A 63216-nucleotide genomic window follows, 5' to 3' on the forward strand; every position below is an offset into this window, starting at 1 on the left:
GACTTCCAGAATGATATCTGACAGATGCTATGTAAAAGAGACTTCAGGTCGGGCACCCAACCACGCCCCTTTTCTCAGGAACAGAACCCTGATTTTGGTCAAGCATGAAGAAACCATCTGTCTCATGGGTCTGGACCCCTTCCACTACACCAGACAAATCATGATCAGTCTAAGCTAAGCCAATCACAGTAATCCATCGTCCTCTCCTATAAATGTTCTTGAAAAGGCCTAGTGATACAGTCCTGGTGAATGAGACAGGAAGGAGGTCTGCTGGGAGCACTGCAGAAAGTGAGTTTCTTAGCCATTAAACAAGAGATGTAGAAAAAGCAGCTATCCCTCTTTAGCAACATACTGTCATGTCTTCTTGTGAAAATGCACAGCAATCAGCCTGTGGAGTGTGATAAATGTGAAAATGGAAAGCAAATACATGTCAGCGTTGAGCTACCACTGGAGATGCCCTCACTCTGGATGACTCCTTACGTGAGATAATAAATATCCTTATTCTTTATGTCACTTGTGGTTGGGTTTCCGGTAACTTGCACCTGAAAACATACATACTTAAACATATATCAGATTCTATCTATCTACCTCCTATCTACTTTCAGAGAGAATTAGACTTATTTTACAACAAAAGACAGAGGAAAAAATGAGAATAAGGTTAAACAAGGGAATTGATGAATGAAGGGGGGCTTCTGTCTCTGACATCATGGTGTATTAAGTACACTTAATAGCCTTCCTGGTAAAAACAGCTAGAGTTGGGCACCTGGGTGGCTTGGTCGATTGGGCAACTGCCTTCAGCTCAAGTCATAATTTTGGAGTCCCGGGATTGAGTCCCACATCAGGCTCCCCACTCAATGGGGAGTCTGCTTCTCCCTCTAACCGCCCCCCCTTCTCATGCTCTCTATCTCTCTCTCTCTAAAATAAATAAAATCTTCTTTTAAAAAAAAACCAGCTAGAGTTAGTTTAAATAAGTAATCTTAATTGAATCAATCTGCTTAAATTTATGTAAGTTAAGGGAGACCAAAAAAATTTTAAAACACAATCATAAATAAATAAAGGATATGATATGTTAGAAGGTAGCAATGAATAATGAAAAATAATTTGGGGAAGGAGTATTTGGGTGGCTCAGTCAGCTAAGCATTTGACTCTTGATTTCAGCTCAGGTCATGATCTCAGCAGCATGGGATCAAGCCATGCATTGGACTCTGTGCAGGGCATGGAACCTGCTTAAGATTTCTCTCCCCCCTCCCTCTGTCCACGCTGCCCCCCCCACCTCCACTTGCTCTCTCTCTTGAAAAATAAAATTAATTAATAAATTAATTTAAAGCATTGTAAAAAAAATAATTTAGGGAATAGAGCTCAAAAGTGGATACAATTTGGGACACCTGGGTGGCTCAGTGGTTTAAAGCCTCTGCCTTCTGCTCAGGTCATGATCCCAGGGTCCTGGGATCGAGCCCCACATCGGGCTCTCTGCTGAGCAGAGAGCCTGCTTCCCTTCCTCTCTCTACCTGCCTCTCTGCCTACTTGTGATCTCTGTCTGTCAAATAAATAAATAAAATCTTTTTTAAAGAAGTGGATACATTTTTAAATAGGATGTTCAAGGTAGGCCTCATTGAAATGGTGACATTTGACTTGAAAGTGATGAGGGAAATAGCTATATGAATATTTAAGAGAAAAATGAATCAAGTATAGGAAACAGCCAGTGCAAAGAGTCAGTATGTCTGGAATGTATAAGGAATGACAGAGCAGGCCAAATGACTGGAGCTAAATAAGTGAAGGGAAGAGTAGAGGATGAGGTAAAGGATACAGTGAAAGATACAAAATTCTAGATTGGCAGTTTTTTCTTTCAGCAATTTGAGATTATCATTCATCCTATTGTCTTCTAGTCTCTATGGTTTCTGTGTAGAAGTTGTTCCCAGCCCTACTGTATATTTTATGAAGATAAAATATCTTTACCCCACCCCCCTGCCACCACTGGCTGCTTTTAAGATTTTCTCTCTGTCTTTCATTTTCAGAAGTTTAGCTATTACATATCTGAATCTGGTTTTCTTTGTATTCATTCTGTCTAAGGTTCATAGTGCTTCAGACATCCCATGACTTGATGTCTTTCTTTGGTTTTGGAAATTCTCAACTGTCTTCTCTTTGAGTATTGCATCTGTCCTACTTTCTCTTTCCTTTCACCCTGAGATTCTAATTACACATAATTTGGACATTTTCACTATGTTTCATTTGTCTCTTATATTCTTTTCTGTATTTTTTCATCCTTTAGTTTCTCCTAACTTTGGTATGGATGTTTTCTTTTGGCTTATTTCTAGTCCACTAAGTCTCTCTTCAATTGCATCTAATCTGTTATCAAACTCATCTACTGAGTTCTTAATTTTAAGTCTCATGTTTTTAAGATATAGAATTACTTTTTAATAATATCTTAGTTTCCAGTTCTCTGCCAAGATTCTTAATGTTTTCATTTAATTTGTTGATCATGTTAATCACTACTACTGAAAAGTCTGCTAATGCCAATAGAAGTGTCCCTGCGGGTCTCTTTCTACTGTATATCTGTCTATGTTTTCTCTTTATTTATTTATTTTTGGGGGGCTGGTTCTTGTCTCTGTGCATGTTTGCTAATTTTGATTAAATTTTGATATTGTGTATGAGAAATATAGAGAAAATTTGAGGCTCTTGTTCATGTTCTCTTCCTCAGGAAAGGATATACTTTTACTTTTGATGGATAGTAGAAGCAGATGACTTTAATGCAGTCAGAGATTGAGCTGGTTTTCAGTGTTTAAGATTAGTTTAAACTAATTTAATTAGTTTAAGTTAGCCTATTTATGATTCACTCAAAATTACAAACTATGAAAAGCGCTGTGAAGGGAGTAAACAGAATGAGAGAAGAAAGAATACTTCAGGTTGGGAATGAGCGGTGGATGCTGTCTGGGGTAGAATGTTCAAGGAAGACCTCTGTGCGAGATGACACTTGAGACCTGACATGAATGATGAGAAACAAAGAGCCATGTGAAGGTATAGTTTCTTCTAGACAGAGCAAGCAGTAAATGCCAGTGCCCTAAGGGAGAAATGAGCTTGGCAGCTTTGTGGGATAGAAAGAAGACAGAATGACATTACAAGGTAGATAAGAGTCATGTCTTATAAGCCCTGGCAAAAGGTATAAATTTCATTGCAAGTGCAGCGGGAAATTATTGAAGAATTTTACACAAGAGAGTGACATGGTCTGGTTCAGATTTTTGAAAAATTACTCTGGCTGCTCCAAGAGTAAATATTTAAGTGAGGGGGGCAAGAATCAAAGTACAGAGACCACTGGTAAGACTATATGTAGAAATCCAGGTGAGCAATGATAATGGCCTGGACCAAGGTGGCAGGTGCAAATGAGGAAAAATCGATGGATATGAGATATATTTTGGAGGTAGGACTGACAGGACTTTTTGCTGGCTACGTATGGGGTGAGGAGGGCTTGAACAATTGGGTGGATGGTGGAGCCATGTATCAAGATGGAGAAGTATGGAAAGGCATAGGTTTGGGAGATAAAAATTGAGTTTCACTTTGAAGCCATTTACATACTATGCAAGTGGCATTGATTTGGTGTCTTTTGGTTGCAAATGTCAAACCGGCTTAAGCAAAAACGGGAAATTGTTGGTAAGCTCTCTTTGGAAATACAGGCTCAGGGACAGCTGGATCCAGGTACTCTGTCATCAGAACATACACACTTCGCTACCCCTCTCTCTCTCCTCCTTCGACTCTTCCTTCTCCTCCTTTGCTGGGATGATTTAAGCCTGGTATGACTGCAGCCATGACCTTCTTACCAAGAAACTGTCTACCACAGGAGGAAAGACAACCATCATCATACTGCCGCTGCTCCTACCACTACCGTTTTGCTCTTGCTCTCATGCTGGGTGAGATTATCTACCTACCTTTTTACCCCTCTAGAACAGCCCAGACACCCCTGAAGGATAAGGTTCAGATCTTACCCCCTCTGGACCCCCAGTTTAGTGAAATGAAGAATGAATTAACTTTGGGGTCACAATCCCAGACTGACTTTGGGATTCCACCAGGCTCTGACCTTTGGAAGCTGTGTGGCATTGGGCAAATCACTTAACTACTCTGAGACTGATTTTTCCTCATCTAGAAACTAGTGATTAGAAATATATCATTGGGTGGGTTCTGAGAATTAAATAAGATCTTTAAGAGACATACCTGGTATAGCTTTGGTACTCCATGTTTTGATAAACGAGGCTATTCTGAAGACTATATAGCACCCCCCCCATTTGATCTCGAAGAAATGGGTGGGGAGGTGTGAAGCTGGAGAGCAGGGTGGGGAGGTGTGAAGCTGGAGAGCAGCCTGGCAGAGGGATGGCAAGGGGCAGCCCTGCCTAACACGTGCTGTAGGATTTCCTTGACCAGCCTCACCCCAAACCTGGCCTCAGCCCAAGCCTGCCGGGGTGGGGGGCCCTGCCCAGGGTTCCCACCCACAGCCAGGACGGGCCTTGGCCTGTACCCCACTCCTCTGCCTGCGGCTGGGGTTTACCAAAGCCACATACATTCCTGAGGGATTGATAATATTCTGCAAGCCGCGCCCACCACCCACCGCCTGCCTCAGACTAGATAGGAGGGGGGCCCCGGGCCCTCCCCTTCCACACAGTAGGGGCTGGCTGCTGTCAAACCCACCCCCTCAAATATGCATGCCCCTGTCCCTTTCTCACAGAACCCCATAGCAACACAGTTTTAAGGAACCCCAAAGAGTCCCCAACACCCCCCTTCAGCTGACCCTGGCTCTGCCACTTTGGTGGGGTCCCTACCCCATTCCCCGCCAAGTACCCACTGGCTTCATTCCTTTCCTCCCCATAAGACCCACAAATTTTAAGCCATGCTCAGAATCCTCTGGCATTAGGGAAACCATGCCTAGAGTGACCTAGCGGTGGATGAACATCCCTGTCACCCTTCTTCACCTTGGTTAGAACTCCCAGGACTCTGGGTGCCTGGGATGCTGGGTGGAAACCCACTGGTCTTGCTGGGTACAGGACATGGTCCAACCATGACTGGCGGTGAGGGGTGGAGAAGAGGGAGGGGAGTTCTTCGTCTCTGGGGGCAAGCACAGGGCTCCCTGACTCCTCAGTGTGACCTGGAGCGAGTGGTGTAACTTCTCTGAGCTTCTTATGACCTCAGCTGTAAGATGGAGATTGACAATAGGAGAGTGAGGATTATACAGGAGAATGCTTGTAAAGAGTTTAACAGGAGGCTGGCCAGAGAGTAAGCGGTCAATAAAAGAGCTCTTACTGCTGTCCTCCGTAATAGAGACAGGAATAAAAAGTCTGTAATCCTGCTTTAGCCCTGGCACCAGGTTGGCTATGGGAGAAAAATCAGAGATACACCCCATCCCCCCACCCCCTACTTGTGGAGCCCCAGGACCCCATTCCCTCTTACCTACACACCTCGCCTCCCCGCAAAGCTCACAGCCTGGGAGCCTGGGTCCAGCCCTCTCCTTCTGCTCCCCGTCTGTCCGTCTGCTGCTTTAGATGATTCATCCTGCCCCCAGGCCATCGTCATGCCCATCAGAAATGCATTTTTCTGGTTTCCCCTTCTGAGGGGGGGGGGGCTCTTGGGCTTTGCCTTGCTCCTTAGCCTAAAGGAGGGGTAGGAGCCCTGAGTGGAAAATCAGTCTTCCCCTCTTTTCCCCTCTCCAGACCTGGAACCTAGGGGGACCTGGGAGGCAAGAGGGAAGATCAGAGAGGAAGCAAGGAAGGAGACAGTTCCCTCTTTAGGCCTGAATTAGGTCTGGAGCAGTTCTGATCCCTGGGGCAGGGATGGACCTAGGTTTTGGTGGGTGGGGGCGGGGGTCAGGGAGGAACGGAGAGGTCAGGCTAGAGGCACGATTTCCCACTACTGGGAGGGTTCTGGAAGTCTCTAGCACCTCAAACTCAGCCCAGCATGAGCAGGACTTTTCTTCTGCACCTGCCCTGGCTGTCCACGAAGTCCCTCCAGGGAGAAAACCTAGCCAGCGCATCTCATTAGTTGCCAGGTACCAGCTCTTTCAGCATGGTTCTTGCTGGTCCTTCCTGCACACGGGTCCTTCCTCATGCCCTGGTGCGGGTCCTCATCAGAGACCCCCACACAGCCAGCCCAAAGGGGATCTTCCTTAGCCACAGCGCTGGTCAAGTGTGGGGACAAGCCCGGGAAGGAGCAAACCCAGCTGTGACAGCAGGAACCAGTGCTTCTCTCTGGTCAGCCAATGAGTGAGTGGAGGACAGGGCTTAGGGAGTGGGTTCACGATCCCTGAGCTCCCAACTACAGCAGATTACATTATCCTCGGTTCACCGCTCCTTCACCATGCCCTGTGAAGGTGGGTATCAGTGGACCCATTTTACAGATGAGGAAACTGAGAGATCCGGAGGGCATGAGGGCTGCACCCAGCTTTGCAGACAGAGTTGGATATGAAATTCTAGTCTGGCTTCAGAGTCTGGTTCTCTTCACTGGTCAGCTGTCTCTAGAGACTAGGGGGAAATCATTCTGTGTTGGGGAGCCTGAATCAATGAACCAAGTAGTTTCCTGAGAACCTGAGACGCTCTCTTGAAGGGTCTTTGTAGGGTGTAGTGTGGGTGTGTGTCCAACTCCCTGCAGGCCTGTGTTGGGCTGGAATGCGAATCTTGCCCACTGCTGCCCTCCGCTGACCAGAGGCAGAACTGCTCCTGTCTCTTGGGAATCTAATATCACGGGGGGACCCCGTTGTCCAACTCTAGGGACCCTGAGAAACCAGATGGTCTGAGGTTAAATCCCTAATATACAAAGAGCTCTTAAAAAGCAATAAGCAGCGGGGCGCCTGGGTGGCTCAGTGGGTTAAAGCCTCTGCTTTCGGCTCAGGTCATGGTCCCAGGGTCCTGGGATCGAGCCCCGCATTGGGCTCTCTGCTCAGCAGGGAGCCTGCTTCCCTCTCTCTCTGCCTGCCTCTCTGCCTACTTGTGATCTCTGTCAAATAAATAAAATATTAAAAAAAAAGCAATAAGCAGCAGACAAACGTACCCAAAATGTAAGTAGACACAGGATATAAACAGGCCATTTCACAAAATATCCAAGTGGTCAATAAGCAGATAATCTCATAAAAAAACAAAGGAAAATGAAAATAAAAACAACGAGATGACATGTTCTCCTTTCAGATTAGAAATTGCAAAAGCCCTCTATTAGCAAGAGTGTTGAGACGTTGACACTCATATTGTTGGTAGAAGTGAGAACTGGGTGCTTCTGGGTGGCTCAGTGGGTTAAGCCTCAGCCTTCGGCTCGGGTCATGATCTCAGGGTTCTGGGATAGAGTCCCACATCTGGCTTTCTGCAAAGCAGGGAGCCTGCTTCCCCCTCTCACTCTGCCTGCTGCTCTGCCTACTTGTGATCTCTCTCTCTGTCAAATCAAAAAATAAAATCTTAAAAAAAAAAAGAGAGAAGTGAGAACTGGTCCTAACTTTTCGGAGGATAGTTGGACAATCTGTATAAAACATTTTAATATTCACATTTTTGACCCCAAAATTTCATATCTGGAAATTTATCCTAAAATTGCAAAAGGATAGAGGTTTAAAGATGCTCACTGCCGCAGTATTTACAGTTCTTTCATTTATAGAGGAAAATAGGGAGCTGCTGAGAATATGACGGTAGCAAGGGTTTGGTCATGTGGCTGGTGACCACATTTATGTAAATGGTATATTTTTATGTGAGTACGTAATCAAAACTAAGATTTTTTAAATAACTAGGTAAATATTTTTTACATAGATCTTCACAACATATCACTGGGTGAAAAACTTAGATTACAACGCAGTTAAAATACTATGATCCCATTTACACAAAGTGTGAGGGTGTCTAAAGTGTGTGTGTGTGTGCGCGCGTGCACGTGTCTGTGTGTCTGTGTGTGTGTGTGAGGTCACAGAGAGTTATGGCAAAGACTACTGCCCAAATCCTAATGGTGGCTACCTTTGTATAATAGGTTTAACCTGGAATTTTACTTTATCCTTTACACTTCTGAACTGTTTAAATTTTCAATAATAAGCCCATATTATTTCTATAATGAGAACAATAAAGCTATTTTCACTTCGAGAGAAGAAAGCAATCAGAGGTTCCTGCTTTCCCAGGTGATGGAGCCGGCTGGTGGGGATGCAGCGATGACCCCATGAAGAAGATATGCTAGTGGGTTGGGAGGTTAAGGGGGACACTAGGAGCTTGGCCGGATCTGCTGATCCATTGAGAAGAGTTGTCTGGTGCTAGTCCTGAACCAGCAGAGACAAGGGGGGTGGGCAGGAACTGCTCGTCTAACACCTCACTTTGAGGCAGGAGGGATAGAGTGGATGGTGGCTCAGAGAGGGCTAGGGACTCGGCCGAGGTTGCACAGCGAGCCAGTGCTGCGTCAGGCACCAGAACCCAGGCCTTCCAAACCGAGTCCAGGTCTCTTTCCTCGCTGCTTTCACTTCAAAAGGTGGATCTGAAGATCAGAAATGAGGTCACTTTAGGAGCCCCCGGGTGGCTCAGTCCTTAAGCGTCTGCCGTAGGCTCGGGTCATGATCCCAGGGTCCTGGGATCGAGCCCACGTCGGGCTCCCTGCTCAGTAAGGATTCTGCTTCTCCCTCTCCCTCTCCATCTGTGTGCACGAGCTCTCTCTCCTCTTGCTCTCAAATGAATAAATAAAATCTTTATTTAAAAAAAAAGTGAGGTCACTTAAATAGCATGCTTCCACAGACATGGTATTACCACCGATTTGCTGTGAGAACAGGTCTCTCTGACTCCGTTTCCTCATCTCCGAGCCAGGAAGTCCCAGCTTTGTCACAGACCTTCACTGATGCTCACCAGGAAGCTGAGGTGCAGGGGGGAAAGGGCGTGGCCTCCTCTCCATGACCCCATGCCTCTCCTCAGCCCACCTATCCCTGCCTCCAGTACTGACTCAGTGACCCATTCTCTACACTGTCCGCAGGGATGCCCCCAAAATGCCACTCCCACCATGTCACCTCTGCTTGGAAAAGCTTTCTGTGGTTCTCCACTGCCCTCGTTCAACACCCTCAGTGATGCGGCCCTGAACTACCATCCCTACCCTCCAGTCCCCTGCTGGGGTCACATCCCATGTGCTGACCTAACATGTCCTTTTATCTCCCTGTACATTTGCTCACGCAACCCCCTCTGTCTATTATAACATCCCTGCCTTCTCTAGGGGGGGTACCTCTGCTCATTCTTTAAAATGATCTTAAATAAGTGTCCCCCTCCTCCAGGAAGCCTTCTTTGATTCCCCTTGGAATTTTTAAGGTGCTGCATTCGACTATTCTTGCGTGCTTCCCCATGACTTCAATTACCACATGCTTTTTCTTTGCTTCATTTTTCTTATTTCACATCTTCTTTGGAGCTGATTTTTTTTTAAACAAATCCCTTTCCACAAATCCCTTTCCTTTGTTCCCTCAGCTAGCATGGACGTTAACTATGCATAACACACACTTAAAAATCAAGAGTCGAATAAAAATCCCTCACCTTCTTTCTTCCAACCAACACCAAATCAAATGTTTTCATTCTATCTCATAATTATTATCATTATTAGAAGAACCGCTACTTATTTAGATTCACTAACAATTTGCCAGTTTCTTTGTTCACTCTCACTTCTTGCTTCCCACACTTCGCTTCTGGGATTTTTTCTAGCACCTCTATTGAGGTGTAATTGTCACACAATAAATTGCACCTATTTAAAGTGAGCAGTTTTGATAAGTTTGGGCATACGGATACACCCATGAAATCATCACCACCTTCAAGACAATGAGCATCACCCTCAGAAGTTTCCTGGTGATTCACAATTTCTCCCTCCCTCCCTCCGCTCCCTGCCCCACCCCCTGCTCAGGCAACCACCGATCTGCTTTCTGTGGCTCTGAATTAGTTTCATTTTCTAGAATCTTCCATGAAGAGACTCACACGGTATGTGCTATTTTTCGTCTGTCTTCTTTCACTCGGCACAATTATTTGAAGATTTATCACGTGGTTGCATGCATAGTTTATTCTTCTTATTGCTGAGAAGTATTCCATTGTGCGGATGTCTCACCTTTTATATACCCATTTACCTGCTGACTGGGGACATTTGAGTTATTTCCAGTTTGGGCTGTATTATAAATAAAGCAGGAATGAACGTGCGTGTGCAAATTTGTATACGGCAGATGCTTTCTCTTCTCTCGAGCATCTGGGAGTGGAATGGCTGCGTTGTACGGTGGGTGTATGTTTAACTTTACAAACTGCTTAACTGTTTTTCCAAAATGGTTATACGCTTGACATTTCCACCAGCAACGTGAGGGAGATTTCCCCCATCCTTGCCAACACTTGGCAGGTCTTAGCCATACCGTGGGTCCAGGAGTATCTCCCTGTGGTTTTCATTTGTTTTAATGATGACTGATAATGTCAAACATCTTTTTATATGCTTATTTGCCATCCACCTATCTACTTGGGGGAAGGGTCTGTGCAAATCTTTTGCCCATTTGTGGGGGAGGAGAGCCACGTGTTTTCTTATTACTGAGTTTTCAGGGTTCTTTATTTCTTCCGGATATATGTGATTTGCAAATATTTTCTGCCACTTGTCTTTCCATTTTTGTAATAGCATCTTTCAAAGAATAGATCTCTCTTTTTATGAAATACATAATTTATCGATTTTTCTCTTGTGCATTTTATCCAACTTTTTTTTTTCATTTCTGTAGTGTATCCAAGAAATCTTTGCTTAACCCAAAGCCAGCAAAGAATTTCTTCTATGCTTTCTTCTGAAAGTTTTATAGTTCTCCATTGTACATTTAAGCCTATGATTAACTTCAGGTCCTATCTTTGGTTTTGTGTTGTGCCTATGGATATCTAATTGCTCTAGTACTACATCTTGAAAAGGTTATCCTTTCTCAACTGAATCACCTTCACATTTTTTCAAAGATCAGTCAACTAAGTGTGGATCTATTTCTGGAATCTCTATTCTGTCCCATTGATCTCTCTTGCAGCCAATGCCAAACTCTCCTGCTTACTAGAGATCTATCCTAAGTCTTGAAGTCAAGTGGTAGAAGTCCTTCAAATTTCCTCTTTTTTTTTTCCAAGTTGTTTTTGCCATTTTAGAACCTCTGCATTTTTAAATAAATTTTAGAATTAGCTTGTCAATTTCTACACACACACGCGCACACACACACACACACACGCGCACAAGCCTACTGGGGCCTTCATTAAGATTCTGTTGAATCCATGGATGAATTTTGGGAGTACTGACATCATAACAACATCGATCCTCAATCTAAGAACACTGTATATCTTCCCATTTCATTAGGTCCTTCTCTCATTTCTCTAAGCAAGGCTTTGTGACTTTCCAAGCACAGGCCTTACACATCTTCTGTCTGATTTATCCCTATTACTTCATACATTTTATGCTACTGCAAATGATGTTTTGAGTTTCTGATGATCCTTTGTCAGTATAAAGAAATAATCTACTCAGTGCCCCAAGAATTGTGTTTTCCACTCTAGCTGGTGGGAATGGCATTATTCCTGGCTACATGTGAACTCTGAGAATATTTCCCTCTAATCCTTCCCGGGAGGCGATTTCCCAGCCTTGGATCATATCCTCTTGTGCATGCGCTGATCAGTACCCACTACCGTATGGCTCTCTCCTCTTGTACTTGTCCTGCAGACTTTCACTTCTTTGGCTTGCTTCGACTCCAGCTGCCTCCTTATTTTAGGAAGGCCTCTGGGTCTGCCTAGGTTCCCCCTCCATAGGAAGGTACATCTGGCTCTTGTTATTCCAGCTCAGCTGACAGAGGTCTTTCCCTTCTGAGTTTGATTTTCTTCCTGCCAAAGCTCATCCTTCATAAACTGTTTGAACAAAAGTCCAAGATCAGATTGCCTTCTCTCAGTCCGTGAGTATCTGAAAATCTCTCCATTTCACATTCACCCTTAAAGGCAGGTTAGCCGAAGGTAGGATTCTAATTGTTTTTCTGATCCTTCTAAAGCTATTATTGCATTGGCACCTACTGGGGCTGATGACAAACTGGCTTCAGGGAGAATGTCATTCATTTGTAGATCATCTGTTTCCTCCTCGGTAGCTTTGCAGACTTTTTTCTTTATTGTGTTTTAAGTTCTCTGCAACAGGTCCAGGAATGGACCTCCTCAGAGCTCAGTGTTTTTCAGTGTAGGGGCTCATTTTTCTCCACGTTCAGATGCTGCTTCTTTCCTATTTTCCCTTCTGGAACTACTCTCAGATAAATGTCAGAACCTCTCATTTCCCCCATCCTGACTTTTAATTTACCTTTCATAGTTTCCCTTCCTCTCTCGTATTAGCTGATATTTCCTGAGCCCTTACTATGGGCCATAAGAACTATGACTTGTTGATAAGAACTATATTCATTTAACCCTAATAGCAGCAGCATGAGGTAGGGACTAAGGTCCTTCCCTTTTATAGACCAGAGAACAGAGACACAGAGAGCTTTAGAAACATGCCTGAGACCTCACACCTGGTAAGCAGCCGAGCTAAGACTTCATCCCAGGTGGGTGTTTCAGAGCCTGAGCCCTCTGCTCATATTCTGCACCGTCCATCCATCCTGCTTTCATCCTTTTCTCTGCTTCCTGGGCTGCATTCTGGGTGATTCCTTCAGATCCATTTGACTTGACTGATTCCCTCTCCAGCCTGCATCTCGCCTGCTTTTCAATACACGGGTTGTGTTTCAGGCAGTTCATTTCTACTCGGTTTGCCTCTTCTGCCACCAGCTCCTCTTCCTGCCTTATGCCTTCTGGTCTTCAATGTATCTTTTTGAAGCATACTTTCCGATTGTTCTTGGACTGGAGCTTTTTGGCCCGTGCATCCCTCACATCTCCCTTCGATACAAACTTGCCCCTCTGCCACAGAGTGCAGCTCGCTGACAACCTTGGGCTTCGTGCCTTCCGGGTTGGCTTCAGCTCAATCTTCCTTGGCAGACCCCAAGCAGTGACTGAGGATGAATGGGGCGCTGGAGTCTTGGCATTTCTTTCTTCCTTTCTTTCAAGATTTACTTATTTATTTGAGAGAGAGAGCATGAATGGGGGGAAGGGAGAGGGAAAGAAGCAGACTCCCTGCTGAGCACAGAGCCCCACATGGGGTTCGAGCTCACGACCCCAAGATCATGACCTGCGCTGAGCCAAAATCAAGAGTCCAACGTTCGACCGACTGAGCCAGCCAGGCGCCCCTCTTGCCACTTCTTCTCAACCTGGAACTCTTCTATGGGCCACGGTTTGCTTTGTCATTGCCCTTTGGGTCAGCCAAGAATTTGTCAGACCTGCATCTCAGCTGAGGTTCTCCCTGCCCACCCCCTTTCATCCTCTGCAGGCATCACCCCTCAACGAACCCCTTGCACTCCCAGCTCCACCCCTACTTTGACATCCTGCCTCACTAATAAGGCATGGGAATTCCCCAAGCTGTTTCGTCTTCTGACCTTGTCTCCTGGAAGTCTCTCTCTTCTCATACTTCGTAATGTTTTGCTTGTGGGAATTGTTTTCTATGGAAGTCCCCTGTGCCCCAGATCGCGGAGAACTGCCATGGGGAGCTTGGCAAGAAGCTCCATTAGTTTAACGAGTCCCACTGACAAATGTTATTTCCATTTCTTGGCAGGATTCCCCCCTGCCCCGTTATCACCACCCCCATTGCATCATTAATGCAAACTGAGTCCTTGCACCCACATCAGTGCCGGCTGGGGACTGCACTTACTCCCAGGTGATCCTTCCCACCTACAAATTTTGCACTCAGGTAGATATATAAGTATGGTTTGCTGTTAGAGTTTATCCATCATTTCCATTTAGAGTGGGAGCTGAAAGGGGCTTCTGTCCTCACTGGAGTAGGTGTGCTTGCTGGAAGTAGCCCAAGAACCCACATTAAGGATATAGATTCTATTAACGCTATTTCCATACGATTGGTTTCCTTGGTCATCCTACTTATTTTTTTTAACTTTTTATTTTGAAATACGTGTTGATCCTCAGGAAGCTGCAGGGAAGTCGCGTATCCCCTTCTCGCTCTCTCTCAGCCGGGCCCGAGTCTGTGTGGTCAGCAAGGAGGTTGTTGCAGGGGGGGCCAGCTCCCCACCATACCTCCTGGCCCTTTCCTGCCAACTGCTAGCATCCGCCCCTAAGCAGGGACTCGCACCCCAGCTCCCCCACCGCCCGCGTGGGTTATATGTTTTGTACCATTGTCTGGGGTTCCCCTGCTGGGATAAGCAAGCTCCAAGAACCAGCTCAGTAGGTAGCTGGGCTTCACAGTGTGCTCTTCCCGGATGCTTTGCTCTCTGTCTCCCACTTCCCACTTCTCTCACACTGTGGATGCTTCCCCAAAGAAGCGAATTTAGCTCGAGTCCTTGTCACAAGGTCTCCTGAGCTAGGACGGCTTGTACCAGAAGTGGTGTTCGAAAGCAGGTCCTTAGGACAAAATTCTAGAACTGGATCACTTGCTGGTCCATGGCATCAAGACCCCCGTTGTTGGTAGACCTTGACGTGTAAGCCCCATTACAAGAAGTCTCACTTGTGGTGACTTGGGGGCTGGGCTGCCAGGGTAAGGGGATATAATGGTTTATACAGTCTCCCCAGCACTTGGGAGGAGTGGGGGCAACGGGAATTAAAAGAACTGGTGGGGGCGCCTGGGTGGCTCAGTGGGTTAAACCCTCTGCCTTCAGCTCAGGTCGTGATCCCAGGGTCCTGGGACCGAGTCCCGCGTCAGGCTCTCTGCTCTGCAGGGAGCTTGCTTCCCTTCCTCTCTCTCTGCCTGCCTCTCTGCCTACTTGTGATCTCTTGCTGTCAAATAAATAAATAAATAAAATCTTGAAGGAAAAAAAAAAAAAGAACTGGTGGAGTTTGCTGGTTGATAAGTCCCACGGATGTGATGAAAGAAGAAAATGATTAGCTCAGACAAGCCAACTACTACCAGTCTAGGGCATGGCGTGAAAGCCAGAAAACCTCTGTGACCAAAGCGTCACCTCAGGCAGACAACGGTCAAGAGCATCCTTGCCCTTTTCAAGACCTGCTGTCACGTTCTCTTGTGACTTCTAGACCAATCACTAGGACGAGGGGTCAGCATGGCACCACTCACCCTGGAGAAATGGGATTTTTATGAAAAGAACCACAGGATCTGGCTAACAGGTGCCAAAAGAGATCCAGAGAACATGCCTGGGAATGGATATTGGGGGTGTTAACTTGGGAGGGGAAAGGGAATCTAGGGTTGTGTTGGGGAAGACTTTCTTGATACGGATGCATGCCCTGGGCTTCTGGATCTGTCCTCCCAGGAGGGACTCCTGGAGCTGGGACAGCTCCCTGAAACTTCCAGTGCGGGGGGTGATCAGAGTCCAATCAGGAGACAGAAACCACAGCACTAATTTAAATAGAGTGAATGGAATGTATAGTATCCAGAAGTAGGTATAATGTTATTAACCAGGTAAATGAAAAGGTATCACAAAGGTAGCAGATGCCATGCCCAGGGCTGGTAGAATAAGGTAAGAGGGTAAGGTTACCAAAATTGAAAAGTTTCGAGGAGGGCTTCCAAGAAACCGAAGCTCAGACCTCAGAGGAGGGGCACCAGAGCTTTGGGAAAACCCGCATACTGGATTCAGCTGCCGCTAAGGGAAGGCACCACCAACAGACCGCAGGGCAAAGCAGCTTTGCTGGGGGGGGGGTGCCCACAGAAACAGGACGCCCCGGGAAGCCAAGGGGAAGAGCGTGTCCCTCCTGCCTGCTTCGGTCTTGTCAGCTCCCTCGTGCACTCCTTATGGGCAGGACCTAACCAGAGCGACTAGTGATCCTAAGATGTGATTTTCTGAGTCCCGGCTCCAGCACTGAACAACAGGAAACGGAAGGGTGGCTTTGGTGCTAAGAGGCCCTAGCTTAACAGGTGACAGAAAGAACAGCTACAATGGACAATGTAGAAATGCATGAACTGCTAGAACTGGAGAAGCAGGACAGTCCACGGAGGTGGCGCCGGCTAGAAGAAACACATTCTCAAAAACCAAAGGACCTTCCAGCTGAGTCTGTTCCCAGTCTGCTCCTTTCACTGGAGTGGTAAGAAAGGAGCTGTGAAAGCGGTGTTGGCGTCATGGAGCAGCTCAGGGGTGCTGGTTCTTTCGAAGTTAAGTGGACAGTAGGGGAGGCTGCTCCGGGAATGGACTTCTCGGTGTGCGTTCATGGTAATGACGGGATTTCGGAACAGCAGGGTCCTCGTGACAGCGCTTAACCATCAGAGGCAAGGTGGATGGAAAGTCTACCCAGGGGCCCTTCCCCACAGGGATCTGAGGGGATAGCTCTTAGCATTCCAAAGGGTAAGATCAATGGACAACCAACTATGGCATTATTGACCCATGTAATCAAAGCATGTCAAGAGCATGGGATCCGAAGTCTGATGTGAGCCAGCACAATGGAAAATTGCTATCTCTCACCCATTTCCCATGCTGAAGCTCGTCCTTAGACCAAGGACCCATTGTTTTCAGGAAAGACTTGGTTATTTTGGGAAAGGACCATATAATGCCAAGTAAGTATGTGCAGAACTGATTTCCCTACTCTTTCCCCAAAGGGCCCTATGGCCATTTATCCAAAGTAACTGTATACCAGGGAGTGAAGAATACCCAGATGTTTCTATGGTTTGGGGATACAGGGTCTGGGATGACACTAATACCAGGACACCCAAAATGCCACTGTGGTCCTTCTGTTAAAATAGGGATTTGGAAACAAGAGGACCGATGGAGTCTTGGCTGAAGCCCATCTCACAGTGGATCCTTTGGGTCTGCAGACCCTCCTGTGATCATTTCCCCATCCCTGAAAATTGGGGAGAATACACTTAGTAGCTGGTAGAAACCTCACATTGGTTTCTTGATCTGTACAGAAAGGTCTATAATGGTGGGAAGGTCAAGTGGAAACATCTGAAGTTACATATATAGCCCCAGACAAGATAGTTAATGTGCACTCTGTGGTTAAATGGCACTGCCCTCAAAGGTTTAAAGAACAAAGGAGTAGCAGTCCACATGGTATTCCCATTTAATTCAGACCTACCACCACAAAAATAAAAATTGAAACAAAACCAGCAAATCACGGTGGGTGTTGGTGGACTACCATAGACTCCACGGTAGACTCCAATTGTAGTTTTCGTGCTAGTTGTGCGAACTTTACTAAAAGAGACCAAGGTAAATTCCAGGACTTGGCATGAAGCAACTGTCCTGGCAAATGCCTTTTCCTTCCCCACTCCAGTCATTTTCAGGCAGGAAGATCAGAAAAAATTTGCATTCACTTGGAATGACAGCAGCACACAGTCATGGCTGTGCACCAGGGCTATGTTAACTCTCCTACTCAGTCACAATATACTTACTACCTGTCCTTCCTCAGAGCCTCATACTGGTTCTGAGAAGTACTATGTTGATGAGATCATATTAATCAGATGTGGGGTAAGAGGAAGTGGTGAGTCCCCTGGATGCCTTCTAAGATACATGTGCAAGCGGGTAGAAAATACCAAGATTCAGGGATCAGATAGAACAGTAGAAGTTTTAGTGGGTCAGAGATCTAGGACATGCGGAGACATGCCCTCCAAAGTAACAGACAAGTAATTGTACCTTGTATGTCTTACCACCAATAAAGAGGCACTCGGTGGACCTCTGGATTTGCGGGACAACGTTTATCTCCTGTGGGAATACTGCTCCAAACCATTTATCGGATGTCATGCTGATAGAAGCATTCATATCTAGGGGAGGACACATACAGAGCCTTCCGCAAGCCCTGTGGGAGGCTTCAGCACAGACCTCTAGGAATCTGGAGCGAGAATATGCTTTCTTCAGTATCTGAAAACCAACACCTGGCATGCTACTGGGTTCTTTTTTTTTTTTTTTTTTTAAAGATTTATTTATTTATTTATTTGTGAGAGAGAGAGAGAGAGAGAGAGAGCCCAAGCAGGGGGACGGGGCAGAGGGAAAGAGAGAAGCAGACTCCCTGTTGAGCAGGGTTCCTCTCCCGCAAAGCAGGGCCCAATCCCAGGGCTCAATCCCAGGACTCCGAGATCGTCAGCTGAGTCGAAGGCAGATGCCCATCCGACTGAGCCACCCAGGCACCCCTGCTACTGGATTCTAACAGAGGCTGAGCAGTGACTGCGGGAGACCCACTGACCATGTGACCGGAGCACCCATTGTAAGTTGCCAGCTGTCAGAGCACTATGTCATAGTCAGACGATTGCAACAGTAAGCCGTCATGGGATGGAAGTGGAACATTCAAGACCAGCCCTGAGCAGGCCTGGAAGTCACAGATGGATCGCACAAGCAGACCATACGGTCCCCACGTGGTCACAATATTCTTGATGGAGCCTCTCCCTCCGCTCACGGCTATAATTCCTGGAGGATTCCTTATGACCAGCTGCGGAGGAGGAGAAACCTTGGGCCTGCTTTATGGACAGGTTAGCACAATAGACTGGTAGGAGACAAAAACGAAAGGAACTTTCCCTGCACTGCAGCCCCGCTCAGGCAGATCCTGCAGGATAGTGCAAAGAGGAGATTGTCCCAGGAGGCAGAACTTCAAGCAGTGCGTTGACTTGCTTCCAAAGGGGTAGTGGCCTGAGAAAAGGACTCCAGGCAGTGGTGAACAGTTTGGCTGATTCATCAGGAGACTACAAAGGGCAACACTGAAATATTGAAATTCAGGAAGTCTGGGGTAGAGCCTTGTGTATTAACCCCTGAGAGAAGATACAAAATGTGTGGGGGTCTCTTAGTTCAATGTCTCCCCGAGAATGCCCATTGTAGATGAGCCACTGAACCACCAGGTAGGTACGATGATTCGTCCATGATCGAATTGAGTGGTCGTCTCACGTCCTCCACCTCAGAGCACGCACAATGGATCTGTGAACAGAGAGGCCGCGCCAGCAAGGATGGAAGCCTTGCCCGATCCAGCGGCCCCGGCTCTCCTGCACTAAAGCAGATCTAGGTGTTACTGCTACTAAGTGGCCCACCTGTTAGAGCAAGACTGATGGGAGCTCTCAATGGTGGTACCATGCCTCGAGGAGAGCACATAGTCACAGGCTGTCAGGTTCCTTACAAAGAACCCAGCCATCACAGAAGGGCCACGATTCTTCTGTGACTTCATGAGATTTATATAGCTCGCCTTCCTCGTCCCCAACGTCATGGCTAGCATTACGCTCTGAGGGCTCCCAGAGTGCCTAATTTATCGTCACGGGGTTCCCCCCTCATGACCGTGGCAGAAGTGGGCACATGACCGTATTATCCCCTGGTCCCACCGTGTACCATTACCCACCAAGAGCAGCCATACTAAAAGATGTTGGAATAATCACTCGAAGGCATAACTAAGGCATCAGCTTGAAGATAGCGTTCATGTGCTGCCTGCAACAGCCATTGTATATACGTTATATTCCAGCTCCGTGGGATATACAGGTCTGGGAACAAAGAAAGTGGCTCTCAGTGTCCTGCTTGGTGAATTTGTGCTTTCTACTTAGGCTCTGCTAGACTTAAGATCCTAGTCCTTAGAGGGTAGGGGGAGAACACTGCTACCAGAGGGCACAGTAAATCTTCAGCTGCCCTCTGTGCTGGCTGGCTTAACAGTGCAGCCTTAGGGCACGGCTTCCCGTTTCCTGAATCACTTTCCCACTCAGTCGTGTTGCTTACACTTCCCAAATTAAACTATTTTCGCTCCGTTCTTTATCTCAAGATCAGCTCTTAGAATAACCTATGCTAAGACACATGTAGCTCAAGGACCACATTTTGATTAGCAATGGTTTAGAGAGTGAACTCATTGGTATTTTTTTTTTAAATCTCTCTCCCTCTCTCTCTCTCTCTGCGTCCTCCTCCTCCCTTGTGTGTGTGTGCGCACACAAGCATGTATAATGTGAAAAGGTCTATAAGGATAGAAACAAGTATTAACAATAGTTCTTTCTGGGTGGTGCAATCATGAATATTTCAAGTTTCCTTTTAATTTTTTTTTCTGTATTTTGTTTTTCTGCCGCAATGACTGTGTATTAGCAGCTCTCTTTAATTGGCAATTAGGAGATTATTAGTGACTCCAGTGAGTGGCAGGGAGCAGAGCCAGCCTGCTGGGGTTGATGAGCCACAGGGAGGGTGGGCAGGGCACGCTTTCAAAAGGCTGGGGTGGGGAGAGGCAAGAAATGAGAGGGGAGCCAGAGGAGAGGGGCTGTTTGCAGAAGCATGAGCACGCTCGCAGGCTGAGGGAAAGGAGCCAATGCTCAGAGAGGAAACACAAAGACAGTGGAGAGGGGGACCACCAGAGGACTTGGGTCCCAGAGGAGGTCTGAGGGGATTAGACCAGGGCCCAGGTGGAGGAATTCATTCTGGGCAGAAGGCACACTTCACCCTCGGGCTCCCGGAAAGGAAGTGAGGATGAATAAAGTTATAAATGCGTTGACTTCCTCCATTTGTTTATATTACACTCTGCCTCATTTCACAAAGGACTCGAGGTCTTTCTATAGCGAAGTTGATAGGTTGAAGGGGACTGGAAGTTAAGAAGACCCCCCCAAGGGGGGGGTCTCCTTTCTTCATGGAGTGGGAGGCAAGTCCCCCACAGAGAGAGGAACAGGGGTGTGTCCATGGGGCTTGAGGAGACAGGCAAAGGTTTGGAATGTGGAGGGACAGAGACCATTGGATGGATCTGGCCCAGCTCCAAGCTGCCCACGGCACAATCTTCTCCAGCGGCTCAGGGTGGGGAAGTCTCTGCCTCCTCCTTGGTCTGACGCCAGGCGAGTCATTCACCTTCCAAACTACAGGGTCCTGATCTGCATGTAGGGAGAAAAAGAGCAAGTCTGGAGGGTGGTCGTGTGGATTAAGTAAAACCATGTCATGAAGCACCTAGCACAGTGTCTGGTACACAGGATGGGCTAAGTCAGTACCCCTTCCTGCCCCTCCCCTTCGGAGCAAACCTGAGCCCGTGGACCCTGGATGGAGAGGGACATGGCCGTGGGTACCTTGTAGTAGTAGATGCAGTTGGATACAACAGCAATTTTAAATACAGTCCACTCGTTACTCACAGTAGCTGTGTTCTATAGAGTTGCTACAAAGACTGAAATAGGGAATCCTGAATCATTGCCCCTTGAAGAAATACAGCGTTCCTGTGAGCCTCTGGCCACACTTTCATCAACCAATCAATACATAACCTTGTTTTACGTGAGTTTCTGTTTAAAGACACCTTAGCTAATATATATTGTTGATTCATCAGCATTGAACTCACGGCCAAGAGCACTGTAAGTCACGCCAAGAACACCATAAGTCACGCTCATCGACCTCACGGGTTTTCCCCCCGAGGCTCATCCCAACCCCCCTGCGCTCAGAAACTGGACCGCTCTTCCATGCTACCCTTGAGGGCCCATTTAAACAGCAACATCACCAGCAAAAAGCCCCAAAACAAGAAAAAGTGGCACTGAATAGACCGTGAAAAAGATACTTGTTTATAGTATGACACTTGTTTACAAGAGTGTTGCCTCGTTGGACCTCAGCTGGGAACATGCACATCAGTCAACTCTAAATCTTCATGACTCCGTGCAAGCATGGGTCCCTGGGTGACTGCAGAAGTTCCTCAAGGATCGATTTGGGGTTACAATCGATTTACAAGTAGCTGAAGGACGCCTGGGTGGCTCAGTGGGTTAAGCATCACACTCTTGGTTTCGGTTCAGGTCCATGATCTCAGGATTGTGATTTCAAGCCCCACGTCTGGCTCCAAACTGGGTGGGGAGCCTGCTTAAGCTTCTCTCTTTTCCTCTCCCTCTATGCCTCCCCCCGCTCTCTCTCTCTCTCTCTCTCTCCCTCTCTAAAGAGAAAAAAACTTTTTCAAGTAGGTGCATTTGCAAATACGGAATCCATGAATAACGACATTTGACTGTCTTTATTTTTTCTGATTATAAAATTAAATAATAATGTAAAAGTTGCAGTCCCCTCCATAATCCTAGATACACACTCAGATAAACACTGTCGGAACTGCTCTAGAATTCTGCAGATCTCTGCTAGGCAGATAATGCCTGTGTGCATATGTGTGACTGTGTGTCTGTGTCCGAATGTCTGTGTGTGTGTGTTTTCCATCCAATAAGATCTCTTGGATAGTTTTCAAAAATAAAAAATCCTGAAGTTATATTTTAGAGTATGGATGGAAGCAGTCGGGATGCACTGTGGTCAGGACCTCCCAGATTCATTTCAGACCCCTTGACCGCATCAAGTTGGGGAAACAATGATCCAGAAAGAGCACCAGCTTGCCAAACTTACCTATCACCTGCAGTCTGAGTGCGTGTCGTGTTCCGCATTTAGCTGAGGTGGTGTAAGTAAGGTCAGCCAAAGGACCGAGACTAAAAGCAGAAAACACTGCAAAAGGTCAAGAGACTGACTTACAGCCAGAGAAAACCATATTCCATACACTTGGGAAGGGGCTGGGGCTACAGGGCAAGGGGAGCCCAGCTATTTGAAAGGATTCAGACAATAGCATTAACAGTAACAGAGCTTCTTCTAAAAACAGCTGTGGGGTGGCATGGGGCACGCCAAGGTGCTGCAAGAAAGAGACCCAAAATACAATGGCTTACCGAAAATGGACGTTTACTTCTCTTTCTCTAGTCCGCGTGGGTGGGTGATTCCACTCCATGTCGTCATTCAGAGCTCAGGTCCCCTCCTTATCTGTGCTCTGTCAGCCCCTTTGAAGCATTATTGAAGCTTGGTCCCTGCCACATCTGTGTTCCAGCTTGAGGGAAGAGGAAATGGAGCATGGCAGAGCAAAAGCCCCATGCCTTAAGGACTGTTTCTATTTACGTTCTATTAGAAGGGACTTAGTCACAAAGCCACATTCGGTAGCAAGAGCACCTAGGAAGTGTGGTCTCTAGCAGACCAGCCATTTGGCCGGCTACTGTATTGCTATAGAATGGGAGGATAGATGACATGTTGAATAAATGAAGCCTGTCCATCCATCATCAAGCCTTTTTTCATTTCGCTCAAATCCTTAAATAATTTAGACCCTCCCCTCCTTACAAAAAAAAAAAAAAAAAATATATATATATATATATATATATATATATATATATAGGGGATGCGAAACGGTGTGTTATTTGGGATTCTTTTGGTTGCCAAGTGACAGCACAGTGCTATTAAACTTGCTTAAGCAATAAAGTGGGCCACGTCATATAACCAAATTCTGGACTCTGCGTCAAAGCACCAGCCCTTTTTCCCTACGACTCTCTCTCGCAGCCTCAGTCATGTGCTGGCAGCTTCCTCAGACTGGGAGCAAGTTAGCTGCTGCAGTTCCAACCATCACCACCAAACACATCCCAATCAGGAAAGGGGCCAGAGTTTGGGAAAGGGAAGAGATCTCTAGCAGAAGTTGCTTCCCCACCAGAGGCTTGACCTCTGTTTTTTCAGGCCAGACCTGTATCATATGTCCAAGCCCAAACTCTCACTGGCAAGAAGAATGCATCCACCACCATGGACTTGAACCAAAAGGGACTTGAACTCCTAGAACTCCACCATGGACTTGAACTCCTAGACCGGGCCGGGGTCAACCTTCTGTTGGTCACATGGGGGAAGGGACTCGCCTGAACAAAATCAGGCTCTGACTGCAAGGAAAAGTGGAAGAATGGTTGTGGCATGAGTTACCAACTTGTTTCTGGCGATCATGGTGGCCAGGGACCAGGTGATGATGTGAAGGGGACATAAACAGCAGAGAAGTGAACTTTGAACTCTTCCTTAAATTGTACCTCAAAAAAGTCTAACTTCAGTGAAGACATGTCTGGAGAAGGCAGAAACTGGGGAGACACATTCAATGTCTCTGACAACAGTGATCTAAGTCTCTCTTCCCAGGTCTACAGCTTTGTTGCTGTTACTCAGTACACAGTTTAATGTGTACCAAGCACTGCCCATATGCAGACGTATCAGAAAGGATTCCTGCCTTTACCTTGCTGGTGGTATAATGTGCATCTCCCTGACTCCCTAAAACCCACACCAGACCAAGTCATTCTTCCACTTGAAAGCCCAGTGCCTCCAGGAAATCCTTTACCATGACCCACAATACCCTCCTCTCCAAGCCTTCCCCACCCCACCCCCAACAGTACAGAACTACTTGCACTTCCCTCAAAGTGCCCTCCCCTTTCACGCCTCTGTGCTTTTGCACCGGCTGTCCCCTCCATCTAGAAATCCCTTATCCCCTCTCCATCTGGCATACGGGATAAGGTCTCCTATTACTCTCTCCTCTCCTGCTCCAACCTTCCAACCCGCGCCCCCCCCCAAATAGCACTCCGGAATGTTTGCTGAATAGAGACTACTCCTCGGGTCAGACAGGGCTTTCTAAACTTCTCCCCCAAGCACTCCTTAAGAAAGTGAAGAGGAAACCCTGAACTTGCTGTAAGCAAGCAGGGCATTTTCTCGAGTCTATCTTTGCATTTTTATGCAAAGGTTGTATTCTATACAGATTACAGCACGCATCCTTGCTTGTTTTAACAAAAAATACTATTTTCCCCAAATCTTCACGTCGATGATCCAGAAAGATGCTCCTTGTTTACTCGTTATCCTCTTAAATTAGCTGTCCTCACCCGCCGCAGGGACCCTAAGCGAGACGCTCATGTTGTTCTGTGTGCAGATCCTGAAGGAACAGCTGGGGTTTCGGTCCCCGGGGAGTAGGGGAACGGTGGGGGCGGCGAGGGGGTCCGCAGGAGGGAGGCCTGGCCCCGCCTCTCCTCTCCCCCGCCCGCCGCAGGGGCGGAGTCGCCTGGGCCCGGTCCGCGGGGGCGGGGAGGGAGTCACTGCCGCCGAGAGCTTGCGCTTGGCTGGTTCCGGGTTGAGAGGCTGCGCTCGGACCGGAGCAGTGGCCGCTGAGCCGGCAGGGGTAAGGGGCCACGCCAGGCGGGGTCTTGGGGCCGAGATTAGGCAGCTGAGCTTGCTCGCACCCCTCCTCTCCTCTGCCACGCACAGCCGCGGCGCAGCTCCGCTTGGCTTTCCCCTTCCCCAGAATTCCCCATCCCCAGCTTCTCCCCCTCCCCCCACTGCACCCATCCCGGGATTTCAGCTCCCCTAAGGCCTCCGCCCCCCTCCTGGATCCTCTTCTCCCAGTACCCATCCCTTCAGACTGTCCCTTCCTCTAGAAGCTCCTTGCCCGGAGCCCCTTCCCTCAGACACCAGGGCCCCCTCCCTCCAGCACCCATAGCTTCGAGTCACCCACTACCTAGAGACCACCTTCCTGGACTCGCATCCCGGCTAGTCTCTGCCCTGCACCTCTTCTTCGCGTTCCCCCCTTCCCTCCCGGATAGCCGCCCCTTCCTTCTGTAGCTCCTACTCCTGCCTCTCCCCGTCTGCCCCCCGAACACATCTCTCGGTTGCGGCCCCCAACAGCGCCGCGCTCGCTCAGCCTCCCCCCCTGCATCTCAGGGCCCCCTCTCGCCGCCCCCAGCGCCATGGCGTGCAGCCTCAAGGACGAGCTGCTCTGCTCCATCTGTCTGAGCATCTACCAGGACCCGGTGAGCCTGGGCTGCGAGCACTACTTCTGCCGCCGCTGCATCACAGAGCACTGGGTGAGGCAGGAGGCACAGGGCGCCCGCGACTGCCCCGAGTGCCGGCGCACGTTCGCCGAGCCCGCGCTCGCGCCCAGCCTCAAGCTAGCCAACATCGTGGAGCGCTACAGCGCCTTCCCGCTGGACGCCATCCTCAACGCGCGCCGCGCCGCGCGACCCTGCCAGGCGCACGACAAGGTCAAGCTCTTCTGCCTCACGGACCGCGCGCTGCTCTGCTTCTTTTGCGACGAGCCCGCGCTGCATGAGCAGCACCAGGTCACCGGCATCGACGATGCCTTCGAGGAGTTGCAGGTGAGCTGCCGGGCCGGCCGGGGGCGGGGCCGGGGGCGGGGTCAGAGCTGAACCGTGGGGGGGGGGGGCCAAGTCAGAATGGCCACGGGGCGGGGCCGCCGGCAGGGTCAGGGCCCTATCAGAATTCGTACGGGACAGGGCCGGGGCGGGGCCACGGCGAGAGGGCGGGGTTCTGGGGCGGGGCCTACGGCCCTCAGCACCTGGCCGAGTCGGAGACCGACCCGAAGTAGGGGTGGGTCCTTGGGGAGGGTTCACCCATGGAGTGACACGGCCGGCACCAGTGAGATCAGAGATGGCCCAGGTACGGGCTTGGGGCAGGGTTGGGGACAGGCACGAATCAGAGCTGGAGGGCCACTGTGTGGGGTCAGGGGCCTGACCTGAAGGCAGGGTCCACAAATGAACGGTTCAGGACAGAGTTTCGGCAAAACACTGATGGGAAGGGGAGCACAATCAGGGCTACACAGAGGGCGGGGCCGCCGTCGGGGAATAGGTCAGGAATGGAGCCGCCGACTGGCAGGCTTGGGGGGGCCGATGGGGCGGGACTCGATCAGGCGTGCAGCAGGACCTAGGGAACAGTAGCAGGGCTAGATTTCGTGGGGGCAGGCCGGGGTGAAGTCTGAGAGAGTCTAAGTTAGGACCATCCAGACTGCAGAGAGCGTGAGTTTGGGTGCCAAGGCCTAGGTAGGCCAGGGTGTGTGACGGGTTACAGGGAGGATCAAGTCCAGGTACCCTAAGAACTATTTTGGGTTTAAACCAGAGGAGAGGCCAGGATGACTGTGGGAACAGGACTTAAGATTCAAGATTTGGAGAATAAAGGCCCTGAGGTGAGGTGATTCAAGAAAAGGGAGGGGGTGGATCTCTGGGAGTCTCCAGAGGCTTTCGATGACCTCCTTGGCTCTGTTACCCTTCTCAAGACCTTTGAAGACTAAATGAAACAGTATATGCAGGGTAACATGAGCATAGTGAACCTAGGACTATAAATGATCTCCCTTAAACCTTCCCATCTTCACTGACCAACTCCTACTCAGTTCTCAAAGCCCTGCTCAAATGTCCTCTGGGTGTAAGCATTCTCCAATCTGCCCTGGCCAAAAAAGAGGGGGGGAAAAAAAGCATTAGCGCTGCATATCCTCAAATATCCTCTGTTAATAAGTATGCTGTTCTAAAAAGTAGTATTCCAAGATCAGCTATATTGGGGAAATAAGAGTATATTCTCGATAGCCCCTTGGAGGATTCTGCATGTACATTTTACATATTAAAGGTTTGGAGGAATCTTGTGGCAAAGAGATCCATTTAATGTGTTTACTAAAATGGCACCCAAGCTTATTTCAACGAGGAAATCTTTTCCTCCACCTTAACCATTTCAATCCACCAGTCCCGTGTCTTTGGCCTGGGGATATCAGTCTAGCACACAGTTCCCAAAGAGCAGAAACAGTCTCTGACTCATCGTATCTATGGCCCTAAAGCCTGGCAAATCCGTACTCATCAGTAAAGTTTGAATAATGAATGAGTGAAGGACCAATTTTGGCCTGAGCTGGCCCAGACTGTGGAGCCTTTGGAAGCAGATTTTTCACTCATTTTTTGAATATGCAGTGGACTAATTTGGCAGGTAGTGAGCTCCCTGGCCCTTGGGATGTTTAAGCAGGAGCTAAATAACTACTTTCCCTTATGTTTTTTTTTTTTTTTTTAAAGATTTTTATTTATTTATTTGACAGAGAGAGATCACAAGTAGGCAGAGAGGCAGGCAGAGAGAAGGCGGGGGAGAAGCAGGCTCGCTGCTGAGCAGAGAGCCTGATGCGGGACTTGATCCCAGGACCCTGAGATCATGACCTGAGCTGAAGGCAGCGGCTTAACCCACTGAGCCACCCAGGCGCCCTACTTTCCCTTATGTTGTAAGAGGTATCCTCCCCCCAACCCTGAGTCTCTGCGAGTCAGTCTGCACTTAGCAGATGCCTGTGGATGACCCGTGGCTCAGGAGAAATGACCCCATGTTCACCATCTCTCCCTCCCTGCCCCTTACATCCCCAAACCATGACTGACTCCCTCCGAGTCTGGCTTTTTGAGGATAGGGAGCAAGAATTGGGGGCTCTGGGAGCTTGCACAGGCTGGCATGGGCCCTCCATCCCCAGAGCATTTTGTGGCAAGCTCTGGTATCCCCATCTCTCCATTTGTGAAGTCACATAAACACGGAGGGGAGAACCTTTGACATGGCTGGGTGCAGGTTGTGAGGCTTTGAAGGGACTCTGTCTGCAACCATCTGTCCAACCTCTTCTTAATATAGATGACTGAGAGCAGGAGAGGTGAAATGACTCCCCCAAAGCCACACTAAGCGACTCTGAGAGCACCAGGAAGCTCCACCTACCCCAGGCCATATCCCTCCTCTGCCACTTAGCCCCTCCCCTCCTCTCCCTGTCTGACCTTCTAGCTAGAGAGGCCTCTGCCTTCTGAGCCTGGGTTCCCCTATCTGCAAACCGGGAAATCAGAGCACTTGTGTTTCAGTTCTTTGCAATCCATTCCACGTCCTGGGGGAATGCTGGAGGAATTAAATGTGTATTTTCTCTAAATGTTATTGACACACTACTACTTCTCAGTGAAAAGAACAAGATGGCCACCTAGCTACCCTCTAGGGCAGTATCCTGCGGTCAGGTACTCTTGGGTTCCAGACCTTCCTGTCTGTCTGACTCGCCAAGTCCCTTCATGGAAGCCTTGATGCTCTCGGGTCTGTAGGCTGGGGTCAAAATTGTTCTTTCCTACCAGGATTTCAGAAGACTGACCTGAGATGAACCTGCTGTTTGAGATGCTTGGCACAGGGAAGGGGCTGGGTCAGCACGCACTCCCATCCCTTGTCCTTCTACCCGTGAGACCTCATGCGCCCAGCTGGGTGAATGCCCAGACTTGCCTCTCTTGCCTGAGAGGAGGCCTTGCTCTGGCGCCTCCTCTGGGCTTGGCAAGAAGGTGGCAGAGAAACATGCCTTCCGCAATCGAGAGGGGAGCTCCTGGGAGAGGTTCAAGCCACTCCCCACCCCACCTGCCTCTCTCTCCTTGTGGGGTAACATAATCAACGGAGCAGGGCTTGCTCACTATGTGTGCACTGGGAATGAGGCTGAGCCTGCCCCGCACACCCCCTCCTCTCCTGGCTGCTGGTGGTTACGTCCCCAGGGCTGCGAGAGCCTGGGCTTGGGCCCCTCTCTCGGAGAATAACAGACTCAGAGCTGGCAGAGCCTTGGAGATCTTCTGGTGCAACCCTCACTTTACAGGTGGGGCAATGGCAGAGGAGGACAAAGCGGACCTTGCCCCAGGCCTGAGGCCACGGGAGGGCTGTGCCTGGGCTGAGCTGGAGTCTCCTCCCTTCCCACCTAGCGCTTGGCCTACAGCTTTTAGATTTATTATAAATCCTGAAAGCAGCAGAGCAGAAAGGTGAAGAACTCCCACTTCGTACTGGGCAGCTTCAATCCCAGTGCTGCCGCTTCTTGGCGGTGTGGGCTTAGAAGAATCACTTCCGTCTCTGACCTTCGAGTCCCTCACTGATGGCAGTGGGGGTGGATGAAATAAGATGACATTTGTAAGAACTCAGTACTGCACTCGGCACCTAGTAAGCACTCAGTAAATGACAGTTCTAGAATGATATCATACTGTGCCCTATTGACATTGGTGTGTAAGGCAGTCTTGTGCATTCTGGAATGTTTAGGAGTGTCCCTGGCCCCTAAAAACTAACCAGCAGCATTTCCCACCACCCCCTCCCAATCCCCCACCCTCTCGCCCCTCCCATCCCACCAAGCTGTGACAACCCAAAACATCTCCAGTCTTCATCCCATGTCCCCTGGGGTCAAAGTCACCCCTGGTTGAGACCCTTGTCCTAGAGAAGCTCTAAACAGCTTTCCAGGCTCAGCTCAATTATCACCTTCTCTGGGAAGCTTTCCCTGACCTGCCAGGCAGAATTGCTTTGAACTTGATTCCGATACTGGGGTCAGATCCTGGCATCATCACAGATGAGCTGTGTGTCCTTGGTCAGGTCACTTCACTACACCAAGCCTCCACCTGCTTATCTATAACGTGGGGATAATATGACCTCCCTGGGAAGGATGTTCTAAGGGTCAGGGTTACAGTATCAAAAGTGCCTGATACCATGCCTGGCACTGAGTCGCACACAATTTTTAAGTATCTTAATTGTTTCTGACTATAAAATTAACATAATCAACAGAGCTACATAAGTTAAAAGTCCCCCCCCCCCGCCATATCTCACCCCATAGAAAAACATGGTTAGAATTGCTTTGTGATTCTTCACAATTTTTGTGTACAGAGCATGTGAGCATGTGTGCGCACGTGTGCATGCTTTCATGCTTCCCCCCACCACACACACACCTTTCTTTTTCACTGCTGAGCACTGGACCACAGAGCCAAAGGGAGAGAGGGAGCCCCCTCTCAGAAGTTTGGGGCTTCTCAGTCAATACCTACTGGGCCCTGGTGCTTTGCCTGGGACTAGACTAAGCACTTTCCTTGTATTACCTCATTTAATCTTCATAAAACCCTGTCGAGTGGTCCTGTCATTTGCTCTTTTTCCATGCAAAGAAACAGGCTCAGAGGAATTGGGTGCCTGGTTTGGTCACCCGGCTGGGAAATGCCAGGGGTAGGATCAGAGGCCAGTCAGACTGAGCCACTCACCGCCTCCTTGCAGCCTCTGAGGCCCAGGTGGTTGACCCCACCTTCCCCCACCCCCCACGCTGCCTGTCTTTATATTTCAAGTACTCAACACAGGGTCAGGCCAAGGACACCTTCTGTGCTACCTGATGCTCCGAGGGCAGGTGGCTGGATGGCATCTTGGTCAGACATGCAGCCGGCTCTCTGGCCTGAGACCTCAGCTTCCAGGCCTCCAGAGAAGGGATCACGTTCATTCCCACCCACCCCCTCCGGGCCTCATGTGACCCCTGGAGCCTTTCCCAAGGCCTCCATCCTGCGGGGGGGAGACCGTACTACACCGGCCTTGGGTGGGAGCCCTGCCAGGCTGGGCGTGGTGACCCAGAGACACCGAGACAGCCATGTGGGGAAAGAGCAGGGTGAGGGGACTGGGTTCAAATCCCACCTCTAGCTTCTTCCAACTGAGCAGAAGGCACTGCCTCCTCTCACCCTTTCCCCGTGTGGGAGAGACAAGTAACAACAAGACTGTCCACTTGATGTGTAAAGAGGGAGAGAGACTTGCTGCCTCTCCAAATGGAGAGCAGACGCGAAGCCACCTTATTTGGTGCCACGGACAGGGAAGCAGCCAGGGTGTTTTGTTTTCCAAGGAAGCAGCCTCTGCTGTTACTTCTCCCAGCAGAGGACAGGATGTATGTGCCAACAGCAGCCTCCACGGAGGCGAGGCTGGCGGGGAGTCAAGCTTGGGGCTGGCTCTTGGCATCTCCACTTCCCGCCTCACAGGTGTCCGTGGCTGCCAGGAATGTTCATCCAGGACACCGTGGCTAAGCACCAGCCACAGTGTAGGGACTTGAATTTGGGCGGCCTCGGGACGTTTATTTCATAGAAAGCATAGGATCAGGTAGGCAGTGACAACAACAGAGAGAAGAACAACTCTAAGGAAACACTAGGCAGTGAGCTAGGTGCTGTTACGGGCATTAAATCCCCTCTCCTTTCCCAGTTCCTTGTGTGGGACTCACACCAGCAGCATTTCACAGAGGAAGACAGCGAGGCTGAGAGGTTCTGTAACTTGCCCAGGATGGAGTGGGTGTGGGACGATGCCAGAGAGGGAAGACATTGTGGACACAAGGAGCTAACACAGCCACGGCCCCCATCGCCCGGGTGCAGGGGCAGGGGCAGTGGCAGGGACAGCGCTTTGGTGGGGGGATGCTCACTGAATCCTCATGGTACACCTGAAAGGTGGGGCACATTGCCCTGTGTTACAAGTGAGGAAACAGGCTCAGAATCTGTGCCCACTGCCATGGCACCAGGAAGTGTTGCTAGAACTGGAACTCAGGTTGTCAGCCGAGGGACAGGCATGCAGATGAGCGGGTGGGTAGTTGTGGCTGGAGGGGAGGGCATCGGGGTTCAGGCAGGAATGGGAGAGTGAGGTTGCACCGGCTGGGAAAGGGCCTTGAACACCCCCCCCCCCATCCCAAGGAGCTTGGATTTGTTCCTGTAGATGCTGGGGAGCCAGGGACAGGTTTGAGCTGGCAAGCAGGGCCTGGCCAGGTCTGCGTGATGGACAATGGACAGCTGGAAGTCTGGGAGAGCCTGGGGGCAAGGGGAGCGGCCAGGAGGCCTTTCGAGAGACTACTGGTGGTCCAGGAGGGGTGGGGCTCAAAGAGATAGAGGACATGCAAGAGTTCAGGCCTGTTGGGGGACCAGGAGCATCAGGGGTTCTGGGCGTGGGAGAGGGATGGAGAGGAAGAATGTGGGGCAAGTTCAGCTTGCCATGTCGAGACTTCTGGTGTCCGTGGGTCAGAGCAGGAGAGAGAGCAGTACAGGTGCACAGAGAAGGGGAGGTGGCCTTATTTAGTCCCACCCCAACCCCATGGGTGGCTCTGATGCCCATTTTACAGATAAGGCTCCGAGAGGTGAGCCCTGAGAGGGGAAGAGGTGATCTGCCCACGGTCATACAGCTGGGATTCGAACCCAGGTTTTTCTGAGGCCAGAGTTCACACTATCTCCAATGGGCAGCACTGCTTGGTGACAGGGTTGAGAAGGGTCCCTGAAACCTTCAGGAGATGGTTTCCTGCAGCAGCTTTGCCCTATAGGATGGGAGAGGGGTGGCCCCACAGGAGGGGCAGTCTGACCTTGGGAGTGTGGGAGACCTGGCTCTCTGTCCTCCCCCAAGGCTGCTGCCCTGGTCTGGGCCTCTCCAAACCTGCGGGGGAGCCCCAGAGCCTGTCAGCTGACATTTGCATAATTGTCTGCTCAGGTCTGTTCCCTCTCCAAAGGGAGGCCTACAGAGCTGTGGCCCCGCCTTCCAAGGGACTCCCCTCCTCCTGACAGGCTCCTGCTCTGATGGGGCCGCCAGAGTCCAGCCCCCTATGAGGACCTTCAAGGCCTCCTCCACCCCCTGCTGTCACCCCAGCTAGCCCCACCGGCCCTTCCAGCTTGACTCCACCCACCTGCCCAGACCTGGCTCCCGTCACCCCAGCCACCCCCCACTTCCAGCACATACCAGGTGTGCCCCTGCCCAACTAGTCTCTCCACCTGGGATGCTCTGGCCCCACCCAGGATCCCCAAAGGACTCCTTCCAGTGCATCCATCCAGGCATCGTCCCTGGGCTTTCCATCAGAAATAATGTCTCTCCCGGAAGCCTCAACTGGTTCTGACTCCCTGTTTCACATGTCATTGAGATGATGATGATGACCGTAACAGCAGCCAAGAGTGACTGAGTGTCACTCTAGGCATCATGTCAGGTCGCGAATTAAGTCGTTGGATCCTCACAACTGCAGACCCAACGCTGGTATTAGCTGCTGTTTACAGATTTGGAAACGGAGCTGTGTGACCTTGGGTCAGCTGTCTGATCTCTCTGAGCCTCTAATTCCCCCTCTGTGACACGGCTGTGAGAATTGCGTGACTTGCGCCTGTGAACCCAGACCTCGCCACTGCCCTTCCTCTGCACCAGCTCTGCCGCTCAGAGCTTCCTGTTTGGTGTCTCACTTCTGCCGGCACTATGTTTTCCAGTTGGTTCTCCTTTGTCAAGCTATGTGGCCACCGGCCAGTCAGTCCCTTTTGGTGGACCTCAGTTTCCTGTTAGATCTGGAGGGTTTGACCACACGGTTCCTGGGGCTCCACATCTGTGCCGTCTGAGACACTGGCCACCAGTCCCGTGTGGCTCTTGAGCACTTCAGACGCGTAACCCAGCACCTCGGGGCCACTGAGGAACGGAGTTTCAGTTTTATTTCATTTCAAATCATGTTAACCCTAGTAGCTGCATGTGGCTGGTGGCTGCTATCTTTTTTTTTTTTTAAGATTTTATTTATTTGATAGAGAGATCACAAATAGGCAGAGCAGCAGGCAGAGAGAGAGGAGGAAGCAGGCTCCCTATTGAGCAGAGAGCCCTATGTGGAGCTCTATCCCAGGACCTTGGGATCATGACCTGAGCTGAAGGCAGAGCCTTAACCCACTGAGCCACCCAGGCGCCCCTGGTGGCTGCTATCTTGAACAGTGCAGGTCTGGACCAAGAGACAGGGCTAGAGAAGAAGTTTGGGGCCAGGGGTAAAGGCCTTGAGTGCCACACTCAAGCTTCGTGGCCGTCTTCTCAGACAGCATGGAGATCCTGCCATGGGGCACAGGGAAGAAGCATGGACAGATCTGTCCTAGAGACAAGACACTACACTTGGAGAGTGCAGGGGCAAAGAGGAGCCTAGGGTCACAGTCCAGAAAACCAGGGCTGAAAACCGAACCGGGGGCAGTGGGTGTAGACAGGAGACAACCGGCGAGACAAACCTAATGACTGATTGCCCTCGTGGGCGGGCAGCGTCAGGAGTGACTCCCAGAGTTCTCGCTTGGATGGCAGTAGGGGTAGGGGTGGCCTTTGCTGAGATGGGGACCTGGGAAGAGCAGCAAGTGTGGTGTCCCCTAACCCGGTTCCAGCATTCCGTCATGTTAATGCATGTGTCCCTGTGTCCCCCCCCAACTTAACTCATGTACACCCCTCCTGAGGCAGCCCTCTGCCTGTTGCTGACCCAGCACCGTGTAGACCCAAGGAGACCTCTGCACGTGTCTGTGGAATGGGCAAAGGAAGGTTCTGTGTCTCCCAGGGTCCAAGAGGAAGAGGCGGGCCTTCTCCCCTTGTTTCTCATTCCTTGGCCCTAGAAGCAGGGAGGGATTTGTCCAGGCCTCTTGGGTGCCCTCAGCGCTGTGAGGAACTCTGTCTCCAGGGTCATTTTCTCAGAGACTCTGAGGAGCTACCTAGGGGGCTGAGTTTTATGTGAACCTGTGAGGACACCAGGAGGGATGACTGTCACACTCAGCTCATCCCTTAGCCAGGTCCCAAGCTGGATAGCCCCAGGGCCGTCAGGGGGAGCCTGACAAGCAGTGGATTTATACTCTTCAGGGGAATGACATTTGTCTGCTCCAACAACTCAGATGCCCATGAACCTGTTAGGAATGACTGTTGGCTGTCAGTATCAGACACCTGGCCGGGCAGCTGTGAGGAGATGGTGTGTCTTTCTCTCCCCCATACAGCAGGCCTGTAGGAAAGGCCCCCAGGCAGTGGTGTGCTGGAGCCGGCTCGCTCCGGTTCCTGCCAGCTGACTGTGCCAGGTATCCCCAGCCCCTGACCTCACAGGCATCGCTTGATAATCAGCTCTGGTGGGAGCATTTACACCACAGAAATTGGCAAACGCCAGTAATGAGGGCTTCTGTCTCTCTCTCTCTCTTTTTTTTTCTTGAGGGCCAGCTTCCTAGCTCATCACTGAGCCACAATCCATCATCAGGGACCCAGGCTCCTGCCTCCTCCTACCCCTCTGGCTTCAGCTTGTGCCTCCCATCTTTATAGCTGCCTCATGGCCCCGAGGCACTCGCAGAGGTGGTAGCCATCCTGTCTGTGGGAGCTCTCTGCTCTCACAGCACAAGCCGTCCCCAGTGTCCCATCTAACTCCTGTTTCCGAGGCCGGCTCTTCCCCGCCCTGCTGCCGTGTCATCTCAGGTGACAACTCAGGGAAGAAGAGCCTTCCCTGTCCACCCTCCCCCAAACTCACCCCCATCCCACGCCACTTTATTTTCTCTAGAGCACAGGCCGGAGCTATTACTTTCTTTGCTCATTCTCTCCCTTCCCCACCATCCTGGACAGTTCCTGTGGCCATGGACTGTCTGTCTCACTCTCTGCTGTATCCCCAGAGCCTCAGTGGCGCCTGGCACATACTTACTTAGTAAATATTTGTTGCATGGCTAAGGGATAGTAAGCAAAGATAATTTCTGCATGCTTCCCTTAGCATGTCATCATGATCATCTTCCCATGTTGCTGCCTCGTCTGTAAAGTTAGTTGGACCAGGTGTTTTCCAAGGGTCCTCCCTGCCCTGATGAGCTGAGTGAGTAGGAGGGAGGTAGGGGTGAACAGGTAAGTCAGCTTCTTGGCATCTCTCACAGCCCAGGCTGACTGGAAAACCCAGGTCCTGCTCAGAGGCTGTTTCCGCAGAAATTCATCCACAAAGCAAACCTCCTTGAGCCCCATCTTAGTGTCAGGCCGTTGACAGGTACAGGGGATAGAGAGCAGGGAATGATAAGGGCCTGTTCCCTTAGGACTCATGGGCTCATGGGGGGATGGGAAGGCGGGACGCTAGGGACAGACAGGAGAACTAGTTACAATAAGCCAAACACCCAATTCATGCAGACAGCGGGCCCTGTCACCGGGGTACCCACCTCAACACCACATTCATTCATTTGACAAATATTCATTAAGGCCCTACTGTGTGCTGAGCACTATTCTAAACACTGGGGATCCAACAGTGAACAAGCCGGACAAGACCCCCCGCCCTCGTGATAGTCACTGTCTAGGGGAGACCGTGAGCAGGAAACACACTGTCTAACAAGTGAGCAAGAGTATCTTGGACAGCAGTAGGTGCCAGGGAGACCTTGAAACAGGATGTGGGACTGAGGGTGTCAAGGATGCTGTACGTGGGTGAGACCTCCCTGAGCAGGTGGCATTGGAGCTGATAGGTTAATGACACCGAGGAATCACTGGGAGAAAATCTGAGTGGAGTGCGCTGGCCAGAGGAAGCAGCAAGGGCAAAATCATGAGGGCGAGGCGAGCCCATGACAGAGCAACGGGAAGAAGTCCACTTTGGCTGCAGGGAAATAAGGGGAGAAGGACGGTGGAGACAGTGTGGGAGGGTGAGGCGCAACATTGAAGTAGGCACCCCAAAACTCAGGGATTGAGGTGGGTAATACTTAATGCAATTTTTAAAAATCAATATTAAAGCAAAAAAAAAAAAAAAACAACAACCCATGATGAACAAAATATCAAATTTTTAAAATCAAAACAAAATTACTAGCAGAGTCATACTGAGCCCTACTGGAACCCGAGGGAAAGGAAAAATCAGTAATACTAATCGTGGTCATATTCCATCTGTTGTATATTGTGGGTTTTTGTCGCTGTTTGTCATGGGTGTCACCACTGTAGAAGATATGTCACCTGACGTCAAAATCATGGTGCAATTATGGTTTTACTCTTACTTGCGTGGCTGCATGCTTTTGGGCCAGTTTCACGAACTCTCTGTACCAATTTTTCCGACGGAAAACGGAGGTAATAATAGTGCCTTCCTCTGTGTTATTGAGAAGATTAAATGACCCCATACAAGCAAAGGCCTGAGAACAGCGCCAAGCCCACCCGACGCACGAGTCCTAGCGGAGCACAGTTACGGCCTCGGTACCCCTTCGAGGATTCTAAGCCAGGAGTCTCCGCCAGCAAATCAGGCGGGGCAGAACGTTATGTGGAGGCGGGTTGGGCAGGGAGACCACAAGCTCCTAGGATGGCTAGAGAGGAGGGTGTTGCAAAACTCCCGATGAAAGATGGAAAGATGAAAGCAGCTGGGGTATCTGGGAGACTTGGGGGTTGTTGAACTGTGCGGGGAGGATGGTCCTGGGGGAGGTCGCGGGAGAGCGGGGGTGGTATGGCGGGAGCCCCGCATCCAGGCCTTGTGTTGTTCCAGAGGGAGCTGAAGGAGCAGCTTCAGGCCCTTCAGGACAGCGAGCGGGAGCACACCGAGGCGCTGCAGCTGCTCAAGCGACAGTTGGCGGAGACCAAGGTGAGCCCGGCCTGGGCCGGGGCGGGGTCTGGGCCGGGGCGGGGCCTGCGGGGGGCGGTGCCGGGGCGTCGAGTGGGCGTGGCCCTCTGGGAAGAGGGGCGGGGTCTTAAGGTGCCAAACCTATTATGAGAGGAGCGGAGCTGTGGGGGGCGGGTGGAACCGAGACTGGGGCTTCCCTGAAGGAATGTGACAGGACCCACTTCTAGGACTGAGGGCAAGGATTTGGGCTGGTTCTTGGGTTTAAGGGTGGGGCCCTTTCTCCCTTCCTGCTCTGGGTGGAAGGTGAGGTGGGACCGGGGAGCAATCCAGAGGAGCCAACATGAGCCTGTTCCCCTTGAAGCCCTCCTAATGATTTGTGGCCCAGGCTTGGTATCACTCTCTTAAAGGCGGACCGTGGGGTTATGGACTCTACTGCAAAGTAGGGCCAATCCCTGTAGTTTTTGGCTGCAATGGTTTGAAAAGAAACCTGGACCTGAGAGGGAGGCCCTGGATTCTGATCCAGTCACTACCTCGCTGTGTGACTTTGGGTAAACCATACTTTTCTGGCCCCCAGACTCCCCATCTATACACCGGAGACCCTGCCAGGCTCCTTCCAGCAGTAAAGTTCTGGATCCCAGGGCTTCCCTCTGAGTTCCCCCACCGATGTCTCACCAACTGGACAAGGCTTGCTTTGATTTCTGCCCTTTCCGGGACCAAGAACTGGGGACCCCGGCCCAGCTGCTAAGCTCTGCGGTGATCTCAGTCTGGCCCCACTCACCAGCAGAGGTGCAGCTGCCAGCAGTAGCTGAACTAGAGCCTTAGGAATGCTCCGGACCTCTGGGGTCACCCGGGGGCCTGGAGAGGTCATTGCAGATCCAGATCTGTGCCCCAGCTTGGCATCCAACCCGTGTGGGGTCTCAAGGAGGTCATGACAAACATTTCTTTAGAGAATATTCTGGAATGCCTGCAGGCAGGACCCTCAGCAGGCAATAGATGAGAAACAGAAGACGCTAGCCTATTTGCCTTGCACAGCCTCAGTTTCCCCATCTGCCTGGTGATTCTGCACCCTCGGGTGAAGAGAAGCAAATGAAATCCTCTATGTGAATGAAAGCAGAATATTATGGTCTAGTTTTTTCCCCAGTGCTCTCTTCTTTCCACTCCCCATTGTTTTTCTCCACTGACCTTTTCCTCCCCTGCTTTCCTGTCCATCTGTCTACCTCTGGGGGGTCCTGTGGGGCCAACTCCCCCGCTAGTTCCCCCATCCCCGCTTCCTGTCTGGACTGGGGTGTTTATACAAGAAATGCCTATGGATGCTTTAGAGGTCATATTTCACCTGGTGCCTGACTCGGCTTTCCTGCAGCGCCTGCCCCTCCAATGGCCCGGCCCGAGGGCCTGTCTGATCTCCCTCCCTGGGCCCAATGTTTTCCTTGGTCGGTCCTGACCAAGTGATGCATTCTTGGCAGGGTGTTTTTCTGAAGCGGCCCCAGTTCCTCCAAGCCCCAGTGTATCCCCAGGGATGTGGTGGGCTGGGGTAGGGGCTGCTTTCCCAGCCACCGCACCAAAGGGATTGGGGGCTGGGTGGAGGAGGGGATGGCTCTGCCCTAGAAAAAACTAGAATAAATGGGGCACGCCAGTTGAGCTGAACCTCTCTCTCTGGGCTGGTAATTGTGTTTCCTGTTCATTGTTTCACTGAAACTGAACCCCACAGAATGTCACCTCTGTGACAGCAGGACTCCCCAGAACCTAGCACAGTGCCTCCCATACAATAAATATTGTAGAACAGAGGAGTGTGTGTATGGTGTGAGGGGAACTCCTTCAGAAGTAGGAATGTTATCTTCATTTTATTGGCAAGGAAACTGAGGCACAGAGAGGTTGAGGAACTAGCCTAACTAGCGAGTGAGTGGTTAATTGGGAGCTTACTGTCCAATTTTGTCAGAACCTAATGCATATCCTAGCCCTGTGCTGGGAGGTCTGCAGCCAGATCTGTGGCTTTGTGGCCAGCAAGACAAGTAGGTTGGGAAGACCTTTCAGGAACATACTTAAAGCACCCGGGATTGGCTGTCACTTTTGAGCTACCCTCTCCCTGCCTCTGCCCCTTTTCCTACTCATTCTCTTTTGTCCTGGAGGCACTAGGCCCCCATCCTAAAAAGAAGATGGAGTCTGCACTCACCTCTGCAGAGTAATTTTTTTTTAAAGATTTTATTTATTTATTTGACAGACAGAGATCACAAGTAGGTGGAGAAGCAGGCAGAGAGAGGGGGAAGCAGGCTCCCCACTGAGCAGAGAGCCCGATGCGGGACTCGATCCCAGGACTCTGGGATCATGACCTGAGCCGAAGGCAGCGGCTTAACCCACTGAGCCACCCAGGCGCCCCTGCAGAGTAATTTTTGGCAAGACTCTTCCCTCCTTTACCTCCCTAGCAGATTCTGACTACCAGCTTTGTGCCTGCCCTGCGATGGGCACGGAAAGTGCAAGGCTGGGAAAGACGTCATTCTTAGCCCTGGGGACTGTCCACTAGCTGGAGTCATAAAATGTGAGACCATGTATTAGGAGTATTTCTGAAATGCTCTGGAGACATTTAACTATTTCACTGCCTGAAAAAGTGAGGGAGGCTGTCACAGAGGAGGTAGCTTTCAAGCTGGGCCTTGCAGATTGAGTAGGAGTTTGCCTGTCCAATAAAGAGTTGGGGGTGGGGGTCCATTCTAGGCAGTGGAATTGCAGCGCCATGGCACTAGAGAGGTAAGCTGGGATCAGATTGAGGACTTTGAATGCCGGGCTAAGGAATTTAGTGTTTTACTAGTTATCAAGGAGCCCAGAAAGATTCCTAAAGAGCATTGGCTTTGACCCACTTTGCACATTAGAAGGGTCACTGTGGCCACGAGTTTGTTGCCAAAGACACAGAGATGACCAAGAGAGTTGGATGGCCTGTGGGATCGCAGGAGTCTGCTTGAGGCAGGTGGAAAGATGAATGTGGAGCTCAGGAGACGTGCAAGGCCACGGATAAGGTCATGGGAACCATCCTCAAAGCAGTGGAGGTGGACCATCTAGGAGGGCGCGTAGGTGAGGATGGAAGGAGCTGGCCCAGAGGGAGCAGCCACCAAGGTGGGAGGCAAACCAGAACATGCAGCCAGCAGAGGGTGGCCAGTGTGCCAGACACTGCTATGGAGGAGCTGAGAAGGAGCCAGAAGGGGTGGCTGTGGGATCTGGGGGTCCTTGGTGGGGGGCAGAGGCAGATGGTTGCAGGGAGGGCAGGCCCCATCTTCTCCACGTGAGCCGCACAGAAGCCTCAGGGTTCGGGGAGGGGCTCAGGGAGGCCACAGGCAGCCTGGCTGTTCATCCCCAGCCTCCCCTCCGCCCCCTTTGTCTGCCTGGCGCTCTGGGTGGGCATGCGCAGGGAGGCTGGCCCGCTGCCAGCAGTTCTTCCTGCTGCCGCGACAGGAGGGAACTGGCCCTAATTGAGCCTTTGTCAAGCCTCCCACAGAGCCCCGGGCACTGAACACAGCGGGGTCTCTGACTCTGTGAACTCCCAGCCAGAATCTCACAAAGTGAAATTGCAGAGGCAGGTCCCGCACTGGCACTATAGCCTGGCCACACTTCTGTACCCCATGTTGGCCTGCCATGTGCTGCTTTCCCCCCACCCCCGCCGTTGACTTGTAGCCTGTCCTGCAGGCCCCAGCTCAGAAGCCATCTCAATCATCTGGCTCTTTCTCTGAACCTCAAACAAGGCCGTGCACTTGGCGAACATGCCCCTACTCGATCTTCCCAGACCCCTGCACTGTGGTTGTGTCATTCCTCTCACAGATAAGAAGATAGGCTCAGAGACATTAGGCAACTGAGGTTGGCCCGGCTAGAGACCCAGAGCTAAGATTCTCACCCGGGCTGCTGCACACCGAAGCCTGTGCCCATCCCCACACAGGCCCCTCCTGGGCCTGGCAGTGCCCACGGGAGCAGAGAAGTGGGCAAGTCCAGGCTTGCCTTCTGTGATCATGACTTTAACCTCCAGCTCCGGTTTCTTGGCTAGGGGCTCACAAGGGTGGCGGGACAGGGCGGGTGACCACCAAAGTTTGCCCTTGTGATATCTGTGATCTCTTTGTCATCTTGGCTTGAGCCCCATTAGTGATTTTTTTTTTTTTTTAACAAATAAAGACCTCACTGTATCCTAGACTGACTTCAGCCTCTTCTCCCCCAGCTTCCCTGTCCCTCCCACCCCCGAGCCAGAAAGCTGGGCATCATCCTCACAACTTTCTCTCCCAAATCTCTCCAGCCAGCCCACTTGGCACGGGGAGGCTGCCCCCAAATGTCTTTCAGGCCACGGCCCCTCTGCCGCTCCTCTAGTTCAAGCCTCAGTGAGTTTCCTAAGGGGCACGTGGAATCACGTGCTGTCCCTGGCTCTGCCAGCCCCATCCTGCCACCACGGCTTTTCCACATGCCCTTCCACCACCCTTTCCACTCCCCACGGCAAGGCTGTCAGCTTCCACCTCTCTCCCAGGAGTCGTCCCCTTCTGCTCCCCCTGGCCTCACCCCCGATGCCTGTCCCCACAGTCTTCCACCAAAAGCTTGCGGACCACCATCGGGGAGGCGTTTGAGCGGCTGCACCGGCTGCTGCGGGAGCGGCAGAAGGCGATGCTGGAGGAGCTGGAGGCCGACACGGCACGCACGCTGACGGACATCGAGCAGAAAGTCCAGCGTTACAGCCAGCAGCTGCGCAAGGTGCAGGAGGGGGCCCAGATCCTGCAGGAGCGGCTCGCCGAGACCGACCGCCACACCTTCCTGGCCGGGGTGGCCTCACTGTCTGAGAGGTAAGTGCCCGCCGCCAGCCACCTTCCCCGGACAGGTAGTGGGGAGGTGGGCCCCAAGGCACGGCGGCTGGTTAGCAGAGAACTCATTCATTCCCATCTTCATCAGAGGGGTACGGGACATCTGTTCTGTGCCAGAGCCTGGGCCAAAAAGGTTTTCTGTGTTTATATTGTTATTTATGTAATAAGCAGAATCATATAGAGTATTACTTATAGAGCAACATTATTTATATTACAAATACATGTTCTGTTGTTCATAATATTGATATTATAGGTAATACATAGTATTTATATTATTATAATCCTATTCGCTCCCTTGGAGATAGCGACGGCTGCCACCCCCATTTCACACATGTGGGAACAGGCACAGAGAAGCTAGATCACTTGGTCTAGTTTATGGCAGAGCCAGGATTCAAACACACGTCTCTCTGGTCCCATAGACCCCTTTCATAATGATAACACTTCATTATTAGTCTGTTGATGATCAATCATGATAGCTAACATCATGTATTCGGTGTTGACCATGAACCAAGCACTGTGGTAAGCATTTTACATACATTACAGCGTATTCTACTCATAACAAGCCTGGAAGGCAGGTGCTATCTTGGTACCCATATTAAAGATGAAGTAACTGAGGCTAGAGAAGTAGGAAGTGGCATAAACAGGCACTTGACTCTGACGCTGGCAGACTTGACATACATGACCTTGCCCTTTGTCAGCTGCCCTGAAGGAGGCTGTAGGGCCCCCAGTGTTGGGACCAAAATCCAGCCCCCAATGCAGCCTGTTCTCCTGTTTACCTTCCAGACTTAAAGGGAAAATTCATGAGACCAATCTGACTTACGAAGACTTCCCGACTTCCAAGTACACGGGCCCCCTGCAGTACACCATCTGGAAGTCCCTGTTCCAGGATATCCACCCAGGTAAGGCCCTTCCTGCCAGCCCCAGAGAGCACCCAGGAAGAGGTAAGGGTTAGCACGGGCAGGAGTGAGGAGGTACATCCCAGCCTGGCCACCCACTCTGAACATAGCATGGGAGCAGGGCAGAGGGAGGAGAAGAATTTCTTGCTGAGCACCTGCTCTGTTCCAGGGCCTGTCCTGGGCACCCGCACTATCACTCAGCTCAGTGAATCCTCATATGGCCATTATGAGGCCATTAATGTATCCATTCTCCAGATGAAGAGACTGAGGCCTTGGGAAGTTCATTCATCCATCCTACAGCACATATCACACAACGCACTCTTCTAGGTATTGGAGACATAGCAGTGAGAAAAACAGGCAGAAGTCCCTGCCTTCGTGGATCTTATATCATAGGGAGAGAGAAAGTGAAAGTAAATAAGTAAAATCCATAGTTCATTAGAGAAGGATAAAAGATAAGGAAGGGAGCTAGGGGATGTTAGGTCAGATAGTAAGTAGAAGGCCCAGTTAGAAGACCTCACCAGGGAGAAAGCATAGAAATAAACCCTGAAGGAAGAAGGAGAGTGATCCATGCAGTTTTCTGAGGGAAGAGTGTTCCTGACAGTGGGGATAGCCAGTGCAAAGGCCCTGAGGCAGGAGTAGCCTGGCATATTCAAGGAACGAGGAGGCAGTGGCCAGACCCTGAGGGCCTGAGGGCCAGTGTGAGAACTTCAGACTTCATGCTGAGTGAGGTAGGAGCCCCTGGAGAGCTCGGGAACATGCAGTGGGATGTGCTTAAGTTCCTCAAGGATCCCTCTTACTCCCAGGTTGAGAACAGACTGAAGAGGGTGAAGGGTGGAGGCTGGGAGACTGGTTAGGAGATTTCCACAATACTCCAGGCCAGCGGTGGTGGCTTGGAGCAGGGTGATTGCAATGGAGGTGGAGAGAAGTGATCAGATTTGGGATCTACTTTGAAGGGAGAGCCAACAGGATTTGCTAATGAATCAGATCTCGGGTGTGAAAGAAGAAATACAAGGGAACTACAATGATGCAGGCCTAGCTTCCTGGAAGGACAGAGCTGTAAGCGCGTGATGTTTGCCATATGGATGAGATGTCTAAGCGCCGGTGCCAAGAAGGCAGGTGGAATGACAAATACTATATAGGACAAGGGTCAGCGCCGGCGATATCAGTGTGTGGACAGTACTTAATGAGCCTGGATGACATCACCTAGGAAGTGAAAGAAGAGAGACAGAGCTACTCTCAACTTGGAAGCTCCAGGGCACTCCCAGATTGTAGGGACAGGAGGGAAACCCAGCCAACGGGACCAGGAAGGAGCAGCCAGAGAAGGGGGTGGGGGTGGAAACCCAGGTTTGTCCTGGAAGCCAAGGAGGGAGAGCGGCTGACGGCAGCAAAGGCCACTAGGCCAGGTGGGAGAACCCCGAACTGACTTGTCCAGCAGCGTGGGGGTCTTTGTGGAGCCGCAGGGGCATAAGCTGGATAGGAGGCCATCCAAGGGCGAGTGGGAGGAGAGAGCGAGTGGAAATTGAGTGGAGACAATGCTCTCTATTTCTAAGTCAGGCATTTGATTTAAGGGATGGACAGAGAAGGTGGCAGAGGCTGTTGAAGGGGAAAGAAGTAATGGCCTCTTTGTGGGTGACGGGAAAGACCCAGTGGAAGGAGGGCAGAGCTGAGGGGGAAGGGCCAAGAGAGTGGCCGGGGAGATGGCCAGGAGCGGGGCCGGGGTCAGGGAGGTCTGCTGCTGCCTCTGCTGGGAGTCCAGACAGCTCATCTTCGGGAGCCCAGAGGAGGGGGAATAATGGGCAGTGGTGGAAGCTTGAGAGGTTTCTCTTCTGATGGCCTCCCCTTTCCCACTGAGGTAGGAAGCAAGGTTGCCGCCTGCGATGAAGAGAGGTGGGAGGAGGTGATGGGAGGTTTGCAGAGAGAGGAGAAGGTTTTAACAGGTTTCTGGTGGAGGGAGTAGACCCTGGGACCCAAAACCATATAACCTACAAAGGCACCATGTCCTTTAAAGGTGAGACGAGGATATGAAGGGGAATTCTCCCAAAGAGGTAGGCAGTATTACTGTCCTCATCTTTTTCAGTTGAGGAAAGAGAACTGTTAAGACCTTGTCCATGAACACAACCCAGAAGTGTTACAGTCAGGATTTGCACTCGGACCTTCCAGAGCCCAGAGACTGTACCCTTACCTTCTAAGCCAGCCAGGCATCCTCTGGCCTCACACCAGCCCAGGAAGCCTGGGTGGGAGACTGAGGCTCAGAGAGGCTCGCTGATTTCCCATAGTCAAACAGCAGTCAGAGCTCTGGCCCCGTGCCTGGATTCATTCTTTTGACCTACAGACACTAAAAGTCCCTCCAGGCATTTTCAGGGGTCAGGAGAAACAGATGGGCAAACAGACCCTCCCAGACCCCACAGCCCAGTGGGATAAGCTATGACAAGCAACTCATGCAGTGCTGTGGAAACCCCAAGGGGAAACAGAAGGTTCTAGTGGGGCCAGGAGAAGGATTGAGCTGTTGATATTTGAACTGAGCACTGAACGCTGAGGCTTTGGCCACACAGGGAAAGGTGGGGCCTGGTGGGGCCTCCAGACTGTCCCTGGTGGGGAACTGCACCGGCAAAGGCAGTGGGGAGGGCAGGAGCGTGAATGATCCCAGGATGTTCGTGATGGGGCCTTCCAGGGAAGGATGGAGAAGGCTGAAGAGCTCACTGAGAGCGTGAATGCTGGACAGAGGTGGGGATCCCTCATAAGTGTCTGAAGGCCACATCTGATATATCATTTCCAATTTCCCAGAAGTGAAGGGACAGTGTCTAGTACTCATAAATCTGGATCTGTGCCCTCTTTGCCAAAAGGGGCAGTAGTTTGGGGAAGGGCCCGTTTCCCAGTAGACTGGGTGGGACTCTGGGCTGTCTTCTTGGGGTACTCCTAGCCTCGTTGTGTGCTCCTAGGCTTGGAGGGACCTCCACCCGGGGACCCAGCAGGGGGAGGGCCACATGTGGGTAAAGCAGAATAACTCAAGGAGGCAACAAGCACATCCCCAGCTGCTGACCAAGGGAAGCCTTTGGGCAGATGGTCTCGGGAGCTCTCTTTGTCTCGGCTGCCACCTGCTGCGTCCTTGTCACAGCTCAGAGAGGCACTCCAGGCACCTCAGCCTGATGGTCAAGGCCCTACAAGACCTGGGCCCTGCCGTTCTCTCATCCTCCCCCTCCTGCCCCCATAATACTCAGCAACACTGATCCGTCTCTGCCTAGAACCCTCTCTACAAACCTCAGTCTTTGATGACTAACTTCTCCCATTCATATCCAGTTTATAAACATCTCCTCTGAGAAGCCTTCCTGGATTTCTTCAGGTCGCCCTGGGCTTTCCTGGTCTCACTGTTTTGTTAATGTCTGTGTAGCTGTCTGTCTCACTAGATCATGAGCTCTGAGGGGTCAGGGCTGGATCTAATTCATCACTCTATATCCCTAGAAGCCCACACAGGAAATGTTTGTTGATAAGTAGATAAAGAAATGAATGAGCCCTAGGCTCAGTTCTGCTACTAGAATAGTGCCATAAAGTAGGTACTCAGTAAATATTTTTGAATGGAACTTGCCACACATCCTTGAACAAGTCACTTTCTCCTCTGAGTCTCAGTTTCCTCCTCTAAGAAATCAGGATGCTAGTCCCTTCTCAACCCCCTCACAAGTGAGGACATGGATGGGGGAACTTGCTGGTTGCCCCAGGGCAGGGTTTCTCAACGTCAGCACTCTTGACCTTTGAGGCTGGATAATTCCTTGTTGCAGGGGGCTGTCCTGTGCATGGTGGGTTGGCTAGCAGCATTCCTTGTCTCTGCTCAACAAAAGGCCCCCTCCCCAGTTGTGACAACCCAGAATGTCTCCAGACATTACCAGATGAACCCTGCGAGGCAAATCGCCCCAGTTGAGAACCACTGGCCCAGAGAAAACTGTCTGTGGAAGAGAGGCTGAGGGAGCGGTAGTGTGTGCCCTGAGCATCCAGCCAAGGACAGAGGTCCCTGGGGAATTCAGAGAACAGTGACCTGCTTAGCCAGTCCCCTTCCTTTGTCCGTAGGCCCTGTGAAGTCACTCTGGCTCCTCTGGCAGCACCAAGGCCCTTTATGTCCAGATGGGAGGGACAGGCACCCCCAGGGACCTAGCCCCTGGATTCTACCAGCTTCCTGCCTATCCTGCTTCCAGCTCAGGCTTCCTACTGGGTCACCTGAGAACTCCATTTAGCACTGGTCACTCCCCTTGCTTTGGAACCTCCAGTCTCTACCATCACCCACCTCCTGTCCCACCCTTCAGCTGACATTAGAAACCCTCCCCCAACCGCCAGGCCTGATTGTTCCAGCTCCCCAACACAAACTTCCTCCCCGGCCAGACCAGAGGACACCAGACACTGCCTTCTGTGCTTCTACCACCTCCCTCCCCTGGGCTGCTCGTTCCTTCCCCCTGCTCACCTCAATCCAGTCATTTCGTCACCACCTAGCTGTGTGCCCCAGGGCAGATCACTGCCCTCTCTGAGCCAGTTTTCTCCTCTGTAAAACAGGGATGGGGCAGATATGATTGATCTCCCAGGGTAGGTATAAGAATGAAATAAAATTATCTAGTTGTGATAATAATCCTGGAACTCAGTAAGTATGTGATACTGGTTTATTACGATGGTGATCTGGACTCATCGGATGGTTCCTCAGTCTTGCTGAGCAGGCTTTCTGGGGCCACATAAAGGAAAGAACATGGTGTGAAAAGACCTTAGCTCAAGTTCTGACTGTACTTCCACCCCGAGGGATAGCTCACGCAGGCCAGTTAACTCTGAGAAGTGTCCTTGGAGGCTCAGTTTCCTCTTCTGACAAATGGTACCATGATTTGCTCTTCTGGGGCTGCCGCAGCATTCCAGCAAGCTAATGGGTGTGAGCGTGTTTCTCGAATGCTGGCACGATGCCCTGGAGGATCTAAGTAGGTGGGAAGCCCGAGGCAGCAGATTTTGTAAAGGCCTGAGGAAAGAGCCATCCTGTCAGGCTTCTGAAGGGTCGATCCACTGTCCTTGGGAACAGAGGGGCACCAGCCACCCACTGCCAAGCCATGGTGCTGGACTAGGGGGTTTCTTTGCTACCTGGGCCATGTGGGGGGTGGTTGACGATGGCCAGCAGACACAGTCCATGTCCCTCCCTCAATGCCTTTGACGTTGAGGTCTCAGTCTTAAACGGACAGAAAAAACACCTGGAGACCAGACGGGCTGCTTCAACACCTGCTTTCTGTTTTTCTAAAACAGTGTCTCGGGACGTAGAAAAGATCTCTGACCTGTAACATAGTGAGCCCCAGGGGACTGGGGTCTGGCAGCTCTCCCAAGGATAAAGGATGGGTGGAGGGATTGCCATTCCCCATCCAGGGACTGGCATCTCAGATGGAAAAGGTGTTGCCATGCCCCCTTCTGGGTCTCTCTCTGGTCTGAAGGCTGTTACTCCTGCCAGACCTAGCCTCACGGAGGATGGGATGGAGGCCTGGGGAGACAGAACCTCTGTTTATGATGAAATGGGAGACCCTGGAGGTGGACCCCAGCTTACACTTTGGGGGTGTCAAAGCCTCTTAAGAAGCAGGCCACGCCCTGGGCTCAACTCCTAGCCCTGCCCCTGGGAGGTTGGGCCCAGCACCCAGTTACCGGGCCCCGCCCCCCAGTTCCGCCTCTGCTGCCAGCACTGCCCAATGAACAGCAGACCCCGCCCCCAAGCCCACCCAATGAGTGGCGGGCCCGCCTCTTACCCTGTGCCCTGGGGCTTCAGAGCAGTGAGGGTCCACGCCCCAGGAGCTGGCGCTCAGTGCAGTCAGGATATCCTCTGGATTCCTGCCTCATCTCTGTGGCCCAATCTCAGAGCCCTTGAGAGCCCACTTGGCTGCCTTCTCCAGCGGCCTCCGCACTCATCGGTGGCCCTGGAAGTGGCCATGTGGCCCTCCATGAGGCTTAAGAATCTGGGGCTGAGCCCTCCGGCCCGTGTGCTAGTATGGGGCTCCAACCCCTATCCCCACACTCCAGTCCCTGTCCCTCGGCCCCGCGCGGCACTTTCTGCCTGTTGCGGACTTCCTCAGTCATCCTGAGCTCCACAGGTCCCCGCGTGGCACTCAGGATGGCGGCTGCCCACACCTTGGCTTTGTGCCTGCTCTGCCCCTCTGCTACAGACGCCTGAGTGTGACCCACATTCCACAGCCTGTAGGAGTGGCCCATCTGTGTCTAATTAGATTCTTCTTGCTTCCTTAGCCTCCCGCTCACACACACTTCCCACCCCTCCCTCCCGCTCTCACCTCCCGACGCCACTGTGGGGATTCCCACATTCCACGTGGGCAAGAGCTTCTGGTTCCCGCAGGCTGCACTGTGACCCCTCGGACGACAGGGTAGAACGTTCAGCCGCTGACTCAGTGTCTTCCTTCTCGGAGCTTCCCCTCTTCAATGTCCCTGGATGGAGAGTTCTGATTCCATTGGCCCCCCTGTTCCCAGGGCTGATGGTTTCCGTTCAGCCCTTGGAGATCTAAGAACAGGAAAGGAGAATGTAACATGCGAAACAAAATTGACTCCTACCAGAGCCCATGGAGAGAGCCTGATAGAAGTCAAGGGTGAGCTTTGCTGGTGGTAGTGTGCACGGGAGCATGGTTCAGAAACGGGCTCTTGGTTCCCTGTTGGGGACGGTTGCCACCACTGAAGTGCTTCATTTCTGTGCACGCACGAAGCCAACAGAGGTGACAGAAGTAGGGGGTAATGCTGCTGCCAAGTGGAATCCTGGTCCTGACCCCCACCCCTAAGCCCCAGAGAGCAGCGTGAAGAAATCCTTTGCTCCTAGGAACTGGTGGCAGGATTCCTTCTCCTCACCCTTCTTCACCTTTGTCTTGCTCTGGCCTGGAAAGACATCCGGGCTCAGGCAGGCCACTTCCAGGTTCTCGCATCTTCTGGCTGAGCATCCGCTCCCTCCTGGAGGAGAGAGTAAACAGAGACTCTGAGCGCCAGACCTGCTAAGCCAGTGTGACCAGCCCAGAGCAGGGTGACCCAGCCTGTGCTGCCTGCCTGAGAGCAACACAAACAGAGTCAGTTTAATTGGGTGAGCCTTTCTGGAAACCTTCACTACGCCTGGCTCTGTGCTGGGTGCCAGGCACACTAAGGAGAACCTAGTTGGGTGGTACACAGCCCTTGCCCTCTTGGTGCAAAGGGGATGTAAGATGAGGGCACAGGAGACCGTACCCCTTATAGAATCAGGAGAGGACATGAGGTTAAGGAATCTCCGAAGAAGGAGCGAGCCCACCTGCTGGGCCACTAAGAAGGCTTCCCAGAGGATGGGCCCTGGAGTGGAGCTGCGTGCAGGAGTGATGACAACAAGCGGGGAGGAGTCAGTGGAGGAACAGTCTGAGTGGAAGCTTTGGGGCTGAGCGGGATGGGGTGGCGTGTGCCAGGGAGGCTGCCGGAGAGGGCTGGGGCTGGGTTGCACATGGCCTTGATTAGTCTTTATTCTGCCACTAGGTGCTGGGTGACCTGGGATTAGTCCCCTCTCCTCTCTGGGTCTCCTTTTCCCCACCTGTCAAATGGAACAGTTGGCTCAGAATTAATGGTTTACAGCTTTTTCAGACCTGTCACCTACATTTCCTAACAAATATTTTGTAGTGTCTCAAAGATAATATAAACTTTTCACAATTTATATATATTATAATAAGTTATAATATATATAAATTATATATATAATATATAAATGTATATTAAGTATATCTATTCTTGAAATTATATATCCATAATCTGATGATGTAAAGAAAAAATACAAGGAAATTCCCTGTAAGAAAATATTGCATGTGTCCTCTCTAGGGGCTCACTATAGCCACACTGGAAAACATAATGAAGTAGTCAGGTGCTCCCACCATAGGTACAACACCATTCTGCCTCAAATGTGGTCTGAAACAGGTAGATTCTGTAAGTCAGTGGCATTTTTCTTAGAGATGTATTGTCCCAAAAAGTGAACAATTCTAAGTGAAGTTCTAAACAACATAAATGCAGTCTCCCCTCAGTTTCCATGGTAGTAGTGTTCTAAAATACTCATATTAAAACTGTACAAAAATTACATCCTGTTCATACATAAAATGGAGTTAAGTTGTAATTTTAGGTCTTTGTAAAAAAGTTTTTCAGCCACATGAATGTCTGGTTGGGCATTTGAAAACATATGGGTGACAAGGGGGCCATGGGAACACCGTGGGCATTTCATTCAGAGCATTTGGACACATGGATCTCACCTACTGAGAAACCCACACACTCCCACACATGTCCTTGTCTCCACCAGGGTGATTGCCAACACCTGGATAATCCCGACGCTCTCTCAGCTCTGAGGTTCTGGAATTCTGGATTTCATTGTAGTTTATCCAACAAACTTTTGCGGGGTACCCTCTGTGTCCCTTGCCCCAGGCAGTCACAGCTCCTGTTCCTCTGCAGCCAGGGTTAAATCTGGAAGGACCTTGGCCATCACCCTTCCATTTTACAGAGGAGGGAGCTGAGGACCAGAGAGGGCAGGCTAGCCTTCAGCAACACTCAGCTTCCTGGGGACCAACCAGAAGCCGGCCCTCAGGTAAGACGGTAGAGTGGGTCCACAGCCTTCTCTCCACTCACCTCCTCTCCCCTCCTCCGCCCCCTGCAGTGCCCGCTGCCCTGACCCTGGACCCGGGCACTGCCCACCAGCGCCTGATCCTGTCCGATGACTGCACCATCGTGGCCTACGGCAACCTGCACCCGCAGCCGCTGCAAGACTCGCCGAAGCGCTTCGACGTGGAGGTGTCGGTGCTGGGCTCCGAGGCCTTCAGCAGCGGCGTGCACTACTGGGAGGTGGTGGTGGCGGAGAAGACCCAGTGGGTGATCGGGCTGGCCCACGAGGCGGCCAGCCGGAAGGGCAGCATCCAGATCCAGCCCAGCCGCGGCTTCTACTGCATCGTCATGCACGACGGCAACCAATACAGCGCCTGCACCGAGCCCTGGACCCGGCTCAACGTCCGCGACAAGCTGGACAAGGTGGGCGTGTTCCTGGACTACGATCAAGGCCTGCTCATCTTCTACAATGCTGACGACATGTCCTGGCTCTACACCTTCCGCGAGAAGTTCCCGGGCAAGCTCTGCTCCTACTTCAGCCCTGGGCAGAGCCACGCCAATGGCAAGAACGTGCAGCCCTTGAGGATCAATACCGTGCGCATCTAGGGCGGCGGAGGGAGCGCCCAGACGCCACCCGCGCCGCGGCCACCCGCAAGCGCGCCACCCAGGGGACAGGAGAGGCCTGGATTCCGGTCCCGCGTGGCCACGGTGAGGTCTCAGGCCGCTTGTTTACCCTTCAGCCTCCGTGCTCCATGATTCCTAAACTCTGTCGGCATTGATGTCCTGTAGTTCTGGCCTTGATGGAGAGGCAGCTTTGGTCCAAGGATGTGATGTGGCTTCTCTTCAGGGCAGCCCCTGCCCAGTCCTCATCCCCATCCTCTGGGGGCAGGGGCCCACCTCCCTCTGTCTCCCTCCTGCCCCCACGCCCTGATCTCAGGATGTCAGTGTTGCCAGCGGTTGGCAGCTGGAAAGATACACAGGAACCCTCTTATGCTCCCCACGTCAGAGACTTGCGCCTCACTGAGCCATGGGCCATGTTACCCTTGACTCTGGCCCACAGTGGACACAGGCAGTAGCTGGTCCTAACGTGTCCGAGAACCACCTCTTCTACCTCCAGACCAAGAGCTTTGTGGTTCCTGTTTTTCCCACTGCCCTGCAGGTAGAGATGATGCCGTGGCCTGTGCAAGGTACCTGTCATTGGGCGCACGTGTTACATGTGCCACCACCTGCCAGCTCACGGGTCGAAAAGCAGGATGACCACACGGCCAGGGGCCAAGGTGGAGACCGGTAGGTAGCCTAAAGGCAGCTGCAGGACAAGCATCACTGGGTGATGGAGGTCCCCAGAAGCTTGGCTAAGGGTCCAAGTGGGCCTCTGGGACCAGGCTAGGGTGCAGGGAGCAGTGTCTCCATCAGGACCTGAGCACTGGGACAGGCTGTTGGCCGGGACCTCCCATCAGGCTTGGCATCTCTCTCCATTCAGATCCTATGCGGATAACAAGAGCTGCTTTGGCTAGTTTAATGAGACAGGATTTATGATCACATCCCTGATGGCTTTCCAGAATCATTGGAAAGACTGGAGGAGCAGACTCTGCTGGTTTTCCAGGAGTAATTCCCAGCCGCCAAATTCATCATGCCTGTCCTGATCAAAAACGCTGCTCCCATCTGCGGTAAGCCACCGAATCAGGAGGACGTGGACCGCAGAGCAGTGCTCCCTCCACTGCTGACCATGCCAGCAAATGGACGTCCTGGGGCCCACCTCTCTCCCACTCAATTTAATTCCCAAATCCCAATCTGGATGAGAGGCACTGCTGGGGAAACACAAACACAAAGCCAGGTCTTTGGCTGCACGGGTGTCTGGGAAATAGATTCTTCTTTCCTGGCCCAACCACATTAAAAGGACACAAAAGAAACAGAGAAGGGTTCACCTCCGGGTCTTGGCTTTAAAGCAGCAGAGCCTCCAGCTGTCCTGCTCGCTGGCTCTGGCCCTGCCCAGGGGTGGCCAGAATATCTCAAGCCTCAGCTTTGCTTTCTCATCCTGAGCCTAGATTTGGAGCTTGTGGGATCCCTGACCACACTCATCCCAAAGGAGCCAGACTGGCTGAACTGGGGGGGGGGCTCCCCTCACAACTGCTGCCCATTGGCGTCCCTCTCGGGCAGGAGGAATCCTCAACCTCCCCCACCCCTACATCTACCAGAATCTGGGCCACCCCCAGCAGTATTTTTATTTTAAATGTTGCCCATTTTGTGAGTTATGATGAATTTGTATTAAATTAAAGTTACAGAATGTCAGTGGTCAGTTCCATTCACTTTGAAAAAGGCCCACCTTTTCTGTCCCAGGCAGTATACATATATTAACATGGTTAATCCACAAAGCAACCCTATTGGGTATGTAATATTATGCCCATTTTACAGAAGTAGAAAATGAGGTTCAGAGAGAAGATGTGACATGCCCACAGCCTCCTGTCCCACGCCGGTAAGGGGCAAAGCTCGGATTAGAACTAAGTTATAAAGCCAACACTTACATCACAACTTACTAGTCAGGGAAGACAGGCAGTCTGCCTGGAGGAGGGGTTAGTGATAGTCTTGGGAGCAAAGGGGGGTTCATGAGACAGTGTCAGGTCTCCTGAATTCCACAAACCTGGGCTTGAACCCAAGCTCCATTACTATATGACTTTAGAGAAATGACTTAACCTCTCTGGGCCTTGGCTTTTCTGCATGGAAAATGGGGATAATAACACCCATCTCGTGATTTATTGGTAAGCTGCAAAGTGCCGTGCACTTAGGGAAGTCCTGCCTCTCACTCCAGCTGCCTCCCAGAGTCAGTGCCCTAAGGAATCTGACCCTCAGGAGTCTATCTTCCTCCTCAGGTCTCATGTGGAGTATGGGAGCATCTCGGTCGGTGATGTCTGCAGGTCTGCTGTAGAGAAGGAGGTATATCCTACCTCTGACTGGCCAGGAGTCAGGCAGGGGCCTGAATATGGACAGATGAGCTGTGGACACTGTAGGTAGCAGGGCCCTGAGGCCCCACAGACGCACAGTGCAGCAACCTGGAAAACAGGAGTCCTGAGCCTCATCTTAGTTCTGTGCTGACCCTTTCTGTACCCTGAAGCCCCTCTCCTCAGGCTCCTTATCTACAAATGAGAGAGGTCACACTGGATGCCCCCTGAGGCCTCAGAGGGATCTTCACTTATACCTGGATCTAGGGAGAGCAGAGAGGGAACCACAATAGTCATTGAATTGTTTGGGGTTCTAGATAGAGGGGCATGAACAAAGATTGGAGAAATTGGCAGAGGGAAAGGTCTCTGATGGGTTGATGGAGAGCACCTAGCTTTGGGGGGAGGTGATTTTGAGACTAGAGTATCTCCAACCGATCCTTCAAATCTCTGTGGCTCCCCCAAAGCCATGCCCCTCCATCTTCACTCAGTGTATCTGTCTTCTGGGGGGAGAAACGCCCCCTCCACAGTCCTTCCTACCCCTTCCCCGCTCAGCCTCGGCACAAGGTCCAAGGAGTGCTGGCCACATCCCAGTCTTCCCTTCAGAATTCCTGAATGAAAGAATCTGGGGTTGTCAGGCTGATCCCAAGAATCCCCCACTTAACACAGAAAAGCAGAGAGGGGAGGCAAAGGCATCCCAGTCTTGGGGAAGAAGGAGGGATCAGTGAAGGTCTTGCCCAGAGCACAAGAGAAACGTATCCCTATTTGGATCCCAGTTTGTGGTCAGCAGACATAGGGCTGGTACTTATCTAACATCAAGACAAGCCCGTGAGGTTGGTATCATTTTCTCAGTGTTTGAGTGGAGAAACATCACCTCCCAGGGGACCCACAGCCAGTACTAAACAAGGCAGGAAACCAGACCCAGGCCCATCCAAAGCTAAAGTCAAACTCCATCACTGGACCTCCCTCGGAATGTTTCTCAACTCTGAGGACCCCTTCAGTGACAGGCAGCAGACACTTGAACTGGATCCCCCTGGGACTCAGAATGGGACTTTAACCCTTGCTCCACACCATTGTGCATTTGTGCAATTGTGGATCAAATCTCAGCTTCGAGCCAAGACTCATGTGTCTCTCAGAGTCAGGGTAGACTCAAGAAGGTACTATGTGACCCTAAGTAGGTACCTGTCTCTCCCTGGGCCTCAGTGTCCCTCCCCATCTCTTTTGGGGGAGGGGCTAGAGATCCAGTTATTGATTGCCCAGGTTCTGGCTCTGATTATCCAGGATTCTGTAAGTCTAATGTGGAGTTTGTCCTGCTCAGAACATAACAAGGCCATTAGCTCTGGGTATTTCTCTCTGGGGTGGCAGCAGGAATAGAAAACAACAGAGATAAGGTCTCCTGGCAGCACAGAGCTCAGCTGGAGAGGTCATCCCCGGAGGCTGACTGCTCACACCTGGGCAGTATTCCTGGCTTCCTCTCATCCTGCCTGGGTCCTGAGTCTGTTCACCATCTGCAAACACCCCACCAGGAGGTTAGTTGCAAAGGGTCATGGCACAGGCTTAAATGAAGGGGGCTTGAAGAGGAGTGGGTTTGGGGGAAGTGGTGGGTGCTGGCCAAGGTGCTGAATCATAATTGCCCACCAGGGCGTGGTTATTTCTCCTCACTCTGGGGTGCCCATGATTCTACTCTGTCTCTCCAGGAATCCTGAACCACCCCCGAAGATGGGATGATGGGAAGCAGAACAGAAACAGAGACAGAAAGAAAGAGAGATGCAGGCAGGAGGCAAAGCCTCCAAAAATTTTGGAGGAGGGGAGACTTTTATTTTGAAATGTGTTCATTTTCCTTTGTTTTTTTCCTTGTATCTGGATGAATGTGTGTGTGTGTGTGTGTGTGTGTGTGTGTGTGTTTACCCTGTGCACAGAATAGAACAGTCTTCTATTTTCTTTCAAAAAATTGATAGTTCTGTTAGATTTCTGACTATTTCAAAATCCTCCCCCCCACTCACCCTAGGAATTAGATGAAATATGGGAAGGATTGACACTTGGGACCAGAGGCCCAGGGGCTTCATACTCTGATATCACAACAAGGCAGACCTTCCAAGAGGCTGAAGCCAGGGGAACAATGCCCAGGTCCCGGTGAATTCCCAGAAACTGCGGACCTGACTATGATCAAGTCTGAATGCTAGTGGGGCCTGGGAGATCCTGAGGCTCAGAGAGGGTTGATTCCTAGTTCAAGGGCACACAGCACATGACAGAGCCAAGACCCAAGCCCAGGTGTTCTGGTTCCCAGTCAGTACACAGAGAAGGGAGAATGGTCAGCTAAGAGGGCCCTGCCCAGGCAAGGAGAAGGAGCAGAGAAGACCAGCTGGAAGAGGCCAGGAGCAGGGCTGAGGAGGGAGGCACCCAAGAAGGATCCCATGTCTAAAACGGTCAGTGGGGGGTTGTCGGGGGACCCTCAGAGTCAGTTTCCGTGCTCCTCAGAAAGCAGGAGAGAACAAAGGGGTCATAAGGTTGGAAAATCCTCTCTGGGATGGAGACAGCCCAACTGAGCATGCCAGTCAGCATCACAGGACAACTGCTGAGAGACCACTGGCTTCAACCATGTCATTTTATAGAGAAGAACACTGTGACCCATGAGAAGACACCAGCCTATGGACCATAGCCAGGCCCAACCTAGGTCTCCCGCCTCCTAGTCATTGGCTCTTTTCATGCAACCTTTAATCTCCCCCCAGTGGATTCTGGTGCCTCCTCCCACCCCTTGGGAACCTGGAGCCTGAGCAGGAAAAAAAGGCGAGTGTCCAGGTCTCCCACAGCCCCAGACACAAGGAGCCGAGTGCCTTTTTCTATCCTCTTCCCCAAAAAGGGACAGTTGGCCTCCACCCTAACATCCCTCTTCCAGGGCAAAGTCAGTTGGTGCCTGCCCACACCTGGCACCTCCCTTACTGGCAATAGAGTCCAGAGCCAGCACCAACCAGGCAGCTGCTGGGGCCACGGGGAGTGTTCCAGGTAAATGTGGGCATCGGGGCAATGGCCCAAGGGGGTCCCCTGATTCCATGGCGCTAGAGTCAGCACTGGGACTTCAGTGGTTTGGAGGTTTTGGAATCTTTTTTCCAAGAGAAGGGTCTTTTGTCCCTCACTCCCTGTGGGCTGAGCCCTTGGACCTGCTTGCTCTGCCTACTACAAACCCCAGACAGAAGCCCCTCCCACCCAAACTGCCAGATCTATGAACCAGGAGTGAAGTCCTGGGGCCCAGCAGTCTGCTCTTGCCACTGGGAGAAGGGAGATGCAGATAAGGACCCCAGAAAAAGGAGGTCCCAGAAAAAGGAGGACTGGCTGGACACATGGTATGTGTGCATATCAAAGGTGTGGGACTGAGGTTCGAGACCTGGGAGAACCTTGCTAAATCTGGAGTGGGTCCTGGCTCCATCCCTGACACTCCAGTGACCCTCCAGCTCCCTTCATCTCCACCTTCAGGGTGTCCCTTCCTCACTGGTTCTGCAAGAGGGTGGGTAGCCCTGAGTAATGGGGCGACTCCTGGTTCTAAGGTTCTAGCAGGAGGTAGTCTTGTGGAGTTTGCCCAACATTCCCCACCCCCTCCACCCTTCCTCTTCCTCTATCACACTCCTGCAATGTCCTCCTCTGTCCCTTTCCTTCCTCCATCAAAACACACCATCCTGTGTTCTTCAGGGTAAGTGGCTTATGGCCTGAGATGCCGTCCCCTTTCCAACCTAAGCACATTCATAATAGGAGCCATTCCCAAAAGAATGACCAGTGGTGGGACTTCAGGCATCACACCAAGTAGGTAGATGGAAGTTTATAAGGGTATAGGAAGAAGGAAGGGTCTTCTTATGACCATTCAGGCAGCACAAGAGCAGTTGTTACTATGTGGGCACAGACCCAGCTAGACATGGTGGTGGCTCCCGTGCACCTGGCCAATGCAACTGTCGCTCTGGCCCAGCCTTCAGCCCTCATTCCCCCTCACCAACACCCTGACACAATGTGGATTTTCTGTTTCGAGGGGCTACCTGTAGAGGAGGAAAAGACTGCATATAATGATATAAGGATTCCAAATGGAGCATGGTAAGCATATTTGGGTCCTTAACACCTCTGCTTTGGTAATACTTGTCCACCTGCCCAGAAAGCCCTTGTCCTCCTTTTTCTTCCTGTTGATATCCTGTTTGCCCATACTTCATGTCCCACTCAGGGTGCAGCTGTCTCAGTCTTTCAGACCCAGCAGAACTCAGTGCTCTGGGCCCCTGCAGCACGGTGGGTCTCCCACTGCCACAAACATCTTGAGGCAGGGATCACATTTCCCATTTCTGCCCACCGGAAACTGAGCCCCCAGAGTGAGCCCACTGACCACCCCACCCCCTTCAGCCAGATTCTGCACAGGGAGAACCAGAAAGAGCAAGCGAAGACTAGGAATGTTGCTTGATTATTTGCCTTTTTAAAGAATTATAAAATACTTTCTGCTCATTGTTTAAAAATTCAAATAAATGGGGCGTCTGGGTGGCTCAGTGGGTTAAGCCGCTGCCTTCGGCTCGGGTCGTGAACTCAGGGGTCCTGGGATCGAGTCCTTCATCTGGCTCTCTGCTCAGGAGGGAGCCTGCTTCCCTCTCTCTCTCTCTCTCTCTCTCTCTGCCTGCCTCTCTGCCTACTTGTGATGTTTCTCTGTCAAATAAATGAATAAAATCTTTAAAAAATTTTTCAAATAAATGTAAGAATGTAAAGCAGAAAACTCCTTCATCTGGTTCCCAGAAGTGAACAGCTGTTAACAGTTTGGTTCAGGCCCTTCCAGACATTTTTGTTTATGCGTAAACAAAGATAGAGTTTTCTTTTACGAAAACATGATCAGTCTTCATATTTCTATGTGTTCTGTGGAGTAAATTCCTACAAATGGAATTGTTGGTAAAAGGCTTGCTCGCTTAAAGTGTGTTGCTTTCCTGAGTAAATTTTTTTCTTATAACGTGCTTATTATAGAAAATTGAGAGGGCACCTGAGTGGCTCAGTGGGTTAGGCCACACTACCTTAGGCTCAGGTCATGATTCCGGAGTCCTGGGATCGAGTCATCGGGCTTCCAGCTTTTTTTTTTTTTTTAATTTGACAGACAGAGATCACAAGTATGCAGAGAGGCAGGCAGGGGGGTTGGGAAGCAGGCTCCCTGCTAAGCAGAGACCCCCGCCCCCCCCCATGCGGGGCTCAATCCTAGGACCCACAGATCATTACCTGAGCCAAAGGCAGAGGCTTAACCCACTGAGCCACTCAGGTGCCCCTTGGGCTCCCAGCTTTGCAGGAAGTCTGCTTCTCCCTCTGACCTTCTCCCCTCTCATGCTCTCTCTCTCTCTCTCTCTCAAATAAATAAATAAATAAAATATTTCTAAAAAAAAAAAAAAGAAAATTGAGAAAATACAGTTGAGACACACAAAGTGAAAATCATCTGTCCGCCACTGTTCAGAGATAACCACTGATAGTTCTTTGGTGATAACATTTACAGTTTTTATGTTCCCATGTGAGTGTGTTAATTTACAAAAGTCAGAACACAATCTCTTTTTGCTCCATATCCTATTTTTTCCCACTTAATAATAGATTGTGTTCATTTTTCCATGTCGTCCAATAGTCTTCTACAGCATCAGTTTAACACCATAAGGGTTGTTTGATCTCAGAGCCCCTGGAAGCTTGCTTTTCCTGACCCCCCTTCTGAGTAGGGAGCCTGCTGCACAGCTGCTCCAGGATCTAACCTTGGTCTGTCCCCTCCCTGTCAGAAAGGGAAGGCCCTGGGAAGGCCTTGAGTACCTGCCACCTCCATTCCTCCTGAGCTGAGGCCCCGACACCTCACTGATGGGCACAGAGCCCGCCTGCAGCTTCTCCAGGTGGTGCAGTAAGTAGAAATGGTGCCCACTGCTGTAGTAAGTAGAACCCCGCCCCTTTCCTCTGCCACTTTCTTGAACACCAGGCACCTCTGATCATGGGGCGTGGAGGGCCAGGGTGGTCCTGATTTTGAGGCAGAAGAGGGCTTCTGGGCTCCTGTGGTGGGAGGGAGTTGATGAAAAATGCTTCTTACCCTTGGGCTTCACTTCAGCCAGCTTTCCCTCAGACTTAGGAGACTGGGAAAGGAACGGCCACAAGCCCATGCCACAGGTGGTGGGGAGGGAGCTGAGCCACTTGAACATTTTCCGGTTCCCAAAACAAATACCCAGCTTCCTGCCCAGGCTCCACGCTCTGCCCCAGGAATTTTCCAGCCAAATACCAAGGACTTGAGTGTGATCTTGGGCAAGACCCTTCTCCACTCCAAAGAGGTCTGTGTCCTCGTCCACACACCATGTGGTTCCTCACTCACCTACCCGACTCTGGAATTCTATAACTAAATATGAAGCCATGTTTCCAAATGTTCTCTTTTCTCTCCAAGTCCCTGCACACCTTATGATGTATTGAACCTAACCAGGCCTTGTTTGAGGCAGCATTAACATAATAATTATTGAAAGATTTCATCTCAGTTAATCCTTAGTACAAGCCTGAGAGGATGTACTACTTTTCTCCCCATTTTACAGAAAAGGACACTAATTCTAGAGAGTTAAGATGATGTTCCAATTAAACAGTAGAGTTCCGATTTGAACTCAAGGCTGTGTGACTCCCAATCCCATACTTCTTATTATCTTGCCATTCCCATACCACCCTGTGATGTATGGAGGAATCAACTTCCCTTGCTCTAGCTGGGGAAACTGAGGCCAGAGAAGAGAGATGAATTCCTCAAGGTCATACAGAAAGTTCATGGCAGAACTGGGTGAATCCAGGCTTTGTGCCTCCCAGCTTACCTTCACCTCCTGCCCAGTACTGGCTAATTTTCAAAGAGGAAAATTGATGAACAGACACAGCCTTTGAGCTGGAGTCAAATGCCCAGAACTGAATGGGAGTGGGGTGGTCAGGTGGGGAAGGCCATGTTTGTTCAGCCCAGCCTGGGTCCATCCTCCCTGAGCTCAGTACAGAGAAGTGTTGACTTTGGGCAAGTCTTAGAGGGAGAAAAGGTGACATTACCTGTGGAGTGGGGGAGGACTGGGCCAGAGGGTTACCCTGCAACCTTCTCCATTCTCCTCCAAAATAGCCCCACTGTGCTCTCCACTCTCTCTCATTCAATCACTCGCCCAAAAAACCCATAGAAAGTGCCTACTATGTGCTACCACCAAGATAAGCAATGACAGGTGCATCCCAGGTCCTATCCAGGAGCTGACGGTGACCAGGCAGTCACAGCGCATGTACAGAGGCAAGGCTAGAGAAGAGGAAGCAGAAGAAGGTTCTGCTGAAGCTGAGGCCTTCAGGATGAGTCAGAACTAGGCAGAGTGTTCCAGGAAGAGGAAACAGCATGTGCAGGGTTAGGGGGCCAGAAATAGGGTTATGCGGCTAAGGGTTGAATGTGACACAGAGAGCAGAGTGATGCAACTGGAGAGGAAAGCAGGGCTGGGTCACACCATGCTGTGAGACATCTGAGGGCACTGACATGGTTTTAAGCAGGTCAGGGGTGAGGTCATATTTGAACAGGAAAGAGCAAAACTGGAGGCAGAGAAGGCTGGTAAGGCTGTAGCACAGGGTGGAGAGAAAGACAGAAGAAGGGAGAAGTTTCCTGGGAGCACTGGGGGCTGTTTTGGAGTCCTATTCCTCAGCCTCACTCCCTTATTTCAAGAGCCCCAGAGAGGACAGGTAGAGCAAGCTGGCAGTTCCCACATTGTTCCTCACACCAGTACAACCCGTAGAACGTGATTCCTGCTATCTCCCACAAGCCAGCTTCTGCATCTCAGCCTCTCCATCTGGTAGAGGGGAATATCACAGGCAGTTTGCCAGGTTGGATTAGACAAGGCATAGAAAGCATCTGGTGTTATTAACATCACTTCTTTCACTTAGAGTCCACAAACATGGACCAAGTACCACGAACTTCTAAGTGCCAACCACTGGGTGGGCGGGGCGGGGGGGGACTATTGGCTACTTGCCCAAGGTCACTCCATCTCTGGCTCCAAGACTGTTCTTGCCTATACCATGCCTCCTCCAGATCTGGGATCCCAACCTTGTGTGGGCACAGTTACTGAGGGCAGAGGCAGACCTCATGCTTCAGTCTCTTTGGCCAGATGTGGGTGGCTTGCAGGCTGTAGTGGTCATCATTCCAGCCCTGTTGTCTTTGACCACTCTGCTGACTATAAGCTGCATATTATGGAAGACCTGTTGCCAGTGGTCTCGGATCCCCCACCCCAGCCCACAATCCCCATCCGGAGCCCAGGTAAGCCACTCAAGACTGAAAGACTGGGAAGCTTCCATTTTGTTTTATTCTCAGTCTCCTTGTGCACAACAAGGAGAAAAAAAGCCTTATCATGTCTGTATTGTCCAAATGTGTGACAAGTGACCCTTAAGTCAAGAGAAGAAACCCCTTTACTCTCTTGAGGTAATAAGCAATAATGTGTGAGCTAGATAAAGCCACACAGAAGTCACAACCATGTTGTGTGGCCTCACAGTCTCTGTACCCTTG

The 63216-nt window shown here is 51.1% G+C and overlaps 1 protein-coding gene across 1 annotated transcript; it reads left to right on the forward strand.

Annotated features, from left to right (window-relative positions):
* Positions 1 to 24754: 24754 nt before the first annotated feature.
* On the forward strand, positions 24755 to 54065 carry TRIM62 (tripartite motif containing 62). Its single transcript, XM_080801885.1, has 6 exons — positions 24755 to 24812; positions 25352 to 25785; positions 37401 to 37496; positions 42018 to 42274; positions 43076 to 43191; positions 51833 to 54065. Exons 2-6 carry the CDS (start codon positions 25378 to 25380, stop codon positions 52381 to 52383), a joined length of 1428 nt encoding a protein of 475 aa, XP_080658011.1. The 5' UTR covers positions 24755 to 24812; positions 25352 to 25377; the 3' UTR covers positions 52384 to 54065.
* The last annotated feature ends 9151 nt before the right edge of the window (positions 54066 to 63216 follow it).

The sequence above is a fragment of the Martes martes genome (genome assembly GCF_963455335.1).
Source record: "Martes martes genome assembly, chromosome: 4".
NCBI classification, from domain to species: Eukaryota; Metazoa; Chordata; class Mammalia; order Carnivora; family Mustelidae; genus Martes; species Martes martes.

Excerpts from the sequence above, each read along its gene's own strand:
- TRIM62 (XM_080801885.1), top strand. The coding sequence starts at position 25,378 with ATGGCGTGCAGCCTCAAGGACGAGCTGCTCTGCTCCATCTGTCTGAGC. Across the intron at positions 25,786-37,400 it reads ATGCCTTCGAGGAGTTGCAG|AGGGAGCTGAAGGAGCAGCT; the intron begins GTGAGCTGCCGG and ends GTGTTGTTCCAG. Across the intron at positions 37,497-42,017 it reads GACAGTTGGCGGAGACCAAG|TCTTCCACCAAAAGCTTGCG; the intron begins GTGAGCCCGGCC and ends CTGTCCCCACAG.